At 41.4% G+C, this 72,089-nt stretch overlaps 3 protein-coding genes, 2 long non-coding RNA genes and 1 other non-coding gene across 7 annotated transcripts in view; 4 read left to right on the top strand and 2 right to left on the bottom strand.

Annotated features, from left to right (window-relative positions):
* The window catches only part of LOC145878516 (uncharacterized), a 567-nt gene extending 349 nt beyond the window's left edge, over positions 1 to 218 (bottom strand). The window contains exon 1 of the mRNA XM_082973795.1: positions 66 to 218. Coding sequence (XP_082829921.1) covers positions 66 to 218 — 153 coding nt within the window. The remainder of the gene's footprint in view (positions 1 to 65) is intronic.
* Positions 219 to 22,787: 22,569 nt separating this feature from the next.
* On the top strand, positions 22,788 to 25,442 carry slc25a4 (solute carrier family 25 member 4). The gene is made up of 4 exons (XM_014195544.3): positions 22,788 to 23,012; positions 23,816 to 24,302; positions 24,435 to 24,575; positions 24,819 to 25,442. The coding sequence occupies exons 1-4, from the start codon at positions 22,902 to 22,904 to the stop codon at positions 24,974 to 24,976; spliced, it is 897 nt and encodes a 298-aa protein (XP_014051019.1). The 5' UTR covers positions 22,788 to 22,901; the 3' UTR covers positions 24,977 to 25,442.
* Positions 25,443 to 26,323: 881 nt separating this feature from the next.
* Positions 26,324 to 50,754, bottom strand: cfap97 (cilia and flagella associated protein 97). Of its 2 annotated transcripts, XM_014195542.3 has the most exons (8): positions 50,515 to 50,754; positions 49,307 to 49,660; positions 48,222 to 48,403; positions 46,699 to 46,867; positions 45,579 to 45,948; positions 45,061 to 45,362; positions 29,124 to 29,292; positions 26,324 to 27,345 (listed from the first exon to the last, which is right to left on the bottom strand). In XM_014195542.3, exons 2-8 carry the CDS (start codon positions 49,625 to 49,627, stop codon positions 27,215 to 27,217), a joined length of 1,644 nt encoding a protein of 547 aa, XP_014051017.2. In that variant the 5' UTR covers positions 49,628 to 49,660; positions 50,515 to 50,754; the 3' UTR covers positions 26,324 to 27,214. The 2 variants fall into 2 exon arrangements, with proteins under 2 accessions (XP_014051017.2, XP_014051018.2); XM_014195543.3 differs by lacking the exon at positions 29,124 to 29,292.
* On the top strand, positions 42,532 to 42,623 carry trnar-ucu (transfer RNA arginine (anticodon UCU)). Its single transcript is given in 2 exon segments — positions 42,532 to 42,568; positions 42,588 to 42,623. It is a non-coding gene; the product is annotated as a tRNA-Arg (tRNA).
* A 9,316-nt stretch (positions 50,755 to 60,070) lies between the features above and the next one.
* On the top strand, positions 60,071 to 61,585 carry LOC106602784 (uncharacterized). The gene is made up of 3 exons (XR_001328293.3): positions 60,071 to 60,276; positions 61,196 to 61,303; positions 61,512 to 61,585. It is a non-coding gene; the product is annotated as an uncharacterized LOC106602784 (long non-coding RNA).
* A 1,529-nt stretch (positions 61,586 to 63,114) lies between these two features.
* On the top strand, positions 63,115 to 70,188 carry LOC106602727 (uncharacterized). Its single transcript, XR_001328284.3, has 5 exons — positions 63,115 to 63,418; positions 68,282 to 68,501; positions 68,722 to 68,934; positions 69,398 to 69,505; positions 69,612 to 70,188. It is a non-coding gene; the product is annotated as an uncharacterized LOC106602727 (long non-coding RNA).
* Positions 70,189 to 72,089: the final 1,901 nt, after the last annotated feature.

The following is a 72,089-nucleotide window of genomic DNA, read 5'->3' as shown; positions in this document are numbered from 1 at the left end:
TGACTAGAAGTGAAACAATATTGAATCTTCACTTGTCTCCAATCCCTAGCTGTCAACAGACTCACCTTGCAGGTCTGGTCTGGATCCAGTTGGTCAAACTGGGATTTCATTCTCTGGACGCCCTCCCTAAACTTGTCCTTCAGCCACTTCTCCATGGCGATGGATACCCCACGCTCCTCCTCCGACTTCGACAGGGCCCTGGGTCTGGCTGAAAGCATAAGGCCATGATGGGTAAAGGAAAAAGAGTGGTTTAGTATCAATGAGCAAACTGTAAAATGCCCCACTGGCACGCATCAATGATAATTTCAGCTACGGACACATAGCCCTCGAAATTTGAAGAATTTGCATGTACCTAAACTTAACTAATAAATAAATGTATTAATTTATTAATGAATAATTATTTAAGAAAATAAGGCTTGTTTGCATGTGGAAAACCTACAGATCGCACCTTTAATTTCAGGGGAAATTGCCCCTTATTTCCCAACTGTGGATTGCATATTAACCCAGTTATACCTTGGAGAGTAACAGCTTCAATATCATAGGGGTTATGGGTTACTCAGACCAGAAGAATATCCAACATCAAACATTTAAAATGATACATATTAATTTAGAGGACTTTGAATGGATTAAAGATGTAGAACTGTACAGTATTTTTACAAGGGTGAGGTGCCTTTGACTGGTATGATACTACAGTGCCCTCTATAGGTAACTCTTGGTCACAGCAATCACTAACTATTCTTGTCTCTGGATGTAATGTTTGATAATAGTATTGATAACATGGTCATTTAGCAGATGCTTCTATCCATGCAACATACGAAAGGGACACCTACATTAAGTGTGTTACACTACGGGATTCAAAGACACAACCCTGGTGTTGCAAGAGCCATGCTTCAACCCACTGAAACATTGACAGATGTTTGTACATGCAAAAGTTAACACTTACTTAAAAACGTAATACTTAAAATGATGCTCCAGAACTTTTGTATAATTTCAGACAACAGTTTTGAAAGTGGTGCTCACGAGCCAAAACGGGTTCCCGTTTTTTGTGTACTACGTCATCCAATTGTGTACAATATCATCCATTTCATCTGATAAGTTACGTCCTGCAAAAAAACATTTCTGTGTGTGTGTGCAATTCATATGATATGTTATGAATTCAATTAGTAAAATATGTTACGAATTTTGTGCTTAAGATCCCGGACTGCATCTTTAAGTATATGCAAAAATGTAATACTTGAGTCAAAACTTTTGTAAATACTGAAGTTTAAGTAACAACAAAGTAAGAGACATTACCAAATGTGGTGAACAGCATCACTTCTTTTGACTCATACTGTTTCTGATGGAATATGAAGATATGCAGAATGTCTTTACATTGTTCTTACCTTTGGTGTCTTCATCCTTGACAGAAGATGAAACTTGATGATCATTATTATCGTTGGTGTCTGAGGTCTTTCTCTGGCTCAGTCCAAGTTTCCTTAGCAAACCTCTCACTTTCACAGCTCCAAGTCCTTCGCTGTCAAATCTGTTCATCAACATATTTTTCTAAAACCATACAATGAGGTGTACCACTACAGTTTTCCTCATACATTGCACACAGACAGTACATGAATACATAAAGCAAATACTGAACATGCATACATGCATATGGTGTACATTGGAATTGAAGTCACTCAATATATGAAGTGGTTTGAATATATACAGTGGCAGTCAAAAGTTGGGACACACCTACTCATTCAAGGGTTTTTCTTTATTTTTACTATTTTCTATATTGTAGAATAATAGTGAATACATCAAAACTATGAAATAACACATTTAATCATGTAGTAACCACAAAATTGTTAAAAAATAAAAATATAGTTTTGATTTTAAATTCTTCAAAGTAGCCACCCTTTGCCTTGATGACAGCTTTGCACACTCTTGGCATTATCTAACTAGCTTCACCTGGAAAGCTTTTCCAACAGTCTTGAAGGAGTTCGCACATATTCTGAGCACTTGTTGGCTGCTTTTCCTTCACTCTGCGGTCCAACTCATCCCAAATCCTCTCAATTGGGTTGAGGTCGGGTGATTATGGAGGCCAGGTCATCTGATGCAGCACTCCATAAATCTCCTTCTTGGTCAAATAGCTCTTATACAGCCTGAAGGTGTGTTGGGTCATTGTCCTGTTGAAAAACAAATGATAGTCCCACTAAGTGCAAACCAGGTGGGATGGCGTATCGCTGCAGAATGCTGTGGTAGCCATGCTGGTTAAGTGTGCCTTGAATTCTAAATAAATCACAGACAGTGTCACCAGCAAAGCACCCCCCACCATCACACCTCCTCCTCCATGCTTCATGGTGGGAACCACACATGCGGCGATCATCAATTCACCTACTCTGCGTCTCACAAAGACACGGCGGTTGGAACCAAAAATCTCAAATTTGGACTCATCAGACCAGAGGACAGATTTACACCGGTCTAATGTCCATTGCTTGTGTTTCTTGGCCCAATCAAGTCTCTTCTTCTTATTGGTGTCCTTTAATAGTGGTTTCTTTGCAGCAATTCTACCATGAAGACCTAATTCACGCAGTCTCCTCTAAACAGTTGATGTTGAGGTGTCTGTTACTTGAACTCTATGAAGCATTTATTTGGGCTGCAATTTCTGAAGCTGGAAACTCTAATGAACTTATCCTCTGCAGCAGAGGTAACTCTAGGTCTTCCTTTCCTGTGACGGTCATCATGTGAGCCAGTTTCATCATAGCACTTTATGGTTTTTGCGACTGCACTTGAAGAAACGTTCAAAGTTCTTGAAATGTTCCGGATTGACAGACCTTCATGTCTTAAAGTAATGATGGACTTTTGTTTCTCTTTGCTTATTTGCGCTGTTCTTGCCATAATATGGACTTGGTCTTTTACCAAATCGGGCTATCTTCTGTATACCACCCCTACAGTACCTTGTCACAACACAACTGATTGACTCAAACGCATTAAGAAGGAAAGAAATTCCACAAATTAACTTTTAGCATGTGTCATGACGTTGGCCTCTTTGAGTACAGGGAGGACAGTTGACCCCCTCCCCCCTTGCACCATCCCCCAACCTACCTCCCCCCACCCAGGCCCTGTGTGAAAGGGTTGTAAAATTCCAGAGGAGAATCTTACAACCACATGGCCCAGTTGAGACACAGAGGGGTCCCATAGAGAGACACAGGAAATTCTTCCAACTCACAGAATTGGGGAACCGAATGACATTTGTGTTCTGGAGAAGGTATGGAAGATTGGTGAAGAATCCAGCTACGAACTGGTCCGCTTGGTACAATTTTGTGATACTCAGAAGAGACAATATAGCCATATTACCATAAAACGGTTTATATAATTGCCTCAGCCTTGAGACTTGCATCCACATGGTTGTATAGGATGTATTAATAAGGATAAAGCTATTTGTAATACATTGAGATGCTATGTACTGATGTTAATGTGATAGAATTATATTTCTGTACCAAGCTTAACTCAGTCATCGGCACGCCCCCAGGGACACAGACAGGACCAGGCGTCATGTAACATGTTCACTATAAAACTACCAACCCTGATCTACTTTCTTCAGACCCGGCCTCCACTCCATTGCGAGTTGGCCAATAGGTTTGACCATCCAAGTACTCTACTGAAAGTGAACTATACCACGTGGTTAACTTTTAGACTATTGATACCGACAGAATAAGAACAAGTCTTTGATATTAATTATTAGTCTGCAGCTAAGTAAATTATATCATTGAACGCGAAGACCAACAAAACATCCATTCTATGACGACATTAATGAATGTCGCTTTGAAAGATCCATTCTAACCGAGAGAGAGAGAGAGAGAGAGAGAGAGAGAGAACTCCAACCGAACGATGCTCCAACAAGGATCCCGACGACACACTGAGCGTAAATATATATTGATTGCAATTGTTCTCGAATGAGTGAGCGTTCATGTGCAAAGGATTAGCATATCAATTGTTAATATTAATGAACTCTGTAGGGTCTTCTCAGCTGCCCTTTATGACCCATTGTTCGACAAGACACCAGCCATGCCTGTTTAGACCACTAGGGCACATTACTCTACCAATTCTTTGTGATGATAATTACTGTTTGTATACTTTATGTGAATTACTTAGTTTAGTAAATAAATGATTTTAAGACAATTGATGTATGGATGATTTTAGTAAAGACTGGGTTTGTGCAGATACAACAATTTACGACGTTTGGAATGAGACTGGACGCGAGGTAAAATACACCATTTAAACCAGAAGATAATCGGCCTATACTATAATAGAATATAATATATAATGTTATAATATAGGAAAGTTATATTAGGAAAATTATAACTTTGTAATCTGAATATTTTCCTTGGTGCCCCGATCTCCTAGTTAATTACAATTAAACGATTAATCAGTTTAATCGCGTGATAATAATTACAGGGAGTTAATTGATAAACATGTCTTCAGTTTAATGGTACCCCAAAGACACGACACATGGCACACCTGTTAATTGAAATGCATTCCAGGTGACTACCTCATGAAGCTGGTTGAGAGAATGCCAGGAGTGTGCAAAGCTGTCATCAAGGCAAAGGGTGGCTACTTTGAAGAATCTCAAATATATATTCTACACTGTAGAGAAAGTACAAATAAAGAAAATCCCTGGAATAAGTAGGTATGACCAAACTTCTGACTGGTACTGTATATACAGTTAAAGTCTGAAGTTTACATACACTTAGGTTGGAGACATTAAACCTAATTTTTCAACCACTCCACAAACTATAGTTTTGGCAAGTCGGTTAGGACATCTACTTTGTGCATGACACAAGTAATTTTTCCAACAATTGTTTACAGACAGATTATTTCACTTATAATTCACTGTATCACAATTCCAGTGGGTCAGAAGTTTACATACACTAAGTAGACTGTGAATTTAAACAGCTTGGAAAATTCCAGAAAATGATGTCATGACTTTAGAAGCTTCTGATAGGCTAATTGACATAATTTGAGTCAATTGGAGGTGTACCTGTGGATTTATTTCAAGGCCTACCTTCAAACTCAGTGCCTCTTTGCTTGACATCATGGGAAAATCAAAAGAAATCACCCAAGACCTCAGAAGAAAAATTGTAGACCTCCACAAGTCTGGTTGATCCTTGGGAGCAATTTCCGAACGCCTGAAGGTACCACGTTCATCTGTACAAACAATAGTAGACGTGTTCTGTCTCCTAGAGATGAATGTACTTTGGTGCAAAAAGTGCAAATCAATCCCAGAACAACAGCAAAGGATCTTGTGAAGATGCTGGAGGAAACGTAGAAATGTCCTCTGGTCTGATGAAACAAGAATAGAACTGTTCGGCCATAATACCATCATTATGTTTGGAGGCTTGCAAGCCGAAGAACACCATCCCAACCGTGAAGCACGGGGGTGGCAACATCATGTTGTGGGGGTGCTTTGCTGCAGGAGGGACTGGTGCACTTCACAAAATAGATGGCATCATGAGGAAGTAAAATTATGTGGATATATTGAAGCAACATCTCAAGACATCAGTCAGGAAGTTAAAGCTTGGTCACAAATGGGTCTTCCAAATGGACAATGACCCCAAGTACACTTCCAAAGTTGTGGCAAAATGGCTTAAGGACAACAAAGTCAAGGCAATGGAGTGGCCATCACAAAGCCCTGATCTCAATCCCATAGAAGATGTGTGGGCAGAACTGGAAAAGCGTGTGCGAGCAAGGAAGCCTAAAAACCTAACTCAGTTACACCAGCTCTGTCAGGAGGAATGGGCCAAAATTCACCCAACTTATTGTGGGAAACATGTGGAAGGCTACCCAAAACGTTTGACCCAAGTTAAACAATTTAAAAGCAATGCTACCAAATTCTAAATCAGTGTATGTAAACTCCCGACTTCAACTGTATATATTTATTTTTTTACATTTTAAATAAATTGCTTCACCTTTTCAGCTTTTTTAGGGAAATTTGATTTGACTTGAATTTGATTTGACTCCAACTCCGATGTACATACTTAAATGTAGAAAATGCAGTATATAATGTTTAGCGTTTCAAAAATCATCATACTTTACTTATGTACCACATCGTATTATTCATAAATTACTTATACATATATAGAGACAGATTTTGAGGGGGAAAACACACTTCTTCCAAAGCTTCTCAAACTCCCGGTCCTCTAAGTTGAGGCCCAACTGTGCAAGACATCTCTTCAGCTCTGGAGCTACAATCAAACTGGTCCTCTGTAGGCCTAGCTCTGTGGGACGTGACTCTATGACCTCCAGGAACCTGTGGTGGGGAGAACCACATAATTTACATTTTAGTCAGCTGTAAGCAGATGCTCTTGTCTAGCTATCTTTGGTCTAGCATTCAGTTAAGGAAAGTGAAAACGTTTCTGTGACATTCAGATACATATACATACTGTATGTGTGTGTGTGTTCGGATTCATGATGACTATTTAGGCACCAAACATTGCAGATTCTTGGTTGCATTCATATTGCAGATATACAGTATGATCTCTATTAAAAAATACTGCTTCTTTGTTTTCCAAATGTCACTCCAATTAAGTAGTCATATCCAAATATTCAATCATTTTTAGACTTGCATAGACTTAATATGTGGTGACCAAAAAGTAGATTTTTGGGAAATTTGACACTAATACTTTGTAAATGTTAAGGACATAGATTGGGGGTAAGGCCCTGCAATAGACTAGTGTCCTGTCCAGGGGGTGTACTTGTACATCAAGCTGCCTCCCGCTACATAAACAGATAGTTTCCATTTCCAATGAGCCATTCTTGTCACGCCCTGACCTGAGAGAGACGTTTTTCTCTTTTTAGTTAGGTCAGGGTGTGATATGGGGTGGGCATTCTATGTATTTATATTTATATGTTTTGGCCAGGTATGGTTTCCAATTAGAGGCAGCTGTCTATCGTTGTCTCCGATTGGGAACCATATTTAGGCAGCCTTTTTCCACCTGTGTTTTGTGGGTAGTTGTTTTCTGTTTTGTATTTCGTTACCTGACGGAACTGTTTGGCTTTTCGTTTTGTTTCTTTGTTCTAGTGTTTCATTGTTTAATAAATATAATGAACACTTACCACGCTGCGCTTTGGTCCCCTCTCTACGACAGCCGTAACAGAACTACCCACCACCAAAGGACCAAGCAGCGTGGTCAGGAGGACTGGACCTGGGAGGAAATCCTGGATGGGGCAGTACCCTGGACAAGGCTGGGGAGTATCGCCGTCCGCAAGAGGAGATAGAGGCAGTGAAAGCGTAACAGCGATACTATGAGGAACAAGCAGCGCCCAAACATTTTTTTTGGGGGGGGGGGGGCACACAGGGAGATTGGCGAAATCAAGGTTGAGACCTGAGCCAAATCCCCGTGCTTACCGTGGGGAGCGAGTGACCAAGCAAGCACCGTGTTATGCGGGGATGACAGGACTTTTTTCTCGCTTTCCATAAGGCGTTCACCCGCAGCTACAGCCCGGTGCGCTCGGTGCAAGCTTTCCACAGTTGCCGTGCTAGAGTTGGCAGTCAGCCAGGAAGAAGTGTGCCGGCTCAGCGTTCCTGGTCTCTAGTGCGTCTCTTTGGCCCAGGTTATCCTGCGCCAGCTCTACGCACGGTACCCCCCGTTCACCAGCACAAACCAGTTCATCCTGTGCCAGCGCTCCGCCCTTGCTGGGCTAAAATAAACATCCAGCCAGGACCTGGGAGGAAGCTCCAGACCTCCAGTGCGCCTCCACGGCCCAGTATACCCTGTGCCTGCTCTGTGCACCCAGTCTCCTGTGCATCTCTCCAGTCCGTTGAGACCGGTTCCAGCTCCACGTAGGAAGCCTCCAGTGATGATCTATTGTCCGAAGCCTCCAGTGATAATCCATGGCACGAAGCCTCCAGTGATGATCCATGGCCCAGAGCCTTTAGGGATGATCCATGGCACGAAGCCTCCAGTGATAATCCATGGCCCGGAGCCTCCAGTGATAATCCATGGCACGAAGCCTCCAGTGATGATCCATGGCCCGGAGCCTGTAGGGATGATCCATGGCACAAAGCCTCCAGTGATAATCCATGGCCCGGAGCCTGTAGGGATAATCCATGGCAAGAAGCCTGTAGGGATGTTCCATGGCCCGGAGCCGGTAGAGATGATCCATGGCATGAAGCCTCCAGTGATAATCCATGGCCCGGAGCCTCCAGTGATGATCCATGGCACAAAGCCTCCAGCGATGATCCATGGCGCGGAACCTGTAGTGATGATCCATGGCACGGAGCCTGCAGCGACGGTCCCCAGTCTGGAACCTACAGCGACGCCCTCAAGTCCGGAGCCTTCAGCGACGCTCCCCAGTCCGGAGCCTTCAGCGACGCTCCCCAGTCTGGAGCCTCCAGCGACGCTCCCCAGTCCGGAGCCTCCAGCGACGCTCCCCAGTACGGAACCTCCTGAGACGGCCTGCAGCCCAGAGTCTTCAGCGGCGGTCTGCAGCCCAGAGTCTTCAGCGGCGGTCAGCAGTTCAGAGCCTCCGGCGATGATCCACGGTCTGGTTCCTCCGGCGACACAGAAGCGGGGGGATCAGCGGGCAGTGTGGGGGCTACGCCCCGAACCAAAGCCGCCGCCAAGTATAGATGCCCACCCGGACCCTCCCCTATAGGTTCAGGTTTGCGGCCAGAAGTCCGCACCTTTTTTGGGGGGGGGGGGGGGGGGGTAGGTACTGTCACGCCCTGACCTGAGAGAGACGTTTTTCTCTGTTTAGTTAGGTCAGGGTGTGATATGGGGTGGGCATTCTATGTATTTATATTTATATGTTTTGGCCAGGTATGGTTTCCAATCAGAGGCAGCTGTCTATGTTTGTCTCTGATTGGGAACCATACTTAGGTAGCCTTTTTCCCCCTATGTTTTGTGGGTAGTTGTTTTGTATTTCGTTACCTGACGGAACTGTTTGGCTTTTCGTTTTGTTTCTTTGTTCTAGTGTTTCATTGTTTAATAAATATAATGAACACTTACCACGCTGCGCTTTGGTCCCTTCTCTATGACAGCCGTAACAATTCTGTCTCGCACAAATGCCTAGGCTTGTGCAAGGCTAGTTACTTTTACTTACTTTATAAATGTAGCCTAGTGTCCACAGGGTGGTTGCTAGTGTGACTGACTAACAGACGTTTTCAAAAGATAACAATACTAGGACGCCTGCGGGTGAACGCCTTATGGAAAGCGAGAAAAAAAGTCCTGTCAATCAGACACATCAGTAAGGGGTAATGGGATTAAAGAGTTTGACTCTCCCTCCCTCTCTCTTTCTTTTCTCTCGCTCTCTCTCGTCCTTTCTGTGCTTCTCACTCCTCTCTCTTCCTGAGTTTTTCTTTCTCTCCCCCACCCTTTTCTCTTGCTCTCACCGTTTTATCTGTCCCTCTAACTCCTCTCTATTCCTGAGTTCCATTTCTCTACACCCTCTTATTTTCCCTCTCCTCCATTCAGTGGTGGAAACGTACTCAATTGTCATTCTTGAATATAAGTAAAGATACCTCAAGTAAAGATGACTCAAGTAAAAGTGTGTGAAAGTCACACAGTAAAATACTACTAGTCTACACGTATCGGGTTTTTAATGTACTTAAGTACAGTGGTGGAAAAGGTTCTCAATTGTCATACTTAAGTAAAAGTAAAAGGTGAAAGTAAATAAAATTCCTTTTATTAAGCAAACCAGACTACACATTTTTCTTGTTTTTTAAATGTAAGGACAGCCAGGGGCACACTCCAACACTCAGACATAATTTACAAGCACATTATTTCTGCTTAGTAAGTCTGCCAGATCAGAGTCAGTAGGGATGACAACGTGTTATATTGATAGGTTTTTAAATTGGACCATATTGCTGTCCTGCCTGAGCATTTGATATGTAACTGGTACTTTCGTGTGTCAGGGAAAATGTATGGGAGCAAAATTATATATGTTTTTTTCTAATTTGGAGTAAAAGTAAAAGTTGTCAAAAATATAAATAATAAAGTAGAGTACATATATTCCCAAAAATGACTTAAGTAGTACTTAGTTACTACTTAGTTACTTTACACGACTGCCTTGTTTTTCATGCTGTTCTTTTTTTGGTTACTACTTAGTTACTTTACACGACTGCCTCGTTTTTCATGCTGTTCTTTTTTTGGTCACTCTTTCTCTTGTATTCCCTCCCTTTCAATCCCCTCCTGCTCTCTTTCCCTCACTCTTTGCTCTTTCTCTCCCTCTCCCACCCACCCCCTGTCTCTCACTCCCCCTCTCCCCTTCTCTTTGCTCCAACTGACTGGGAGTCTCCAGGTCTTCCTAATTGGTCACGGGGATTTCTGAACTGGTGGCTCTCAGGCCTTCTCAGCCTCCACTGGAATGTGTGTGTGTGTGTGTGTGTGTGTGTGTGTGTGTGTGTGTGTGTGTGTGTGTGTGTGTGTGTGTGTGTGTGTGTGTGTGTGTGTGTGTGTGTGTGTGTGTGTGTGTGTGTGTGTGTGTGTGTGTGTGTGTGTGTGTGTGTGTGTGTGTGTGTGTGTGTTTGTCTGTCTGTCCACCACAGCCGGTTTGCCAGTTTGCCCTGACAGGGGAGACACACATACCTCCCCGGTCGAGAGCTGCTGATGACAAACTGTCTCTTGCGCATGCGCCCACACCCACCCACACACACTCACACATATACACACACACACCATTTGACACCCCGACAATGGCACCAAAGAGAAGAGGTAAATACTTAAATAATCTCCTTTCCCCTGAGTCCTGTGGTTTTGGGCTCTTCTGTCGATAGAAAGGGAGTATGAATGTGCCCAGTGTTTAAAGCATCCTACCAAGTTTGAACTGAGATTGCTCTAAAGCGGGAGAATTGCGTCAGCATTAACTTAAAACAGAAAGGGCCATTTTGGCTCTGCATTGTTTGAATCTAGCTATACAGGGGGTGAGTTTCCCGAAAGCTTTGTAGCTAACTCACCCTAAGCCTGCCTTTTGTCTAGAGTTATCTTTCCAGGGTTAGTCAATCCCCAGTCTTCTTCGACCCCGAGATTTCAGAACTCATGGTCTAGTAATGTAGTTTTTGGGGTTGTGGTACAGTATCTGTCACAACCAATATCACGATTTCACCATGTTGGAATTTAGACACTGCATTGCCAAGGCATGTCTAGGCAGGTGGGCGACAGTACTTCAGCTCTCAGGAAGGCAATAGAGATGCTAACTTAACCATCCGCTGTACCTGTCTGACACTTGCAGATCTCAGCCATAACACACTCACACTTTCCTTAAAGTCTGAAGTACAACCCCGGCACAATGATAGCATAACTTAAAATATATTTACTTATAAAACAAACCAAAAAATTGGGGGATAGATCGCCTTTAACATTTCATTAAGATTGTAGCTTCCATCAATGTAATTGTCTGCATAATTTCCAATCCCATATATATTTTTTGGTAAATATGTATGTATATATATATACATATTTACCAAAAAATATATATGGGGATTGGAAATATATATACTGCTCAAAAAAATAAAGGGAACACTTAAACAACACATCCTAGATCTGAATGAAAGAAATAATCGTATTAAATACTTTTTTCTTTACATAGTTGAATGTGCTGACAACAAATCACAAAAATAATCAATGGAAATCCAATTTATCAACCCATGGAGGTCTGGATTTGGAGTCACACTCAAAATTAAAGTGGAAAACCACACTACAGACTGATCCAACTTTGATGTAATGTCCTTAAAACAAGTCAAAATGAGGCTCAGTAGTGTGTGTGGCCTCCACGTGCCTGTATGACCTCCCTACAATGCCTGGGCATGCTCCTGATGAGGTGGCGGATGGTCTCCTGAGGGATCTCCTCCCAGACCTGGACTAAAGCATCCGCCAACTCCTGGACAGTCTGTGGTGCAACGTGGCGTTGGTGGATGGAGCGAGACATGATGTCCCAGATGTGCACAATTGGATTCAGGTCTGGGGAACGGGCGGGACAGTCCATAGCATCAATGCCTTCCTCTTGCAGGAACTGCTGATACACTCCAGCCACATGAGGTCTAGCATTGTCTTGCATTAGGAGGAACCCAGGGCCAACCGCACCAGCATATGGTCTCACAAGGGGTCTGAGGATCTCATCTCGGTACCTAATGGCAGTCAGGCTACCTCTGGCGAGCACATGGAGGGCTGTGCGGCCCCCCAAAGAAATTCCACCCCACACCATGACTGACCCACCGCCAAACCGGTCATGCTGGAGGATGTGGCAGGCAGCAGAACGTTCTCCATGGCGTCTCCAGACTCTGTCACGTCTGTCACGTGCTCAGTGTGAACCTCCTTCATCTGTGAAGACCACAGGGCGCCAGTGGTGAATTTGCCAATCTTGGTGTTCTCTGGAAAATGCCAAACGTCCTGCACGGTGTTGGGCTGTAAGCACAACCCCCACTTGTGGACGTCGGGCCCTCATACCACCCTCATGGAGTCTGTTTCTGACCGTTTGAGCAGACACATGCACATTTGTGGCCTGCTGGAGGTCATTTTGCAGGGCTCTGGCAGTGCTCCTCCTGCTCCTTCTTGCACAAAGGCGGAGGCAGCGGTCCTGCTGCTGGGTTGTTGCCCTCCTACGGCCTCCTCCACGTCTCCTGATGTACTGGCCTGTCTCCTGGTAGCGCCTCCATGCTCTGGACACTACGCTGAAAGACACACCAAACCTTCTGGCCACAGCTCACATTGATGTGCCATCCTGGATGAGCTGCACTACCTGAGCCACTTGTGTGGGTTGTAGACTCCGTCTCATGCTACCACTAGAGTGAAAGCACCGCCAGCATTCAAAAGTGACCAAAACATCAGCCAAGAAGCATAGGAACTGAGAAGTGGTCTGTGGTCCCCACCTGCAGAACCACTCCTTTATTGGGGGTGTCTTGCTAATTGCCAATAATTTCCACCTGTTGTCTATTCCATTTGCACAACAGCATGTGAAATGTATTGTCAATCAGTGTTGCTTCCTAAGTGGACAGTTTGATTTCACAGAAGTGTGATTGACTTGGAGTTACATTGTGTTGTTTAAGTGTTCCCTTTATTTTTTTGAGCAGGGTATATATATATATCAGTGCATTTGGAAAGTATTCAGAACCCTTGACTTTTTCCACATTTTGTTACATTACAACCTTATTCTAAAATTGATTAAATTGTTTTTTCCCCTCATCAATCTACACAGAATACCCCGTAATGACAAAGTAACAAGATTTTTTAAATGTTTGCAAATGTTAAAAAAAAATTTTTTACATAAGTATTCAGACTGTTTACTCAGTACTTTGTTGAAATATCTTTGGCAGCAATTACAGCCTCAAGTCTTTTTGGGTATAACGCTACAGGCTTGGCACACCTGTATTTGGGGAATTTCTCTCATTCTTCTCTGCAGATCATCTCAAGATCTGTCAGGTTGGATGGGGAGCGTCGCACCAGTTTGAGGTCCTGAGCGCTGTGAGCGCTGTGGAGCAGGATTCATCTTACCCTCAATCCTGACTAGGCTTCCCGTCCCTGCGCTGAAAAACAGCCCACAGCATGATGCTGCCACCACCATGCTTCACCGTAGAGATGGTATTGGCCAGGTGATGAGCGGTGCCTGTTTTCCTCTAGACGTAACGCTTGGCATTCAGGCCAAAGAGTTCAGTCTTGTTTTCATCAGACCAGAGAATCTTGTTTCTCATGGTCTGAGAGTCCTTTAGGTGCCTTCTGGCAAACTCCAAGCGGCCGTCATGTGCCTTTTACTGAGGAGTGGCTTCTGTCTGGCCACTATACCATAAAGGCCTGATTGGTGGAGTGATGCAGAGATGGTTGTCCTTCTGGAAGGTTGTCCCTCCTCCACAGAGGAAATCTGGAGCTCTGTCAGAGTGACCATCGGGTTCTTGGTCCCCTCCCTGACCACGACCCTTCTCCCCAATTGCTCAGTTCAGCCGGACGGCCAGCTCTAGGAAGTGTCTTGGTGGTTCCAAACTTCTTCCATTTAAGAATGATGGCGGCCACTGTGTTCTTGGGGACCTTCAATGCCGCAGACATTTTTTGGTACCTTTCCCCAGATCTGTGCCTCGACACAATCCTGTCTCGGAGCTCTACGGACAATTCCTTCGACCTCATGGCTTGGTTTCTGCTCTGACATGCCCTGTCAACTGTGGGACCTTATATAGACAGGTGTGTGCCTTTCCAAATCCATGTGGCTCAGTTGGTAGAGCATGGTGTTTGCAACGCCAGGGTTGTGGGTTCAATTCCCATGGGGGACCAGTACGGAGAAAAAATGTATGAAATGTATGCATACGATACTGTAAGTCGCTCTGGATAAGAGCGTCAGCTAAATGACTAAAATGTAAATGTAATGTCCAATCAATTGAATTTACCTCAGATGGACTCCAATCAAGTTGTGGAAACATCTCAAGGATGTTCAATGGAAACAGGATGCACCTGAGCTTAATTTTGAGTCTTGTGGCAAAGGGTCTGAATACTTATGTAAATAAGGTATTTACGTTTTTTTTATTTCTAAAAACCTGTTTTCGCTAAGTTATTATGGGGCATTGTGTTTAGATTGGTGAGGAAAAAAACTTAATTTCATACATTTTAGAATATAAAATGTAATTATACATTTTCCTTTATTATGTTCTCCTAACCCTCCATAATGGAGTAAACTAATGGACAACAACAGTTAGGCTTCTACTTCCATCTTTTACATACTATATACATTTTACCTTTCTATTCTCATAGCTTCTACAGATTGTAAATTAAAGATAAAATGTTTTGCTGAAAGTATTATTATATTGTTGATCGATTGACTATGACTTTTCAAATCCCCCAGCATTGCTATTTGCAGAGTTAGCGTCAGGTAAATGTTGCAATTCTTCAGCCATTCCTGAACCTGCAACCAAAAACAAGCTACACATGGGCAGTACCAAAACAAATATTCTAATGATTCTGTCTCTTCGCAGCAAAATCTTCAGAGCTGGGATGGTTGTATCCCCCATATATATAACATTATATTGGTTGCAAGATTTTTGGATAATCATTTAAATTGGAAAACTCAAAGTTTTGAATCCGGCATCGTTTCACAATACTTAGGGGATGGGTGTCCTCAATCCAGACTTACCTGTTCTGGGCCTGTCCCCGCAATAGGGATAGGGTCTGGGAGGCTGTGACTTTAGCTGGAGCAAGGGGAGGGGCTGTGCTGGGGTCCTGGGTGGGGTTAAACCAAGCGGCTGGTCCACCTGCTCCAGACTCTCTTATGGCCTCCCACAGCTCCTCAAAGCTAATGGCTGCCTTCTTCGACAAATGCAGTCTGGAAGATTCAAAAAGGTTATGTTTTACTGTATGGTTCAGTCCAGTGATGGAGTTAACTGCAGGGATGAATTGAGATTATTTTAGATTTGATCAAATTTAAGAATTATTCATGGTTTTCTATGAGGAGTTTTGAGTTTTTGAATTTAGTTGAAATTGAATTGACCCCAACCCAGGTTCACTGGTTTTGTTTTTAGATGACTCTATTACACATGGCAAGTTCATTGTAGGCTAATTCAGTGTTTCAGTGAATCAAACCAAACATCATCACACATGGTCAGATTTTAGAAAATGAGTGTGCTAGACAAAACAAATATATATATACAGTACCAGTCAAAAGTTTGGACACACCTACTCATTCAAGGTTATTTTTTAATATTTACTATTTTCTACATAGAATAATAGTAAAGACATTAAAACTATGAAATAACACATATTGAATAATGTAGTAACCAAAAAAAGTGTTAAACAAATCAAAATATATTTTATATTTGAGATTCTTCAAAGTAGCCACCCTTTGCCTTGATGACAGCATTGCACACTCTTGGCATTCTGTCAACCAGCTTCATGAGATATATTATGTCAAGAACAGTTCAAATAAGCAAAGAGAAACGACAGTCCATCATTACTTTGAGACATGAAGGTCAGTCAATCGGGAACATTTCAAGAACTTTGAAAGTTTCTTCAAGTGCAGTCGCAAAAACCATAAACCACAGGAAAGGAAGACCTAGTTCATTAGAGTTACCAGCTTCAGAAATTGCAGCCCAAATAAATGCAATTTAAAATAAATGCCCTATTTGGTAAAAGACCAAGTCCATATTATGGCAAGAACAGCTAATTGTATATATGTTTTGATTTGTTTAACACTTCTTTGGTTACTACATGTTTCCATATGTGTTATTTCATAGTTATGATGTCTTCACTATTATTCTACAATGTAGAAAATAGTAAAAATAAAGAAAAACACTTGAATGAGTAGGTGTGTCCAAACTTTTGACTGGAACTACCAGATAGGTACAGTGAAATGTGTCGTTTCAAACAGTCAGCCATCGTAGGAGTTTATTATTTCTTTCTGTAAGGGAGCAAATTAGAGTTAAGTGCCTTTCCCAAGGGCACATCGACAGATTTTCCATCGTGTCAGCTCAGGTATTCGAACCAGTCAACCTTTCGGTTACTGCCCCAACGCTCTACCTGCTAGGCTACCTGCCGCCCTATAGAGTTAAGACTTCTATTATGTTTTTTCTTTATACTGTCAACCTCGCTGACTCTTTTACCCAGCGCTTTGCAACAAATGCATTTGAATGCACTATACTATTAAAATGTGATATTTATTACGTTTGGTTGATGTACTAACCGGAGCAGCAACTGGCTGTACTGCTGCAGTGTGATGAATCTGCCCAGAAACTTGGTGAGGATCATCAGCAACACATCTCTGTGAGCATAGACAAAAGAGAGGGGAGGGATCAAGAAACCATATAGGATAAAGGACATCCTGTAGCTGTGTGTCTGTAGGTGTTAATGTATAGGGAGAAGATTTTGTGTAGGTAATATACTTTTTTAAAAGTGTAAGTGTGTGTGTGTGTGTGTGTGTGTGTGTGTGTGTGTGTGTGTGTGTGTGTGTGTGTGTGTGTGTGTGTGTGTGTGTGTGTGTGTACGCGTGCGTGCGTGCGTTAGTCAAAGCCTAACCTATTGGCCAGTGCTTTTCCCTCCGGATGGTTGTTCTTGAACATTCGTTGAAGGTTCAAGTGTCCTAATGACTGAGTGTTCTGCCTTAGCTCGTGCTCAAGCTGGAGGTAGAACATAAAGATATCAATGCAGTGACTATAGCTCCCTCGAGTCTATTCAGTGCATTCATTTGTTAATTCATTTGGTCAGTTGTTCATTCATTTGTTAGTTCATTCAATACACCAATCAACCATCAGAACATGAAACATTTCGTCAAAATTCATTTTCGACAGCTTTGACCATGTCAAAACAATAATGACTCAACATCTCACATCTAACAAAACAGAGGAAGCTAAGTGACGTCCACTAGGAACTATGCTGATGTCAAAGGCAGGCTAGCCCTTCCTGCTGGTAGGTTAGGACTGACGTTCATCGTCTCTATTATCAAGGGACTTCTTCTGATCTAAGGAAGAGCAAGGGAGGGGGTTTGGGTATTAAGATAACTGTTGTGGATCCCTTTTGACAGGCAGTATCCCCGACTGTCTGTGCATTTTTATGTTTGCCTTGGTGTGTGTGTCTCTATGTGTGCACACAGTAGGTCTACTCTGAACACTGCATTGTGCATGAGTGTACAGCATACTATGTATGACTGAACTGTATGTGTGTGTGTGCGCACTTGCATGCCTGCGTGGGCGCATTTGTTCTTTGGTTCCAGACAGGGCTAAACCTGGTCAGCTATGCCCGTCTGACATCTGCAGATCTCAGCCATAACACACTCACACTCAAAATGCTAATCTCTACCTCTCCCGCCTCTCCTCCCTGGGTATGCTGTGTTAACCATTCTTGACCAATGGGGATGAGGTTCTCTGGGTACCTATGGGTTTTCCCTCAGCATGGTCCAAGGACCCCACTGAACCCCCTTTCGTTACTCCGGACCCCAACTCCACATCATATCTGTGTCTGTTATTTAAACTAAGAACGAGACTGACTTTGATGTAGAAGGAGAGCAACACTGTCTGACTTCCTGCACAATCTTGCTGTTGTCGAGCTCATAGCTAAGAAGCTGTCTGTGGTCTTGGAATATATAATATGGATCAAATGGTCAGACTTAGACCTAAATCAAACATTCCATTGAGTGTTGAACAGGAATAAGCACCCTTGAAAAATGGAGAGTAGTTGAATAGGGGATGTCAGATGGAGTGAAATGTAGTGAAAAGAGGGAAAAAGAGACCAAAAGACTGATGAAAGGAGAGAGGCGGAAAGAGGGAGGGACAGTACCTGGTCCACTTGGATCCTGAGCTGGGCCTCGGGGCAGGAGGCTGCGGTAGTAGTTCTGGTAAGGATACTGGTTCTGCTGGTATTGGTTTGGCTGACGGTACTGGTTTGACTGGTGATGCTGGTTTTGCTGGCACTGGTTAGGCTGGTGACTCGGCTCCCCCTGCTCTCTGGTGCCACCCGCTGACCTATCCAAAGCACAACCACATTCACAGCATACTAGAATCATGACTGATAAGTGCAAACTCTGTGTAATTGCATTGCAGTTCACCAAACCTAATTTAAACACATTAATTGTAATTATTTCTGGGTATCGGCATTCTCCAGTTTAGTGCACACAGTCACAAAGTCATTGTGGATTGCATTTAGGCTAGTCGATCTGATGGGATAGGTGTAAAAAATCTACCATTTTGAAGTCAGTTCAGGAAGTAATTTGAATTTATGAATATATTCTACTATTCCTTTCAGTTTATTGAGAAGTTATTGAAAATAGTTGCCCTTTTTTCCTGTTATTGAATTGGAACTTTATCCCAACCCTGCAATCCAGCAGTTCATGGAATTTGTAATAACACTAGACATTGAGTTTTACATTACATTTACCATATTCGAAGAGACTAGACCTAGTAGTCTATCATATCTAGTGGTGTAAGAAGTACTTTAAGTAAAAATACTTTAAAGCACTACTTAAGTTGTTTTTTGGGGTATCTGTACTTTACTTTGCTATTTAGATTTTTGCCAACTTTTACTTTTACTTCACTACATTCCTAAAGAAAATGATGTACTTTTTACTCCATACATTTTCCCTGACACCCAAAAGTACTCGTTACATTTTGACAGGAAAATGGTCCCATTCCCAAACTTATCAAGAGAACGTCTCTGGTCATCCCTTCTGCCTCTGATCTGGCGGACTCACTAAACACAAATACTTTATTTGTAGATTATGTCTAAGTGTTGGGTGTGTCCCTGGCTATCAGTAAATATATAATTGTGCAATCTGGTTTGCTTAATATAAGGAATTTGAAATGGTTAATAATTTTACTTGTAATTTTTATGCTTAAGTACATTTCAGCAAATCCATTTACTTTTGATACTTAAGTATATTTAAAACCAAATACTTTTAGACTTTTACTCAAGTTGTATTTTACTGGGTGACTTTAACTTTTACTTTAGTTATTTTGTATTACGGTATCTTTACTTTTACTCAAGTATGAAAACTGAGTACTTTTTCCACCACTGATCATATTCACTTTTAAAAAAATAAATTCCTCCCAAGATAATCAACAATTACCAACTCCAATATCAGAAGCACCTGGCCGAACGTCGCACATTGTTTTGTAGAAGGGCGCCACCACATGGAGATTTGGATCAGAGAAGCTGGTCCAGTGCTGTTCACGGTACTGAAAGGAATTCGCGCACGTGTGTGTGTGTGTGTGTGTGTGTGTGTGTGTGTGTGTGTGGTGTGTGTGTGTGTGTGTGTGTGTGTGTGTGTGTGTGTGTGTGAGAAAGAGAGAGAGAGACTATTCAACTTTGTTGCGCAGTATTTCTCCATCCTATTATTCGTTTAGCTAGAGATCACATTGCAATAGGCTACTCACCAAAGATGGGCAGCCGTGGTTTAAACGGATCAAGGGCTACTGAGACTTCGACTCCTTCGGGGATTGGCTGCGAGGCCAGGCTGAAACGGCTCTGCTTCGGCGGAGCCTTGTCATAAGGATAATCTGTGGTCCTTCTTGTGTTTTGACCTCGGAAAACAAAGTCGAGGCCCCCATCCCGCAACAGCGGCGGTACAATTTCGTCACTCGCAGCGTAATCTCTGGAGTAGCCTCTGAGAGAGAGGGTTTCTGGGTCTCTGAGTCTTGATAACGGGTGCTGAATAGCTGGTAGTCGAAGAGAAGCAACCGAGGACAGTCTAGACATTGTATCTGTCATACTCCAGGATAAAAACGGTCGCAAATGTCACATGGTGATGATAGCATAAAATAGTCCTATTTAATTATATTCGTTGTTATTTCGTCAGCCTGCTTCATCGATAGCTTATGCTACTCTATTCAGAAGTTCTTTCACTGCGTACGATGGCAAGGTTAATTTTTTGTGCCTCGTCTCCAACTCGAGTTGGTTTTGCAGAATAGGCTATAGGTGCGCGGTTGCTACAGACAACAGAAAGCACTCCAGCCCTCTCCACCAAAGTGTATTTATTGCGGTGGTAAATGGTGGGGTGGAGTTGTCAACTCAAAGAACAATGGTGTTGTTCTTGGTTTTATGTGGTATTTTTATGTGTGCAACTTGACAAATTGATAGTCTCACAGCTGAAATACCCCACAGCGCAAAAACTGGTTGAATCAACGTTGTTTATAAGTAATTTCTACCAAAAAAATGCAATGTGATGAAGTTGAATCAACGTGGAAAACTGGTTGGATTTCCAAAAAGTCGTCAATGTAAGGGTATTTCTTTTTTTTACACATTTTCCGAACTGTGGGAAATGTAACCTACATGCAACCTTAATTATACTTGTTTTAAAGTAGGCCTATAGCATTCGCCCGATTTAAAGTTATTTGAGTGGGTTTCAATAGCCTATTATATTTATCCCTGCCTGTCAAAATGCAATGCACTGCTCGCAGTTGCTATGCAGCCTGCAAACAACTGCTAAAATCAGTGTGCAGCAAAACCAGGGAAATGTGAGAGCATTACTCGCATTACTCGTTGCATAACTGTAGTCATATAGTGATAATAAATCCCACCATTTGCGCAATTAGCCTATTGCAATGTGCGGGCACGTGCGCGTAGGATTTGGTCCCATTCCAACAGGGCACAAGTCAAGCTCCTATGCACGTCGAGGACGCATTTGTAGGCTAATTATCGGTATGACGCCCCCTGCGCGCACACATGACCTATTCGTGCAGGATCTCTTGATCTCCACGCTGCAGCCATAGGTCTCATTGAAAGGCTGACACGAGGAGCATGTATAGGCTATTAACGATGTGCCTGGAATTTGAAAAAAGTTGGGCTTCTATAACCACACACATAACCACACATACTCATTAGCTTATTAGTTATCAATGGGATCCGGCTGGCATTCACCTGCATTAGTATTTGTCACAGGTGAAAGGGCAAAGCAATGGTCTTGGTTCAGATATTTTATAATTAACCCGGTAATCAGGGTTGTAAGTATAGGAAAACCCTATAGTAAAATAGTAGGCTATATTCTTCCCACACAGTACAGACTATAGACAGCAAGTAGGCTATATATAGGTGTATACTATAGGTGTATACGTTAACATCTCTTTGATTCAAAACATTAGTATTTTAGGTACATTATTGACCCATTATTGTTGTGCAAACAGAATGATTGTGTTTTGCCATCCAGAAATACCAATAAAATAGAGTTTGATTGAATTCGACTGTTACTGTCTCAGCAACCAAGTGGAGAGTGAATGGTGTGGGCGCACGCGGGTCTTTGGCAGCAACTCCAGGTCCTTTTGTACATTTAATTACAGGGCTTATGTTTTGTTTTCATAGGTTACTATTGTGTTGGTTAAGTCACAAGCTACATAATGTTCTGCAAGAGACTATATTCGGCTGTATCCAAGCAACGATCAAACATGCTTTCCTGTGTGTGAGAAATGCAAGAATATGAGTCTGTTTTCAAAGCTGGAACAACAGGTTAGAAATGGTCAAAACGACGAACCTACTGTAACATGTTTTGCTGAAGGTTTTGGCCTAATGCATACAAAACGGAGGAATTATTTCGTTCCAGGGGTGAAAGCTTGTCCTAAATAGCCAACGTTGTTAGCAGGAACAGGCCTGAAGATATGAAAAATACAATTCCATTGACAATTAATGATAATTACAAAGAAGGCCATAATCAGCACATATAACCTACTTCTGCGCTGTAGGTCACATTGACATTCTGTTAAATGGAGACGCGCGCGCTTCCGGCTTTTCAAAACGCATCATAGGCTACAGGTCAGGCTATGAAGCAAATCCTCACCACATCATTAATAACATCACAATGTTAAAAAGTTGGCAAGCTAAGTTAAAGTCTTCAAAGTCGCATGCATACCAGCAACAATGTCACCCTCTCGCACTCGCTGTTAATGTGTGAATTTTGATGGCCTAATTGCCAGGCCTAACCTCTTAAATCACATTTATCAGAACAATAAGACCTATATTGAATTATGAAGATACATTAAAAAGCTAAGCTTAAAATTACATTTGAAAAACTTAGCCTACCCATGCGTTAATTGCACACTGTATCATGGTGCCCACCCTAATTTGCGATAAAACGTTGACCTAAAGAATAAATAGTACATAAATAATTATAAATAGCTGCGATGTTGTGATGTTATTAAATAGCAGAATAAGAAATATTATCTAACACCACTGTGTAATTGGAAAATGACTTGAATTTGCCCTTTAAAAGTCCCTAAGTGTTCTATTACACTTTATTTAATAGACATGGCTAAGATTCGAACCTTAACCTAGGATATTTATTTAGCCTCGCCAATCTATTCGACCGTCTGCATATCCATCACCCCCAAATTCTCGCGATATATAGCCCAGATATATTAGGCGGGATGGGGGCTCTTCGTCCACTTGGAGGGGCGTTGGGTTTCTTTGAGGGTATCTTGGTGAGGGCTGTCTGGAACATTTAGGGTCTGACCTCTACTCCACGAGGAGGAACTTGAAAACATGTCGGACGCGGTGGTTAGCTTCATTAAGGACTTTTTGGCTGGTGGCATTGCTGCTGCCATTTCCAAGACAGCTGTTGCTCCAATTGAGAGAGTAAAGTTGTTGCTCCAGGTAAGACTGAGTGAGAATAATTGTTTTCCAGTCTCTGTCATAAAGTTAATATATTATTGGTTATCCATTGAGTAAGATTGTAATACGATTAGATTAATTTGGCAAATGGTTTTCATGGAGAAAGACATGCGAAAAGCGCTTTGGAGACGTTTCTTACGCACATGACTTGTCGCTGTCCAAGGTGGTATTGAGCTTTCTAATTGGATTCGATAGGACTCAAGATTTGGCCTTTCGTTCAGAACAGAAACCGAATCATATGAATTTCAGGTCAGAAAAGAAAAATTACTATTTTGAATAACATAAAGTTAATTTATTTGATGCGTTCTTATATTTTAATGTTGATTTCAAGTACACGTAATGCTATGTTTCGATTAATAGGATGATAATTAATTAGGCCAAAATGTCGATAATCGTTTGGATATAAGAGCGGCGATATTTGGTTTAGGCCTAGGCTACAGCTAAATTTATCCAGACGCATGCAACCCAATACACACAGACTGTGCTCAAGTGACAAGCAATGGCCAGTATACAACAGCGTTGAGAATAGCTCATTATAATAGAAATTGCACACATGCATTCCTACAAACCCGTGATTATCATTGAATTAAAGTGAATTAGGAATTTGTCCCAACAACAAACTCAATATTGTTAGGCTCTTGCTATAAGATAAACTTCAGTTGCGTAATACAAAGTAGGCCTAAAGTACAATGATAAAATCCGATTGACATGCCTTCTTTTTTTTTTGCTTAGTGAATTGAGGCTAAATTGAAAAATTAATTGTCTTCTGTTGTTCTGCTCTCCAGGTCCAACATGCCAGCCAACAAATCACAAAGGAAATGCAGTACAAAGGGATCATGGACTGCGTCAGGAGGATTCCCAAAGAGCAAGGCTTTATCTCCTTCTGGAGAGGCAACCTGGCCAATGTGATTCGTTACTTCCCCACCCAAGCCCTCAACTTCGCTTTCAAGGACAAGTACAAGAAGATCTTCCTTGGAGGAGTGGACCAGAAGACGCAGTTCTGGCGTTGGTTCGCCGGTAACCTGGCATCCGGTGGTGCGGCCGGTGCCACTTCTCTTTGCTTCGTTTACCCACTTGACTTCGCCAGAACCAGGCTCGCGGCCGACATCGGAAAAAGCGGAGCTGAGAGAGAGTTCAGCGGTCTTGGCAGCTGTCTCAGCAAAATCTACAAAGCCGACGGTATCAAGGGCCTGTACCAGGGATTCAACGTGTCTGTCCAGGGCATCATCATCTACAGAGCTGCTTACTTTGGAGTCTATGATACAGCCAAGGGTGAGGAGCATGAGCTAAAGTCAAATCATAAATCTAAGTAGCTGTTTGCAATTGGGACGTTGTTTAAAGTATTGTATTTTACAAACGAATATGCACAGAATCCCAATTATGTTGCTCTACGTCATCGTCTAGGTATGCTGCCCGACCCCAAGAACACGCACATCTTCGTCAGCTGGATGATTGCGCAGAGCGTCACCGCAGCCGCCGGTATTATTTCATACCCCTTTGACACCGTCAGACGTCGTATGATGATGCAGTCAGGACGCAAATCAGGTGAGCTAGTTGTATGCCTACTCGTTGAATCATATCAATGAATGACCGTCATTGTAATTAAGAATATGTTCTTAACTGACTTGCCTAGTTAAAATAAAGGTACAAAAAAATTTTATAAACTGATCCATTGAAATATTCCTCTGCTTTAGTGCACGCGCACATTACGCATGGCAATTGTCATTGAGTTGCCTACAGTAGGCCTATATTTCACATTTTAATGATCAAATGTGTCGATTTCAATAGCGGACATCATGTACACTGGCACAATCGACTGCTGGAAGAAGATCGCCAAGAACGAGGGAGGCAAAGCCTTCTTCAAGGGGGCCTGGTCCAACGTGATCCGAGGCATGGGTGGCGCCTTCGTCTTGGTGCTCTACGACGAGATCAAGAAGTACACATAAACATTCACAACTCCATAGGAAACCCTTCACCACATGTCTTAATTGGATCATATAATGATAACAGCTTGGGTGAATTATCGGGGTAGATGTGTATTCTATTGAGCCAGCCCAGGAGTTGGTTGCTAGTTATCTTTCTCGCCAGTGTATTTGGTCATGTGAGTAACGCACCGACTCTGAAACCTGTATATATCTTAACCAAGATGTACAGAAAAACGCACATCCAGGCCTGCCAGTTGACTGTCAAACTGGTCCAGAAAAGGGATTTTTCCATTTAATTACATGCCTACTGCAAACAAAGATTCATCCACTCTCCTCAGTTCTTTCTTTCTCTCATTGTAAGCCAAATGAATGTACTCTTCACAGCAGCTGCTGTCTTCCAAGGGCCTTATGTTCATGTGTTGTGTCATATCTCATGTCCCACAATAAACATTATTTTAATAAGAATAAAGATGAAAATACCTACTAAGCCCTCTGCTTTGGTGCATTCCTTTGTCATTCATATTTCATATTTGTTTTATTGACATATTGTAATGTATACAATATATAACATAATATACAGTATACCATAACAATACATCAAAACATTTAGGCAAGGGATACTAGTTCCAGGCTCTGACTTGGTCTATTATAGGGTTAGAAATATCATCCATCCCATTTTCTTGGGCTGGCTATAGAGATCCTTTTATTGGGAGCCAGCCTAGATGGGAATCATATAGCTCAGTGTCTCATCAGCTGCCATGCTTCATAGTCTTTGTTGTTATGTACATAACAGATACAATACAAATGTAATATTACTCCCATTTTCTCAAACATCAGGTTTTACTAGGCTATACATACACATGACTATTAATGACATAAAAAAGACAAAAAAGGCCAACAAACTTGATGTTTGCAATACCACTATCAACATACAAATGTATTACTTTTCCTGTGCCAACCCTCATAAACTAATTTATTTGATTAAGCTTATACTACTAATTAACTACAACTACTGGTTAATATTTTCCTTGTTCTTTTCTCTGTTGACTTATAGTGCTGGGTCAGTCATCCCTGGCAGCTAACATATCACTCACTTGTTGGACTTCTGACAATGACACAGCCAATCACTGGCCTATTTCCCCTGCCGCTGTTGTAGCCATCGTGTGTGTGCGTGTGACATTATGTCATTGTGGGTGATAATTATTCATGTCCACAACATGCCAGATTTGCTGCCCGTTAAGTGTGTCTGCATTGGCAGTCTTTGTTCCCAAGTGGGTGGTATGCAGCTAACTGGCCTACAAAAGACAGCTGCCACAAGTGGAAAAGTCCTGTGGACATTGTTTGAGCTCATTTGACCACGGACAGACATGAGTGGTGAGCGCAACAAGCAGCTTTATTGGAAAACGTCAAGAAATTTGCACAGGATCACAATAAAAATATATATGTGACTCCCATAATATTCTAAAAAAGCTTTACTAGACCACAAAGATATATCTCTCTCATTATTCATCATAATGTAAGAACAATTACAGAAAAATTGCAGAAACGTTCCACTGGAAACATATTTCACAAGAGTGCAAATACAGCATGGAATACTTAGTGCTTACTCTATTCACTAAGCATATTGATAAGCACCACCTGCTAAGCTGACAAAGGAATGTTTTTTTTTTTTATACCTGAACCATATATCTAGGCTATAGCCAGGCTATATCTTCCATTACAACAGAAGCACAGTTCACAATACTTTATAGCAGCTAGCCTTGGTCCTGGGAAGCAATAGTGAAGCAGTTTTATGAGAATGGTTGTATAACGGCAACACAATATCATTCTTACATCATATAGGACTGGTTTTCCGGACCCAAATGAAGCCTACTACTCCTGGACTAAAAAGTATGCTCCAAGGAAAAAACTCAATTGAAAGTTATTTTAGGCTTAGTCTAAATCTGGGAAACAGCCAATCAGTGTCAGATCCCTTTATTTATTAGTATTGCGGGCTAAAACAGAGTCACTGGACAAGTGCATGATCAGAGCACAATGGAGATTTAGTTTGGACAAAGTGTGACCAATTTCTGGCTTCGCACATCTCTGACACAGATCCTTCATTGTGTGGGACAATCCTAACAACCTCAACTTAACCATCTGGGGGAAGAATGTCAAACTGACCTTGGATCAGTGTTTAGGGGCAACTATTGACTTATAGGTAAGAACTTGGAAGGGGTGGGGGAGTTGGGGAATGGTGCTCCTCCCTGAGCACAGCTCTCAGGACCAGGCTGCCCGGGACGCTGCCATACTGGCGTGCCTGGGTAGGGGTGTGGAGGTGGTAGCGATGGCAGATGATGCCCTGGCACTATGGTGGTTGTGGTTGGTACTGCCAGGCCTGGGGCTCTTTCCTGAAAAAAACAACAACAAGACAACAGGGGTCAATACTACTACTGATTACATACTATTACTTCTACATTAATTATATGCTAGTATTACTATACTACACATATGATGAAACAACAAGACAACATGCGTCAATAGTACTACTGATTTACATACTATTGCTACTACATAATTACATACTAGTATTACTATACTACACATATGATGTACTACCTTCTCCCAAATTTAACTCCCTCACTGTAAAAAGATATGGGCCATGTACATTCGATACAACAGTACATCACATTTGACGTTTGTGGGGTGGGAAAAAGGGAAACGAAAAAAAACAGCTGTGAGCATTTGTTATAATTTTGTGCATTTTAAACACAGATCACTCAAAAACTATATTTTAATATTTGTTCATAAAACATTGTGCATATCAGCAGCCACTTTCAGTACAGTACACAGTACGGCCACACAAAGGGGGTGCCACCGGGAAATTTGAGGCATTATCAAGTGCTTGTCAAATTCTGAATGAGAGAGAGACTGATGAAGTGTGTACAGCCTGCACAAAAAACTAAGCAGAGCTCATGCCTTTCATGCAACTTTTTTCAAATCATCATTAGAGTTGCATCATGTAGCCTTAGAAAGTATTAAAAATCAAAACATATAGCCCAACGCTTGTATCACATCTAAAGTTACATAAATAACTCTAAATTAAGCATATAGAAGTACCTGTTTCTTTGTTAACCGCTCACCACAGAACTGCCACATGTGCGCATTCACTCAAATCGTTTGGAGAAAATATCCTTTTTATTTATTAAATTGTATTCGTCATACTATAAAATAATTCCATGGAATTCTAAGCAAATCTTGTCTGCTAAATGAACTAGTGTAGCCCACAGCCATATGGCATAGCCAGATCAGTACCAAACATAATGACAACTCAGATCTATTCTGTTCTTCTGAAATAGACAACATTTTCTTCATATCATGTTTCTTTAGACCTGCCTAAAATAAATAATGGATTTATTGTGATGGTGTAGGCTATATTACATGGATTTATTAGATTTTATAAAATGTAGATGTTCAAAAGGTCTGCATCAGTGGCTTGTAGCCTTATGTGTGGAAGCCAGAAGATGCTACATGTGTTTATGTTAATTAATGGTAAATTACCGTGAGACTGGCAGTTATTTGCTTGACAATCACCGGCTGACAAAATTTTGTGACGCCACAGCCCTATGCGTGAGCAGTTACTAATTTAGCAAAATACAAGTAATCTGTGTGACACGTGTGTATACAGTAGGGAGTAATATGTATGTTTTGGTCTTCAACATATCACAACTTATTTCAGCATATTGATTATGAATTTGGACATTTAAAACCGGTGACACTCTACAGTATATAGTATATATAAAAAATACAGGAAGCAGCAACAGTATAATTTTCAATTTATGTTTAAGGAATATACATTTTAATATTATTTCTCAACATAATTCTAATTCATGTAAAAACTACTGAACGCTATGATTTATTTTTGAAATCATGAAAATTAGTTTGCCTGGCTACAGTTGAAGTGCTCAGTGCTTATGATCTCGAAAACATTACATGCAAAAAAAAAAAGGGATTATATTAACAGAGGACTAATGGAAAAAATACCAAAATATGCTTTGAGTAAAGTGATCCTTTAAAAGAACAAAAATAAACGATGCCAATTCAGTCTCTCTTATTAATGAATGACATAAATAACTATGGTCTTTGGGCTATTGAGAGCTATTGAGCATCAGTTCTTCAGAGAGGTGACCTGGTAATGTTCTGCTGGAGGACCGCTCCATCTTGGAGGGCGATCTGTCCATGGCAGAGAGCGAGGTGGCGATGCCCAGATATCCAGCCTGGCGCTGGTAGTCTGCCAGCTGCTCTGCCCTCTTCATGCCCCGGGTGGGCCTCACTGACTCTAGCCTCCGCAGGAAAGCCTGGTGAGAAATGGTGGTAACAATTTCCATGAAGGGTACCTGTATGTCTTCCTAAGACATTCATAACCTATACATATCACATTCATATGCAGTGCATACACCAACTGCAAGACATAACTACAATATTAACTTGCGGTCATGGTTATAAGGTAACGTATGCAACTACGAAATGCCTATTAACTGCTCTATGAATACAGTGAGGGTTATGAAGCCATTGTGCAGGTGCCCTTCAACATTTTCAAACACTGCCAGAGCATAAAACACTATTTTACATTTCTTTTCAAGTTTTGATCTGAAAATCATAATATAATTGTGTGTCTAGCAATGGATACCTTTAGGTACTGCAAAGAATTCAACACCATTGGTAACTATCTGGTACCGAATGCTATACAGTATAAGCTAATAGTGTTTCAAAAAGGTAAATAGTGTAATTGTGCACTAAAAATGACATACAGACCACTTTGTCTATTTTGATTATGCCAGCCCAGTGTCATTGATAGAGTAGGCAGCTGCAGGCAATGCTCCACACCCGTAATATCTTTAGCACATTTCAGTTAAACAAAATGGATCTGTCAACAGTGTCAAAGGGAACAGGCCTTACAAATCCACTGGACATGAGCCATTACCATTATAAGCTCAGCAAAAAAAGAAACGTCCTCTCACTGTCAACTGCGTTTATTTTCAGCAAACTAAACGTGTAAATATTTGTATGAACATAACAAGCTTCAACCGCTGAGATATAAACTAAACAAGTTCCACAGACATGTGACTAACAGAAATGGAATAAAGTATCCCTGAACAAAGGGGTGTCAAAATCAAAAGTAACAGTCAGTATCTGGTGTGGCCACCAGCTGCAATAGGTACTGCAGTGCATCTAATCCTCGTGGACTGCACCAGATTTGCCAGTTCTTGCTGTGAGATGTTACCCCACTCTTCCACCAAGGAACCAGCAAGTTCCTGGACATTTCTGGGGGGAATGGCCCTAGCCCTCACCCTCCGATCCAACAGGTCCCAGACGTGCTCAATGGGATTGAGATCCGGGCTCTTCGCTGGCCATGGCAGAACACTGTCTTGCAGGAAATCACGCACAGAACGAGCAGTATGGCTGGTAGCATTGTCATGCTGGAGGGTCATGTCAGGATGAGCCTGCAGGAAGGGTACCACATGAGGGAGGAGGATGTCTCCCCTGTAACGCACAGCGTTGAGATTGCCTGTAATGACAACAAGCTCAGTCCAATGATGCTGTGACACACCGCCCCAAACCATGACGGACCCTCCACCTCCAAATCGATCCAAATCCGTTGTTACACGTGGTCTGCCACTGCGAGGACGATCAGCTGTCCGTCCTGTCTCCCTGTAGCGCTGTCTTAGGCGTCTCACAGTACGGACATTGCAATTTATTGCCCTGGCCACACCTGCAGTCCTCATGCCTCCTTGCAGCATGCCTAAGGCACATTCACGAGGATGAGCAGGGACCCTGGTCATCTTTCTTTTCGTGTTTTTCAGAGTCAGTAGAAAGGCCTTTTTAGTGTCCTAAGTTTTCATAACTGTTACCTTACCATAACTGCCTACCATTTGTAAGCTGTTCGTGTCTTAACGACCTTTCCACAGGTGCATGTTCATAAATTGGCTGTAGAAATATAACCACTCTCAAATTCAAAGACAGAGTTATGGATGCAAGGACTGACCATCCATGATACAAAAATGATAGTTTTAAACATGTAAAAAAAAAAAGAAGCAAAACAGTGTTTGTTAACATTTACTTTGTTTACAAACACTGGAGTAAAACAAGCTTATATTTTGGGTTCGTTTATGATTTTTTTTGTACCCCTTTTTCTCCCCAATTGGTAGTTACAGTCTTGTCCCATCGCTGCAACTCCCGTACGGACTCGGGAGAGGCGAAGGTCGAGAGCTGTGCGTCCTCCGAAACACAACCCAGCCAAGCTGCTTCTTGACAACGCCCGCTTAACCCGGAAGCCAGCCGCACCAATGTGTCGGAGGAAACACCGTACACCTGGCGACCGTTTCAACGTGCATTGCACCCGGCCCGCCACAGGAGTTGCTAGTGCGCTATGGGACAAGAACATCCCTGCCGGCCAAACCCTCCCCTAACCCGGACGACGCTGGGCCAATTGCGTGCCGCCCCATGGGTCTCCAGGTCGCGGCCAGCTGTGATCGAGCCTGGACTTGAACCAATCTCTAGTGGCACAGCTAGCACTGCGATGCAGTGCCTTAGACCACTGCACCACTCGGGAGGCCCATATTTAGGGTTTGATGGGGTATGAAAGTTGAACTAAGCTCATGAGGGATTTATAAGTCATATTCTTCAAGAATCAATGGGTACATACAGTGCCTTCGGAAAGTATTCAGACCCCTTGACTTTTTCCACAATTTGTTACGTTACAGCCTTATTCTAAAATGTATTAAATTATTGTTTTCCTTCAATCTACACACAATACCCCACAATGAAAAGGTGAAAACAGGTTCAGATGTTCTTTTGCAAATGTATAAAAATAACTAAAAACAGAAATACCTTAAGTATTTAGACCCTTTGCTATGCGACTCGAAATTGAGCTCAGGTGCATCCTGTTTCCATTGATCATCATTGAGATGTTTCTACAACTTGGAATCCAACGGTGGTAAATTCAACTGATTAGACATTATTTGTAAAGGCACACATCTGTCTATATAAGGTCCCACAGTTGACAGTGCATGTCAGAGCAAAAACGGAATTGTCCATAGAGCTCCGAGACAGGATTCTGTGTATGCACAGATCTGGGGAAAGGTATCAAAAAATGTCTGCAGCATTGAAGGTCCCCAAGAACACAGTGGCCACCATCATTCTTAAATGGAAGAAGTTTGGAACGAGCAAGACACTTCCTAGAGCTCACTGCCCGGCCAAACTGAGCAATTGGGGGAGAAGGGCCGTGGTAAGTGAGGTGACCAAGAACCCGATGATCACTCTGACAGAGTTCCAGAGTTCCTCTATGCAGATGGGATAACCTTCCAGAAGGACAACCATCTCTGCATCACTCCACCAATCAAGCCTTTATGGTAGAGTGGCCAGACGGAAGCCACTTTCCAGTAAAAGGCACATGACAGCCCGCTTGGAGTTTTCCAAAAGGCACCTAAAGGACACTCCGACCATGAGAAACAAGATTCTTTGGTCTGAAAAAAACCAAGATTGAACTCTTTGGCCTGAATGCCAAGCATCACGTCTGGAAGAAACCTGGCACCAATCCTACGGTGAAGCATGGTGGTGGTTTTTCAGCGCCCGGGACTGTCAGGATCGAGGAAAAGATGAGAGGAGCAAAGTACAGAGAGATCCTTGATGAAAACGTGCTCCAGAGCACTCAGGACCTCAGACTGGGATGAAGGTTCACCTTCCAACAGGACAACGACCCTAAGCAAACAGCCAAGACAGCACAGGAGTGGCCTCGGGACAAGTCTCTGAAAGTCCTTGTTTGGCCCAGCCAGAGCCCGGACTTGAACCTGATCCAACATCTCTGGAGAGACCTGAAAATAGCTGTGCAGCGCCTCTCCCCATCCAACCTGTGTTTGAGAGGATCCTCTGAAACCTGAGTTTGAGAGGATCTGCAGAGAAACTCAGAAACTCCCCAAATACAGGTGTGATATTTCTTTCTTTCATTTTTATAAATTTGCAAAAATTTCTAAAAACCTGTATTTCCTTTGTCATTTTGGGGTATTATGTGTAGATTGATGAGGATTTTAAAAACATTTTAGAATAAGGCTGTAACGTAACAAAATGTGGAAATAGTCAAGGTGTCTGAATACTTTCCAAATGCACGGTAAGTCCAAAAATAGATATAGCAACTATTGATTGCCCCTTTAAAGGCAGACTCAGCGAAATTATGTTGCCACGAGCAGCACTGCAGATATTGAGATGAGCCAGGGCACCAAAACAGCGGTGAAGTTGACCCTCGCACTTCAACGCTCTAAGTTGTTGCGAAAATTGAACCACTATGCTGTTTACTTTCTGCATCTACGTCATATCGCTGACTCTACCTTTAACACATGATTGACAAAAGATGACGGTATCTGGACATATTTTGATTTGCGACAGCCACGAAGTATGTGTGCTGGTAGTTAGTTAAAAACACATGTACATTAACTGTGAACACCGTATGTCTACTGCACAGCTTTTGTATGTGACTGAGTGAGTGAGTGAGTGAGTGAGTGAGTAAGTACTATTCAACTTATGTTGCGCAGTAGTTCATTCAGAGATGGATTTGGTTAAATCCGGTCAATAAGATGAGCATGCAGATGAGGTTCTATGATGTCATAACCCCCCCCCCCAACCAACCCCCACACCCCTTTACCATTCCTTGTGACATTACACAAGAGAAACGCTTTGCTGACTTATGAGGCTTTGGGCCCCTCTCCCTAGTTTAACTGGTTGGTTGGCCCTTAGCCATGACCTTGCCCTTATTGGAAGTACATGGCACGAGTTCACATGAACTCTTCCTTAGACACAGTCCACACTAATTAAAACTACTTGACCCCTCTGATCATGTTCAAAGCTAAGTCTCTTGCAAATAGATTTTATTTCAATGAGAAACTGGATAAATAAAAGTGGAAATTAAACTAAAGTATTAGCCAAACACATTACCAAAACACAAAAGAAATTGTGTCATTGTGGCAAGATCATATGGCATTTTTATATACATTTCAACTATCTAATATGATTTCTTATACACTGTGAGTAGACAGTTCATGTAGAAACAGAAACATTTACAAGGCCATTACCACCAGAGACCTTAATGAAACTGGGAGAGGATTGTGAGCCCTGAAAAGCAGAGGTAAAAACGTGGGCCATTGAGAGTAAAAATAACCAGTGCTCAGCCAGTAGCTCAAAATGTCACATGCAGTCACGCTCCCACCAACAAGCCCTATGGAGAAGAAATCTCAGTAAGTGAGACCGTCAGGAAGAACTAGGAATGGAAATAGGGGAAAGGTTAAGAATGGTCCCCCATATTTCATAGGAGGCAGAACTGACCGGTACTATATATAAACCCCTTGCTAGAAAATATATATAAAATGTTTTGTGTAAACCAATACAATCTCTCAGACAGTGTGTATAACAATATCATAAAATATGCATTGAGCCAGGTAAGGACAAGGTATTCATATTTCTCTCAGGTCACACTTTGGATAGTCCCAAAGGATGATCTACAGATGGTCAAACTATCTGTTGATATGCAACTGCTTGCCTAAGTTAGGGTTAGAATAAGGGTTAGTTTAAGGTCAGAGTTAGGGCTATTGATAGTGGATTTTTAGTTGAAATGTTGTTGATGGTAATTGAACATCTACAAACCATCTACTTGGGATTCTACACATAAAGTGATACCTTCTCTCAAACTATATAGTGTACAATGAGTGAGAAGGACAGTCAACTACCCTGAACAACTCAAATGCTGGACAAATGGGCCATCTGTCAATGGAGAGACAGTGTGTGTGTGTGTGTGTGTGTGTGTGTGTGTGTGTGTGTGTGTGTGTGTGTGTGTGTGTGTGTGTGTGTGGAGAGGTGTATATACATCACACGGTATATTCAATTACCACACTAAGAATAGAGGGAGGGAGAGCAAGAGGGAGAGAAAACTCATCAAGAGGGGGAGGAGAGTAAGAGAGAGAGAGCAAGAAAGAGCGAAAGAGAACACTGCAAGACAGCTACAGTACTGTACAGCCTGTACCAGCCAGCACACTGACTGCTCATTGCACAATAACAGCGCGAGTTTTGGAGATAAAAGGGTGACTTCCTGACATATAGGATGACACACTTTATCTAATCACTGCAAACAATGAGCATTTTGGGATAAATTCTAGAATATCTTTTTACAAATTAATACATTTTTTAAAGCTGAAATGTCTTCAGTCATTAAGTATTCAGCCCCTTTGTTATGGCAAGCCTAAATAAGTTCAGGAGTCACATAATAAGTTGCATGGTCTCACTGTGTGTGCAATAATAGTGTTTGACGTGGTTTTTCATGACTACGTCATCTCTGTACCCCACACATGCAATTATCTGTAAAGTCCCTCAGTTGAGCAGTGATTAAAAAAAATACAAAAAAGGAGTCAACCACAAAGACCAGGGAGGTTTCCAATGCCTCGCAAAGAACGGCACCTATTGGTAGACGGGTAAAAATAAAAACAATTAAATATAACGTGGCAGGGCTTGCAAACTAGCAACACTGAAGCATGCATGAGAGCACCAGGTGTTCTGGACGATTGTATGATCATGCTCTCCGTAGCCGATGTGAGCAAGACCTTTAAACAGGTCAACATTCACAAGGCCGCGGGGCCAGACTGATTACCTGGACATGTACTCAGAGCATGCGTGGGCCAACTGGCAAGTGTCTTCACTGACATTTTCAACCTCTCCCTGACCAAGTCTGTAATCCCAACATGTTTCAAGCAGACCATCATAGTCCCTGTGCCCAAGAAAGCAAAGGTAACCTGCCTAAAATTACTCCTGCCCTGTAGCACTCACGTCAGTAGCCACGAAGTGCTTTAAAAGGCTGGTCATGGCTCACATCAACACCATCATTACGGAAACACTAGACCCACTCCAATTCGCATACCGCCCCAACAGATCCACAGATGACACAATTTCAATCGCACTCCACACTGCCCTTTCCCACATGGACAAAAGGAACACCTATGTGAGAATGCTGTTCATTGACTACAGCTCAGCGTTCAACATCACAGTGCCCACAAAGCTCATCGCTAAGCTAAGGACCCTGGGACTAAATCTCCCCTTTTATATTGTGGACTTAATTTTATCCATTTGAATGCATGGAGCCTTCTGCCGAAATTAGATGAACTAAAACTCCTTGCTTCTAACACACAGGCTGCAGTAGTCGCTGTGACTGAGACATGGCTCGATGGGTCAATTGAGGACGATGAGGTTGAGCTACAGGGTTATAGCATTCATAGAATTGACGGAAACTGAAACTGTGTTTTAAATGTCGTCCTATACTTGTTGGTGTGTGCTATCGGCCTCCTAAGCAGAATCATTTATATGAATTGCTGTGATCACAATGTATTTGCTGATAGAGAATGTATTCTGCTTGGTGATTTTAATACAAATGTGCAGTTATCACCCCAGAGAAATACACAAGTAAATGCCCTGTATAACTTTAATCAGTTATTTGGACTAAAACAACTGATTGTTGAGCCAACCCGGGTGTGTACTGACAGTAAGTCAACTTTGGATTTGATTATTGTATCAGATCAAGAGAACGTCTGTCATGTACTAAACTGTGATGATGTTGATCAAGCTTGGTATCTTTTTAAAGATCGGTTTCTGTCTGCACTAGACTCTCTGGCTCCGATGAAACAAATTCAAATCAAACAGTGGTCAGGGAAATGGATCACTTCCGAGATCTTAGACCTCATAAAGAAAAGGGATCGCTACTTGTCCAGATTCAGAAGGACAAATCTACAACAAGATTATGATGGTTATATTAACTGCAGAAACCAGGCAAGATACAAAATGGATAAGGCCAAATCCCAACATTATATAGACGCCGTTAATGACAACTTACATCAGCCTCGTAAACTGTGGAAAATGTTAAAGGACAATGGTTCAAAAACTCCCCATAAGGTAAAATCCTGTAGTATTGGCCTGGATATTGATGATGTTTTATGTCATGACCAGGCAAAGGTTGCAAATTATTTAAATTTTTTTTTTACCACTATAGCCTCATCTCTGGTTAAGAAGTTACCCACCTGCTCTGGACACTATGGCTAGTCTTTCATTAACAACTTTTACCACAGCAGAGGTATCACAAATTATTTGTTTGAGCTGTGCATGGTAACAGAGGACAAAGTTTCCAATCTACTATGCTTAATGAGCACAAACAACACAACTGGGCTGGATAACCTCCGTGCAAGATTCATAAAGGATAGTGCTTGTGTCACCGCTAAAATGATAATGCATTTTGTAAACCTTTCTATTAGTAGTGGTACATTTCCCAAGGATCTCAAAACAGCCCGGGTGGTTCCACGCCACAAGAAGAGCAGTAAAACAAATGTAATAACCTACAGGACTGTTTCAATCCTCAAAAGCTTATCCAAAGTTGTTGAGAGATAAGTTTATCAACTTGAGGGATACCTTCTTGAGCAGAAACTTCTTTATGAACTACAATCTGGTTTTAGGACAGCTCATTCCACTGATACTTATCCACCTTTTTGAGCACATTAAGCAGGAAAGTGAGAAGGGGAACTATACAGGTATGGTCATGTTAGACTTGCAGAAAGCTTTTGACACTGTGGACCATGATATTCTCCTGATGAAACTGAAATGCATGGGTCTAAATTATGTAGCAGTGAATTGGTTTAGGTCTTATCTGACCAACAGAACATAAGTATGTAATGTTGGTGATGTTCTGTCAGAGGCCAAAGAAATATCCTGTGGAGTACCGCAGGGATCAATTTTAGGGCCTCTCTTATTTTTTATATACGATAATGATATGCCAGATACAGTAACGTGCAAACTCTTGCTTTATGCTGATGATTCAGCCATACTGGTATCAGGGAAGGATACAGTTTACATTGAGGAGACCCTGAGTAAAGAATTGCATTTTGTTAGAGATTGGTGGTCTGACAACAAATTGTCACTACATTTGGGAAAAACTGAATCGATTTTGTTTGTAACAAAACGTAGATTGCTTAGGGCTGACAAGATAACGGTAAACTGTGCAGGCATGGAGATTGAATCTAAAACAAGTATCTTATCTTGGTGTGTCCCTAGATCAATCCTTTTCTAGAGACCTGATTGCTGCTAAAATCCTTTCTAAAATTGTGAACAAATTGAAATGTTTATATCGTAACACTAGATATTTTAACATTAAAGTTAAGAAACTGCTTGTCTCAACCTTGATTCAGTGTCATTTTGATTATGCCTGCTCTGCTTGGTATAGTGGGCTATCAAAAAGCTGAAAAAGAGAATGCAGGTCATGCAAAATAATGTTATTAGGTATATGCTGAATGTCCCTAGGACCCACATGGGGGTACAGGAATTTCTGGAGGTGGGCTTGTTGCCTTTTGAGTCCAGAGTAGACCAACTTAAACTTAATCATATGTTTGACATCTTATTAAATGTGCCCCAGGTTACATGAAAAACCACATTGATATGGTCTACTCTATAACCAACACAGTCACAATACCAGATCTAGTGTTATGTCTTGTAAAATCCCAAGAGTAAACAGTACTGCAAGGCATTTGTCTATGGAATAGCCTTCCCTTGGAGATCAAGCAATGAAATAGTAAAAATAGCTTTAAAAAGCAGGCAAAGGTTGTCATTTGGACATTGTCTAAGTAAGAAAGAAAACACTCCACTGCCCCTTGTGCCCCCTACTGCTGGTCAGGTGTATTTATTTGAAGGATCGGTATGATTTGCAATTAATAGATTGTTTTAATGTGAAATGAATATGGTTGATTTTCAAGGTTAGGGAGAAGTGCAGTGAATAGTGCCACTTTTCAGGATGTCAATATAAATTAATGTATTTATGGTTGTTTGTAATTTTGTCTTGCCTTTTAAATCATTATATACGTTATTGTTTTTACCATTGAGAACCACTTTGGAAACAAGCGTTTTAATTAATACTTTCAAGTAATATACTCTGGGTCCACATTGTCCATTTTGTTGTATATGCCTGTTACCAAAATAAATTAAATTCAATGTGACAAATACAATTTAATTTTGATTTGAATATACTTTTGAGCATGGTGAAGTTATTATTTACACTTTGGATGGTGTATCAACACACTCAGTCACTACAAAGATACAGGCATCCTTCCTAACTCTGTTGCCGAGAGGAAGGAAACCAGGCCAATGATGACTTTAAAACAGTTAGAGTTTAATGGCTGTGACAGGAGAAAACTGCGGATGGATCAACAACATTGTAGTTACTTCAAAAATACTAACCTAATTGACAGAGGGAAAAGAAAGAAGCCTGTACAGAATAAAAAATACCCCAAAACATGTTTGCAACAAGGCACTAAAGTAATACTGCAAAAAATGTGGCAAAATGATTTAACTTTTTGTCCTGAATACAAAGTGCTATGTTTGGGGCAAATCCAATACAACACATTACTGAGTACCACTCTCCATATTTTTAAGCATAGTGGTGGCTGCATCATGTTATGGGTATGCTTGTAATCCTTTAGGACTGGGGAGTTTTTCAGGATAAAAATAATCTACGGAATAGAGCGAAGCACAGGCAAAATCCTAAAGGAAAACCTGAATCAGTCTGCTTTCCTCCAGACACTGGGAGATTAATTCACCTTTCAGCAGGACAATAACCTAAAACAGAAGGCCAAATCCACACTGGAGTTGCTTACCAAGAAGTCAGTGTACAGTCAGGTCCATAAGTATTTGGACAGTGACACAACTTCCATAATGTTGGCTCTGTATGCCATCACAATGGATTTGAAAGGTAACAATCACAATGTGCTTTAAGTGTAGACTTTCATCTTTAATTTAAGGGTTTTGGATAAACCGTGTATAAATTACAACCATTTTTATACATAGCCCCCCAATTTTAGGGGCACAAAAGTAATTGGGAAAACTAACATAATCATAAATTAAATTGTGAGTTTTAATACTGCAAATCCTTTGCAGTCAATGACTCCCTGAAGTCTGGAACCCATAGACATCAACAGATGCTGGGTTTCTTCCCTGGTGATTGCTCTGCCAGGCCTTTACTTTAGCAGTTCCTGCTTGTTATTGCAGCGTTTTGCCTTAATTTTATAGATTTTTTTAAATAGATTTTTTATTACTTTTACCCCTTTTTCTCCCCAATTTCATGGTATCCAATTGGTAGTTACAGTCTTGTCCCATCGCTGTAACTCCCGTACGGACTGGGGAGAGGCGAAGGTCGAGAGCCGTGCGCCCTCCAAAACACAACCCAGCCAAGCCACACTTCTTGACACAATGCCCGTAAACCTGGCGACCGTGTCAGCGTGCATTGCGCCCAGCCCAATTGTGCGCCGCTCCATGGGTTTCCCGTCTACATGCCTACGCCATAACACTACCTCCACCTTACTTCACAGATGAGGTGGTATGCTTCGGATCATGAGCAGTTACTTCCCTTCTCCATACCTTTCTCTTCCCATCATTCTGGTACAAGTTGATCTTTGTCTCATCTGTCCATAAGATGTTGTTCCAGAACTGTACAGGCTTTTTTAGATGTTTTTTGGCAAACTCTAATCTGGTCTTGCTGTTTTTGAGGCTTACCAATGGTTTGCATCTTGTGGTAAACCATCTGTATTTACTCTGGTGAAGTCTTCTCTTGATTGTTGCCTTTGACACAGATACGCCTACCTCCTGAAGGGTGTTCTTGATCTGGCCAACTGTTGTGAAGGGTATTTTCTTCATCAGGGAAAGGTCTTCTGGGCTTCTTGGTGTTCCTGAGCTCACCAGTGCGTTCTTTCTTTTTAGGAATGTACCAAATAGTTGATTTGACACACCTAATGTTTTTGGTATCTCTCTGATGGGTTTGTTTAGATTTTTCAGCCTTATGATGGCTTGCTTCACTGGCAGTGGCATCTCTTTGGATCTTTTATTGAGGGTTAACAGCAACAGATTCCAAAGACAAATGCCACACTTAAAATCTCTAGAATTTTTATCTGCTAACTTGTAAATGAACTAATGAAAAAGATGAGCAGCCAATTGTCCAATTACTTTTGGTCCCTTAAAAAGGGACCACATATAAAAGTACTGTAATTCCTACAGCGTTCACCCGATTTGGATGTATATATCCTCAAATTAAAGCTGATAATCTGCATTTTCAGCTCATATTCAATATGCATTTTCAGCTCATATTCATTATTTAATTTCAACTCCAATGTGCTGTGGTAGACAGCTAAAATAATAATAACTTGGTCAATGTCCAAATATTTATGGACGTGACTATGTTTCTGAGTTGGGGAATTACATTTTTTACTTAAATCTGCTTGAAAATCTATGGCAAGACTTGAAAATGATCATTGCTAGACAACCAATGATCAACAACCAATTTGAGTTTAAAGAATTTTGAAAATAATAAATGGGCAAATATTGTACAATCCAGGTGTGCAAAGGTCTTAGATACTTACCCAGAAAGACTCACAGCGTTAATTGCTGCCAAAGGGGATACTAACATGTATTAACTCAGGGGTGTGAATACTTATGTAAATGAGATATTTCTGTATTTCATTTTCAATAAATTAGCAAAAAAATTTAAAACATGTTTTCACTTTTTCATTATAGGGTATTGTGTGTAGATGGGTGAGAAAAAAAAGCTATTTAATACATTTTGAATTCAAACTAACAACAAAATGTGGAATAAGTCAAAGGGTATTAATACTTTTTGGAGGCATTGTATCTAAATATGTAAATTAGTTTAACTATCCCTTTAAAAGTGGTGCTAGAGTCAAGAGAGACTATGCTGCTCCCAATACTTAAATCCCTCAATTACACCAAATCCATATGGGGGTGTTGAACAGTGCAATTGTAAAGATGCCCCTTTCTGCATCGACACATCACCCTATGTGAGGTTTACTAGATTGTACTTTCCATTAGTGACCAGTGACCACCTAAGCAATGATTATTTTAATGGAATGCCTTTTTTATGTCTCAGTGCATGATTGTGTTTAATATTTCCATACTTAAAATAAAGTTTGGAGAGCAGCAGATTAGGTGCTAAACCAGTTTAAGACAAGATCCAACCCAAAAATTCTATGACCGCTAGGAAGGAATAGGCGTGACTCCTATTTTAAGTCTCCTATTTTAAATATAGTAATCTGTGCCATAAAACCTTTAAATTAAACATTTACAGTGTTTAAAACAATTCTCATTGTATAAACTGCCTTAATTTTGCTGGACCCCAGGAAGAGTAGCTGCTGCAATGGCAGCAGTTAATGGGGATCTATAATAAATACTAATACAAATCTCTCTTAGTGCAGGGCTGTTGGAGTAGAGGTTGGGGTTGGCCTTGAACTCTATATAATGTCAATCTGTGCTGCCACCACTGTTGTGTCCACTGCCACCTGCTACCGTCTCTCTATGGCCGTACTGTGTCTGCTTTCACTGACAGGCCTGTGCTCTCAGACACACAGACAGCATACACAACCCTGGCAATTCTCCCTGAATAGGCTCTCCCTCTACACACACCCATGGACACACAATCATCACACACAGTTCAAAAGATTCAGTTTCACACACGTGCAACAGGTGGCTCCGTGGCGCAATGGATAGCGCATTGGACTTCTTGGCTTGTGAATGTGAGGTGATTCAAAGGTTGTGGGTTCGAGTCCCACCGGAGTCGCACTTAAAAAACAAAATTGATACAGGAAAATATGATAAAGGAAGACAAAATTATCTTAGTTACTCTTTTAGGACATTTTTGTTGTTAAAAGTAGTATAGCATTTCAAAAGAGACTTGAGTAAGGCAAAATTCTGTATGTATCTTGGGCTAAATACATATAATATTTCTCAACGATCTACTAAAACACGTATTTTTGTGAGCTAAATTTAACAGTGACTTTTTTCAACATTTTGTTACAGCCTTATTCTAAAATTGATAATAGTTTTCCCCCCCTCATCAATCTACACACAATACCACATAATGACCAGCAAAAACAGGTAAACCTTTTTTTTTGCAAATGTATTTAAAATAAAAAGTACTCAGACCCTTTACTCAGTACTTTGTTGAAGTACGTTTGGAATCTTTGCCTAGATCCTGACTAGTCTCCCAGTACGTGCCACTGAAAAACATCCCCACAGCATGATGCTGCCACCACCATGCTTCACCATAGGGATGGTGCCAGGTTTCCTCCAGATGTGACGCTTGGCATTCAGACCAAAGAGTTCCATCTTGGTTTCATCAGACCAGAGAATTTTGTTTCTGTAGGTGCCCTTTGGCAAACTCCAAGCGGGCTGTCGTGCCTTTTACTGAGGAGTGGCTTCCATCTGGCCACTTGATTGGTGGAGTGCTGCGGAGATGGTTGTCTTTCTGGAAGGTTCTCCCACCTCCACAGAGGAACTCTGGAGCGCTGTCAGAGTGACCATTGGGTTCTTAGTTACCTCCCTGACCAAGGCCCTTCTCCCCCGATTGCTCAGTATGGACAGGCAGTCAGTTCCAAACTTCCACACTTCTTGGGGACCTTAAATGCTGCAGCCATTTTTTTAGTACCCTTCCCTAGATCTGTGCCTTGATACAATTCTGTCTTGGAGCTCTACAGACAATTCCTTCGACCTCATGGCTTGGTCTTTGCTCTGACGTGAACTGTGGAACATTATATAGACAGGTGTGTGCCCTTCCAAATCATGTCCAATCAATTGAATTTACCTCAGGTGGACTCCAATCAAGTTGTCGAAACATCTCAAGGATGATAAATGGAAACAGGATGCACCTGAGCTCAATTTCGAGTCTCATAGCAAAGGGTCTGTATACTGTAAATAATGTATTTCTGTTTTTTTTGTAATACATTTGCAAACATTTCTGAAAACCTGTTTTCGCTTTGTCATTATGTGGGATTGTGTGTAGATTGATGAGGGAAAACAATTTAATCAATGTTAGAATAATGCTGTAACCAAATGTGGAAAAAGTGAAGGGGTCTGAATACTTTCCAAATGCACTGCATATTTCTCTCTTGCTTCTCCTTCAGTTTGGAAGAAATGTATTTGTTCAAAACTGTTCAACTATTGTCTTTCTCTGAGTCAACTACTCACCACATGTGATGCACTGCAGTGCTAGCTAGCTGTAGCTTATGCTTTTAGTACTAGATTAATTCTCTGATCCTTTGAATGGGTTGACAACATGTCAGCTGTTCTCCAGCTACATCATGTTGCTACCCTACAGAGTGCCGTTGAGGCTAATGTAGACCTTCTTTGCAAAATAGTATGTTTTAATCAATTATTTTGTGACGTGATTATATTTAGTATAGTTTAATCTAAAAAGGATAACTTTTTTAATGTTTTACCATTCATATTTTTATGAAATTCACTGAGGAGGATGGTCCTCCCCTTCATCCTCTGAGGAGCCTCCACTGGCTCACAAGTAGAGGATTATAGTTTTCGGACTAAAAGTGTGTGCACGCAGGCAGCAGTTTGTGTGAAAATGGAACCAAAATGTCCATTACATATGTTTTCTGGACAATTCACAGAAATAATGTCCTTTGGAGGATTGTTTGGGACTTTGGGTTTAGCCAGCAAGGCCTCATTTAAGGACGTAGAACTTTTAGTCTGTACATAACATGGAACAGTTCTGGACAGTAAAGAGTTACTTTTTCAAAATGCCTTTGCTGCAGCAACGTACAAGTTCATTTGCGCCAAGTTCATTTGCCCACTTTCTAATTTTCTCTACTGTTGTATATGTTTGATACTAATGTTATCAGATATTCAACCAAATCCTAACATTAGATAAAGGGAACCCGTGTAAACAAATAACAACAATTACATAACTATTTCATTTATTTCATAAACAAAGTTATGCAACACCCAATGCCCCTGTGTGAAAAAGTAATTTCCTCCATACACTCAAAAACTGGTTGTGCCACCTTGAGCTTAAAAAATATAGAAAAATCAGAAAGGGGGCAAATACTTTTTCACGGCAATGTACATCCAATTTAAAGCAAGTCTTGACTTATTTGAGCTTGAAATAAACAAAAATCCCAATAAACACAATGTAACTTTGAAACAATAAAGCCAAACACCAAATGACAAATGATAAGTTACACACACAAAAAGAGAAGAACACTCACCAGGTTCTCCTTCTCGATGCGCTGCTGCTCGCGCTGCCTGTTGAGGGCGCTGTGATAGAGGCGGACAGGGGGCGGACCCCCTCCTCCTCCGTTGGACCTCCTCCGGGAGCTACTGGTGGTGCTGGTGCCCCCTGTACTGCCCGGTCGCGAATGGGGCGAGGGGCGCGACAGCTGGCGCAGTAGCCTCTGGTTCTCCCGGTCAATCTGCCGCACCTCGTCGTTGCTAAAGGAGTAATTCTTCCTGTTCCTGCCTCCACTGGGGCAGTCGATGGCCAAGCCACTCCCCAGGCGACTGAGGAAGGCTTCAGAGAGAGAGGAGGGAGAGATGACAGAGGAGGAAGCAGCAGATAAACATTTTGTTAGTTAGCCGTCAGATTTGTTACAAATGGAGCATCTGCATGTCAATTAAAATATTTATAAAAACATATGTAAACTGCCACTTTCTCAGATAGATCCTGTCCTCCAGGACTGACCCCCCCGCCCGCACACACACCTCAGCCCGCTTCCCCCCACCTCACCTTCTTCTACATCCTCCTCCTCCTCCTGGGGTATGCTGCTGAGGTTACCAGTGGGAGCGCCCCCCTCTGTCCCTCTATGCTGCTGCTGCCTGACACCCACACCCCCAGGCCCCACACCCTCCTCCTCCACCACCACCACCCTCCCCACTCCGAGGTCCAGGGACTGGGCCGGGCTGACGTCGGGGGTGGACAGTGGGGTCACGTCAGTCACTGTGTCCTCCTCTTCTTCAAGGGTGGCGTTGGTGTGAGGCATCTCTCTGGGCGCTGCCGAGCCCAGCCTAGGGGGCCTCCATCTGGGGGAGGAGGGCATGGATGTCTGGTGGGTTGGGAGCCCGGGCTTGGGAGAGGGCTCTGGGCATCCGGTATGCACCTGAAGGAAGAATAAGATGCATTCAGGGAGTTGTTTTAAATGTTAAAACGAGATAAATTCTGGATTTTAAGAGTGTCTTAACTCCTGTTGAACAACTTACTGCGACCATAATAGTGCCTACATTTACATTTGAGTCATTTAGCAGATGCTGATGCCCTTTTCCAGACTGTTATGCAGATCGACATACAGTTAGCAGTGATTCTCAGTACTCCTGTGCCAGTTGTGTACTGCAGGTTTTTGTCCCAGCTTAGCGCCATCACACCTGATTCAACTAATCAACAGATTTTGAAAAAAAAAATAAGGCTCAGTGGCAAATGAATGTCCAACTAGTCAGTTACAACTGTGTGGAGTTTGTGACAGCAACTATGTGAGCTTATTATAGTATTATAGACACTATGTCCTGGGATTTCTATGATATTCTATATAGAAGACCCCCTTACCTTCCTCATCTTCATTAGTGCAAACCGTAGCGAAACATTTTGCTACAAAAAACGAGTGTTTCTTATTAGGTCCCTCCCCATTTCAGCCCGTTTGGTTCGTAGTGAATTCAACCCAGGTGTTCTACTGCTGAGCTGGGACAAATAGCTGGACCCTGTGCGAATACTCTTAAAATGCATCCTTCTTTCCTCCCTTCCTTGAAGTAACCATTGGGTATGTGTACAAAGCCGGGCATTACGGCAGCTCTCTCCAGGAGCAGGATTGAGAATGACTAGCCTAAGCCAGTTAGACAAGAACAAGTTGTAATCCTACCATGTCCACAGAGTGAGAGGGCTCGGAGGAGCAGCTCTCCCCACTGCTGTAGCTCTCATCCGTCTCCGACTCAGATGAAGTGGAAGACGGGGACAAGCTCCTGTGGCGGAGCTTCCTGACAGGCTTCTTGGGAATGCCGTGTTGTGTCCCATTAGGTCCGGGTATCAACCTTGGGTTAACAAAATATAAAGTCACGAAACAAAGGCTTACCCATCCAACTGAATGACATGGCACAGTCTAGATAAGAACACAACCTGGTAAACAGAGGATGCAAATGCTTTGCCTGCATATTGGAACACTATACTGTTGATTTGATGTCTGTAATGCACAGGTGTCAAAATCATTCCACGGATGGCAAGTGTCTGCAGGTTTTCACTTCTCCCTTGTACTTGATTGATCAATTAACCCTATCAGTCCTGAGGCCCCATCTAAAATTGTCTTTGCATTTATCCAACTTTCATATATCTGCATGTCCGGCCCCTATAATTAGCCTCACAATGAAGTGTTTTACCATTGTAGGACAACCAGGGCTACAAGTAGAACACAAAACAATTTGAAATAAAGAGTTGCATTCACAAGTTTTATTGACAAATGTCAAAAAAAATATATAATAAGTCTCAGAAGCAAATTAATATCCAACTAGTCAGTGACAACTGTGTGGAGTTTGTGACAGCAACTATGTGACCTTATTACAGTATTATAGACACTATGTCCTGGGATTTCCTATGATCTTCTATGTAGAAGAACCCCTTACCTAACAACTCATGTAACTTGTGAACATCATAAAGCAAAACATGTTACAAGTGCATGTTCGTGAGAGTCTCAGAGTAGATATCTTTTAATAGTTTGTAACTCAAACCATTAGGACTCTACAGACGTTTTTGTAAGACCCGGCCCGGGCTCCTTGAGGATCTACCCTTGTCTCACAAACACTGCTCTAGCTCAGCCCCCGTTAATCACAGACTAATGAGCAAGGCAGTTAACCCCCAACAACAACTGCTCCCCGGGCGCCAATGATGTGGATGTCAATTAAGGCAGCCACCCGCACCTCTCTGATTCAGTATTGGTATCTACGGATGCAGATGAAATAAACACATCCAATGGTCCAACTCAGAAGTCTTTAGCTCAAACAAAAATGTTTAAAATGGGTTATAAGTCCAAAATGCACCAGCATTACAGTGGGACTCATTGAATTAAGGTCACTGATTAGTTAGGAACTCCCCTCACCTGGTTGTTTAGGTCTTAATTGGACACAAATTGAAAGGAAATAACAAAATCTAGCAGACACTGCCCTCCACAAAATGAGTTTGACACTCCTGCATAATGTTACATGCTTTTTTGCTGCTATCTTGGCCAGGCCTCCTTTGGGAAAGACATTTATAATCTCAATAGTCACTTATAAATAATAAATACATAAAATAATAAATACACGAAGATAAGAAATTGTATGCCTGATTTAAATTTTGAGAAGGAAATATGGGATTCCTATGTAATCAGGAAAATAAATCATAAAATCTTTTAACCTTTGACCCAGTGGCCTCCCTGACTCTTCCTCGCTTTCATCTTGGCTCTGATGATAGCCATCTTCATCATCATCGGCGCCTTCTTCCTGCTCCTCTGCCGATGACGCCGTGCGGATATCGCTGGAGCTCTTGGAGTGGATGCTAGATACCTCCTCTGCACCGCTGCCGTTCTTCACCTCCGACTAGACAGGTAAGTGAACATAGTTTACAACTACTACAAATATTACAACAGACCATGGTTAGACATATTTGTTTTACTCAGCTCCCTGGTCATGGAACAGTTCTCAAGCTTTTGATGGACATGTTATTGAAATGATTATCACTAAGAACATGAATGATGAGGATTGCATTTGATTTGACTACTGTTTGTTTTAAATCTGTACTGTATTGTATAAAAACAATTGGAATTCTAATGGACATTTTTAGGATTAAATCATATCTTTATTTCAAATAATTATGCTTCCTTGACATTGATTTTGATTAGGCCTCAATTCCAATGTACCCCAAGCCTGGGCAGTTGTATTGAGTGGCATAATGCCACCTTGTGGCGTAAAGTAGAATGATGAAGCCACAGGCTTTTTCATTTTTTATTTAACCTTTATTTAACTAGGCAAATCAGTTAAGAACAAATTCTTATTTACAATACGGCCTATCTCGGCCAAACCCTAACCGGATGACGCTGGGCCAATTGTGGGCAGCCCTATGGGACTCCCAATCACGGCTGGTTGTGATACAGCCTGGAATCGAACCAGGGTCTGTAGTGACACCTCTAGCACTGAGATGCAGTGCCTTAGACCGCTGCGCCCCTCGGGAGCCCCGCAACTTGCCTAGTACAAGTTAATACGCCTGCATGCTGTTATGCCTGCATGTGCACTGTAAATCGATTACAGATAGGGTGCATTCTGAATTTATAATAAAGCCTTGTTGCCCTTTCCTTGTGACTTTACCTTGACCTGGGTAAAGGGGTCAGGAAATGTCACAAGGGAAAGGGTAAAAGATGACAGTGGTTATTTTCATCAGACTATCCTTGTTCATGCCTTTCTTACAGAACATTCACCAAATAGCCTCACTATTAGCATGCCTACCTCTGATTTATTGGACGATATGCTAGAAGACCTGCTCCTCCTGTCTTCGGCCTCAAAGCCATGACCCTTCTCCTCTGTCCTCGGTTGAAATATTACTCCTGCAGGACTAGGGTCCCTAGTACCACCACCGGACCTCTCTGTACCACTACGCCGCTCTGTCTGTGGAGACTCTGGCTGGATGTCTGGCTTCTTTCTAGCCTCAGAGCTTATTTCACGCTTTCTTTCACTCTTCCCTTGCTCTTTGCTGATGCTGTCACAATCAGCGTCGCTGTCGAAAAACGAGTGATCCACCTCACCCTCCAGTTCTTTGGGGCTGTACATAACAGTTGTCTCCTTCAGCACTCTGGTTGAGAACTGGAGAGAGATAAGGGGACACATTTTTGTTATATTCCATACGCTCAGCTGGTTAATACTTCATTTAAATTCGAAACGGTAGCCTGTAGGTGACCCTCCAATCATCAATGATTGACATATTTAATCAAACCAGCATTAGCAATGTTTAGGCTATATACATTGTATTTGTTGACAAACTGCTTAGTACACACAATCTAGCTACCTACATAATGTCAGCTACAGTAGCTAGCTAACTGAGGGAAGTCTAAAAAGCACATTTAGCTATTTTATTTGACCACAGGACAATGAGTCTAGCACTAAATTGCAGGTTTTATTGATCAACGTAAAACATCCACATTTCTAATGGAAGAGCTAGCTAACTCTAGTAAAACAGTTAATAGGTGTACGTTAACGTTAGCAAGGTGTGGAAGTTCCTTGATATCACTAACGTTAGCTAGTTCGTGTTAAGCTAGCTAGTAGTTAACGTTACCTAGCTAGTAGAAAGACTGACACTTTTACAGTCAGTACCCAAAGTAACGTTACCCAAGGCATTCTGCTTGGGCATTCTGCATTCAGTAATTTATTTGACTACAGGACACTGCATATAACGCTTCAGTGTAGCCTTGATTGATGGGAAAGCTAGTAACGTTAGCTAGCTCAAGTAAAACATCCACATCTCAAATGGAAGTTAGCTAGCTAACATACAGACAAACAGTTAACTTTACTGTAACGTTATCAAGACAGTATCCTACAAAAGACCGAATCAAGTCAGCTGATCCTATCAAGAAAGCTCTGCTAACGTCAGCCACCTAACCTAGCTAGCTAACATTAGCTAGCTACACTAAAGCACACTAGCTATGTTTTTTTTACCTTACCTGGCATGCACGCTAAATGTATGACTCAAGACAAATCAGTTGGTTAATTAGCTAGCTTTGTTTTTTAGTCTATGCCGTTTTAACCAAGCAGTCTCCGTGTAACGTTACTTTAAATGGCATATTGAAAGTAGTTTGCTAACGTTACATGAAACGAAGATAGACTAAATATGTGTGGGTTGAATAGCTACTGTAACTAAGCAACGTCTTCTTCTTTTTAGTGTGGCTTTCCGGAAGACTAGACGCTGTTGGCAGGGTTGCCAGGTTATCTTACATTTCTAGCTCAATGACCCCCAAAAGCTGCCCACAAGGCCTGAAAACTATCCCAATTGTTTTTTGCGCAGCAAGAGAGTACTTGACACATTAAACCTAATAAACCGTTTTTCCATAAATTAATCGAGCAAATTAAGAAGGAATATCTTCTAAGTAAATTGTAATTACGTTATGATCGGGTTTCCATCCAAATAATAAGTATTGCGAGTTAGCTAAAGTAATAAAGTAATTTGAATATGTTGCAAGAGAAAAGATAATTCAGTCCAGATCATTTTCTATCAATGGATGTCGATCTAACTGTCTACTTTTGGCATAAAATTGACAGGAGAGTTAGAGTGATGAAAGTTAGACAGAGGATATCGAAATCTCTACCCAAGAAACACTTGGAAGAACTTTAAAAAACGAATGTTATGCAATTTTTCTGGCAATTGTGCCTTAAGTGCCAGATGTTAAGACTACAACCCGTTATAAATGGCCTATTTGCTAGATTGGCTTGTCATTTCTATAGGCATAGGCTACTGACTCAAATCTTGGTTTATGATTGCAATTCAACTTTGCCATTGGTTTGCTTAGCTAAGTGCAGGTAGCCTATAGCCCCTGATAGGCCTACATCTAATTTCAGATAGCCTACAGTAGCCTACGCAAGATGTAGGCAAGATGTAAACGGAACGATTTAGCAATTTGCTTAGTTGAAATTGACATTCTAATTTATTCAACATGAATAGCGAGTGGCGATTTAGAAGTAAAAATTGCTTGTATTGTCCAATAGCCTGCTGGAATAGGCTTCTGGGGATGAGGTCTTAATTTAAATCACTAAACAAATATAAACAATATGGATATGAACTGAATATGCTTGACAACATCAGCCAGTGTTTTATCTGTAGCCTAATCTGACTGACTGTTACTGTCAATCTAATGCATTCTAACAACAGCTGACAATTGCGATAGAGCTGTGACCAATGCTCCCTACAATTTTGGGGGGCACTGAGCAAATTTTAGGTCTTGTGAGCAGAAACTTGAACATTGTGAGAATTTACAGTGAACACTGAGGCTGTACCCTTACAGTTTTAGACAGTAGCCAATAGGCTATTGTGGCTATCTGAGCATAATGTAGGCCTACCAACAAAACCAATGGAGCAAATCCCATAACATTTTCACATGAAAATAGCTTTTGATTTCTATGATATAGCCTACAGTAGCCTATATGTAGTGTTCAGCGCAGGCCTACATTGCATGAGACTTTTAAAAACGTTTTTACATTATGAAGGGCTTGATATTAATACTTTTTTATTTGGTCTGTAACATGATATGCCAAATAGGTGACTGTAAATTGCATTGTATTGTGTTGTATGATGCAAGAAACCACTTTACAATATAAAATAAATTATTATTACCATACAGAGAATTAGGCAATGTAAATTGTTGTAATATTTGTTCTGTCTTTGGAGGATTAAACAGAAATCCTCCATCCGCTTGTTTTAAAAATAGCTATATTTTGGAGATCATTTCATTTTCAAATACTGAAAGTGAGAGGTTGTAATCTGAATAAAGGGGAAAAGGCCCTTCTTGAACACGGGGTGACATTCTTACTAATCTGCTAGAGAAACAGTTTGGATTTGAGTATAGATTTTGTATGATGTAAGCCTTTAGTGAGAGGTCTAATGCTTTAATATTCAATCATTTCTGCCCTCCGAATTCATATTCATTAGATAAATAGGCCTGTTTAATTTTGTCTGGCTTGCCATTCCAAGGCCCTGAAAAGCATCCAATTATCTCTGGTCCCGTGCCACCGCTGGGTTGCGGATGCAAAAGGTTCAGGAGGCCCTTAGCGCTTCATATCTGGTTTAAAGACTACTGCCATTCTGTTGGAATACCTTTTATAGATAACTTTGACACCTTCTGGAAACAGAAGATGCTCTACAGGCATGACGAAGTCCATCCAAATCATCTTGGCTCCTGGACTCTTTCCACACATTTCAAGGCTACATTGAGACAATGACTTATCAATGAACCAAGCCCTGCTCAGATAATCCCTACTATTGTGTCACTGAGTTGTCATAGTGCTGCAGAAAATGCACATAGTCCCAGGAGCATTGGAAGTCATAATGTAAGTAACTTAATTTATGTCCCTATAAGTCCCTTGAATGCCTCTATTGATCCTATAGCAATTGCATGCAGTAAGCATGTGTCTATGAAGCAGAGTTATACTGTTAGCACTGAGGTGGTGTGCCCTAGTAGGAAGTTGGCTGTGTGCAGCTCACCCTCCACTATCAGCTCAAACATAAATATCACTGTCATGTCCCCTCTCTCCACTGGGATTATCTGCCTCAAACCCTATTACAAGGGCTGAGTCACTGGCTTACTGGTGCTCTTCCATGCCACCCCTAGAAGGGGTGCGTCACTGACATGATCTTCCTGTCCTGGTTGGCGCCCCCCCTTGAGTTGTGCCGTGGCGGAGATCTTCATGCGCTATACTCGGCCTTGTCTCTGGATGGTAAATTGGTGGTTGGAGATATCCCTCTAGTGGTGTGGGGGCTGTGCTTTGGCAAAGTGGGTGGGGTTATATCCTGCCTGTTTGGCCCTGTCCGGGGATATCGTCGGACGGGGCCACAGTGTCTCCCGACCCCTCCTGTCTCAGCCTCCAGTATTTATGCTGCAGTAGTTTATGTCGGGGGGCTAGGGTCAGTCTGTTCTATCTGGAGTATTTCCCCTGTCTTATCCGGTGTCCTGCGTGAATTTAAGTATGCTCTCTTTAATTCTCTCGGAGGACCATGCCTCAGGACTACCTGGCCTGATGACTCCTTGCGGTCCCCAGTCCAATGTTTGATCAACACTGACAAGTACAAAACTGCTTTGTCAAAGTTAGAATTTCTTAATTCAAGCATCTTATCCTTTATCTTTTCACATATTAAGAACAGATAATGACCAAATGGAATTCACTGTTTTATTGTCAATCTTACACACAGCACAGCAATCATGTAGACAAAATACAGTACAGAACAAAGACAGTACACTTTTCATATATGGGGAACACACTGAGTCATTTGAACTGTTGTACCATTCTATTACAGTGGGGGGGAAAGTATTTGATCCCCTGCTCACTTTGTACGTTTGCCCAAGAAAGGATCAGTCTATAATTTTAATGGTAGGTTTATTTGAACAGTGAGAGACAGAATAACAACAAAAATATTCAGAAAAACGCATGTGAAAAATGTTATAAATTGATTTGCATTTTAATGAGGGAAATAAGTATTTGATCCCCTCTCAATCAGAAAGATTTCTGGCTCCCAGGTGTCTTTTTATATAGGTAACGAACTGAGATTAGGAGCACACTCTTAAAGGGAGTGCTCCTAACCGCAGCTTGTTACCTGTAAAAAAGACACCTGTCCACAGAAGCAATCAATCAATCAGATTCCAAACTCTCCACCATTGCCAAGACCAAAGAGCTCTCCAAGGATGTCAGGGAGAAGATTGTAGACCTACACAAGGCTGGAATGGGCTACAAGACCATCGCCAAGCAGCTTGGTGAGAAGGTGACAACATTTTGTGCGATTATTCGCAAATGGAGGAAACACAAAGAATTGTAAATATCCCTCGGCCTGGGGCCCCATGCAAGATCTCACCTCATGGAGTTGCAATGATCATGAGAACGGTGAGGAATCAGCCCAGAACTACACAGGAGGATCTTGTCAATGATCTCAAGGCAGCTGGGACCATAGTCACCAAGAAAACAATTGGTAACACACTACGCCGTGAAGGACCGAAATCCTGCAGCGCCCGCAAGGTCCCCCTGCTCAAGAATACATATACATGCCCGTCTGAAGTTTGCCAATGAGCATCTGAATGATTCAGAGGACAACTGGTGAAAGTGTTGTGGTCAGATGAGACCAAAATGGAGCACTTTGACATCAACTCAACTGGCCGTGTTTGGAGGAGGAGGAATTCTGCCTATGACCCCAAGAACACCATCTCCACCGTCAAACATGGAGGTGGAAACATTATGCTTTGGTGGTGTTTTCTGCTAAGGGGACAGGACAACTTCACCGCATCAAAGGGACGATGGACGGGGCCATGTACCGTCAAATCTTGGGTGAGAACCTCCTTCCCTCAGCCAGGGCATTGAAAATGGGTCGTGGATGGGTATTCCAGCATGACAATGACCCAAAACACACAGCCAAGGCAACAAAGGAGTGGCTCAAGAAGAAGCACATTAAGGTCCTGGAGTGGCCTAGCCAGTCTCCGGACCTTAATCCCATAGACAATCTGTGGCGGGAGCTGAAGGTTCGAGTTGCCAAACGTCAGCCTCGAAACCTTAATGACTTGGAGAAGATCTGCAAAGAGGAGTGGGACAAAATCCCTCCTGAGATGTGTGCATACCTGGTGGCCAACTGCAAGAAACGTCTGACCTCTGATTGCCAAAAAGGGTTTTGCCACCAAGTACTAAGTCATATTTTGCAGAGGGGGTCAAATACTTATTTCCCTCATTAAAATGCAAATCATTTTATAACATTTTTGACATGTGTTTTTCTGGATATTTTTGTTGTTATTCTGTCTCTCACTGTTCAAATAAACCTACTATTAAAATTATAGACTGATCATTTCTTTGTCAGTGGGCAAACGTACAAAATCAGCAGGGGATCAAATACTTTTTTCCCCCCACTGTACATCCCCAAGATGGCATTTGACTTGTACATAAGTTTGGCTCTTGTTAATTGTGTAATGAGAGGTAAAATCAACCAGCTTTTCAGCATCCACTAACTCAGTGGCCTGTGCAAGGTGTGGGACATAAACTTGATAAGCCATGACGTTTCTATCAAAGCGTATCGTTTGAAATGGTTGATATTCCAAACAATAAAGCCTAGAATCAACAAGAAATATGTTTTTGACCAGTCCAAATTCTGGCATATTACCATCAGTACTTTGGCAAAGATCATGGACTTCTGAGTTATGTATTTATTAGAATTTATTACAAGCCATTTGACTGATACATGGTTTACTTCATTGAAACCTAGGAAGTCCCTCAATTTTCCACGTAAATATTGTAGATCTTTAACCTCTGATACAGGTCCCATCTCCCCTTCATTTGAAATTAATTGGGTGCATTGAACTGTCAACATTTTGGCAGCTTTCATATATTTGGTTCTGATTGATCAAAAACTTGCAATTTTAAAAAAATTGAGCTTGGAAGCCCATTGTTTCTTTAAACAATGTTTAGACTCAAACCACATACACCTATGTGTGACACCTATGTGACACAGTCACAATGGAAAGAACAGGTGCAAATACCATCTGTACAATCTCTATTAGCTCAATTATCAGTTGTATATATGCATTGACTTCCAAACTCTCCAAAACAAATGGCAATATCCTTAGCGGGACAAGCATTTGCCCAGATGAGTTTTAGTTTACCATCGCTTGACGTTAATGTACTAACAGAAATTGGGGATGGCCGATCTTTAACATCTAGAGGGGAATAAGGGAAACCAAGAATAGCAGAATTCACGGAGTCCAGATCAATCTGTCCTGACACGACAAGATGATTCAAAACACATTTCATTTCCAATGGGGCTATGCCCACCAGAATTACATGCATAATGTCTTGCGGAGTTTGTTGTATAATATCAAAGGCTGGGAATTCAACTAACTTGCTCCTTCTATTGATCTCATATGTTGTTCTCAGGCTGTTGCAAAGCAAGTCCGTCTGTGCCTTTTCTATTTCATCACACTGTCTGACATGCTTCTCCAATGTCCTTTTTAGTATATGCATCCTCATTGAAGTGTGACTGCATGTCCTCAAAATAACAGTGTCTGCACTTACTGTAGGCAAAGCCCACACCCTCTTTGAACCCTGCTAGTTCATGTTGTGCCAGGATGTTGTGGTGGCTAATTTCCACATTACCAAATGAGGAGTTACAAACACACCAGTCCGAGTTAAACTACATCTTTAATACTTAATTAAGATACTTTTGCAAAAGTTCTTGACCCCACTAATGCATTCTCTCGAATGAACCAGGAAGGTGATTACAGAATTGCTACAGGGATCTTTTATAGCAATGATACCCCCTTCAACGTACATTGACAAACCACAGATACTTAGTAACAGTTCAAAGGTTAAGTTTTGTATGACAGATATCAATAAAACACATCAGACAGTAACTGCTATGTCAACAGGATTAATTGTATAGCCCAGTATCTGTTCCCCTTAGAACTGTCCCTCCCTAGTACGGTATTGAACAAAAACACCATTTCATCCAATGGCATATCAATTGTCAACTCCAGATACTCCCATCTCAAGCAAACCCCCTCTTGACCCCACTCCTGGACAGGCTCACTGGAGGGAGTGAGCCTCTAGGCCATATATTATCACAGGATAAGTGTGAGATCTAAGAGAGGACATACAAGGGTCCATTTACTGCCATAATCCTCCCCACAATAAAGAAAAGGAGGGTGTGACTTGCTCACAGACATTGTGGAGACAAGTCATTGGTTCCCCAGTAATCACGCCATCCCTTCACATGGTTTAAGCATAGGTAAAGAGACATTCACATACGAAGAAAATATTTCATTCTGTCCTCCTCTCTTGCTGATATTCTGCAGAGCAACAGAGACAAGTAAAAGACAAGTCTGACCTCTTCCCCTCTCTGGGCCCCAAGTGTCTGAGCCCCAGCTAAGGGAAATGTGTAACTGAAACATTCCAGAGTCAAAGGACACTTTCTAATGACAAGTATCTCACATAAGCATATTATACTAATAAAACATCTTAATTATCTATGTTACCCAACTAATTCTGATTCGTCCACGACAATGTCTCCACAGAGAGAGACCATGGCACAACATATCGTTCTCTCCGTTAATAGTTAGCATTTTAACCCCACTGTACAATGCATCCATGTCTTCCTTGATTCTATTCAATATTATATCTACACCAGATTGAAGGAGGTCTGCTGATCTAGCCATGGCAAGTAAGCCTGATAGCAGCCAGTTTAGACCTGCATTTATATTTCCTAGAGTGTAGTACACCATTAACTTGTTTTTGATGCAAAGGATCCTAGTGGATTACAAAATTCTATTTCATCTGCGTACAGAACCATCTGCAATGGCTTTGGTTTCTCTGAAAATAAGGGACGTGATTTTAAAAGAGCACCATCAACAATGTCATGAAAAAATCTTTCCCTGCACATCTGGGGTCCCTTTTCAACCATAGACAAAATCCTTGTGTGATAAGAACTGTTCTAGACTTTTGACTAATGGTACATAATTTAAAAAAAAATATCTTTGAAAATGTCTTTTGATCCTCCACATTTCATCCTGCATATGGTTCGAGCAATTGGAACTTCCTCTGCGTCCAAACAGCTAAACTGCTTCTTAATAACACCGTCCTGTCTAAATGTTGTTGAAACGCCAGCAAAAGGGTCAATGAAATTGTCAAATATATGAATGCTTCTTTAGCACTGCCTCCATCTGCTTCCTGAGGTTGTCCAATAGTGATGATTGATACTGCTGTACCCCAGCAAAAATGTCATTCACACCTTTCTGAAAATGAGAGCGAAAGAGAGGTGGGGAAGTCAATCATGGAGGTTGGAACACACCATCATGTATACCTATGATATTCAGATTTGCTTATGACATTCATTAACATAAGGGATCAACAATAGTAAGGTGGACAACCCAGCACTGAGAATGAACTCAACCATCACTGAACCACTACAAAATGCTCTGCATAATGTAACAAACTAAATGCTGTGCTCTGTTCAGAAAAAGCATCTTACCTGTGAGAGAAAATGCTTGGCTCTGGCATTTATCACAAAAGCATCGGCATGTGTTGTCAGAGCCTAAAAATAAAAATTGACATTGAATGTAGTATCCTGACATGTGCAGGCTGGACATTACTAGTTCATGACAAGTATAATGTTTGTGACAGGAGAAGTGGTTGAGAAGACTGACTATGAATGCTATTAGTAAATCTAAGTACTTAAAAATATATATGGTCAATTTCAGTAGATTGCTACCAACCGAGTAACTTACTAGTTGCACTGTGACAGCTCCATGTTGGTCAATGCCCCCTTTACACCTTATCTGAGTCAGATGTATGGAGTTGCTTATCAGTGATGCTGGAGTTCGCTAGAAGCTGATCGGGTAGAATATTGTCCTGTGTACCACATCAAAGAAACAGATTATTATTTGAAATTGTATCTAGTTTCACCAATAGAGCTATTTAAGTGTTTTGTTCCTATTTATCATTGATTATTTTCACATGAACCCAGCTTTAGCCATAAGAGTCATTATAGCTAAAGTTATCGAATAGCCTATGGACAGTATGACTTTGGTCCGTGTATCGTCCGTTCTTTAAATAATTTTTTTAAATCCAGAGAACCCCCCCAAAAAAGAATGCTAACTAGCTACTTATTTGTTCCGGTGGTACTTGGCTTTCCTCCGATGGCTGTTCATCTGGTCGGGTGCAATCAAGTAGGTGTTGAAGGTGGTTTCTCTTTACATGATGATAGAAGGAATTGTACACTCTATATTCCTCAGTGCATCCGTCAATACCACAGAGCAACCAGAAATCAGGGCTGCGACTGTGCAATCTATTGATATGGCTCAATAACAGTTTCAATGAAAAAGTTATAAAAACGCTGCAGATAACGCACCGCCAAAGCATCTTGAACGTTACTAAAAGCAAACGCAAGTAAAACATTCCCACTGCTTTCGATGAAAAGGGTGGAAAAAACTGAGAATTATGTTCACAAGTATTTATAATACCACCAGTAACTTGATTGGAGTAGAGTACAACAGCACTGGGACTTTTAACTATACATGTATCACTCCGCTTTACAGGTGTTCTATGTACCATTAATTACGTTAACGATCGTAATCTATCTTAAATTGTAACAAACTTCGCACCGCAAAGATAAACATATTTCCACAAATAACATTTGAGTTAAATTATGAATGGTCGTCAGGAGAGGACGGTAACGTGTAGACCTACACAAAGTAGCAATAGCAATCTAGTGTGTAGGAAAATGTATATGTGGTGCTTGGCAACAGTCCAATACCAGATCAGTTGGGGAACTGTGTCCCAGTCCAGTTGTGGAACTATGTGTGTTGGAGGAGCCAAATCAATTATTAAATGAATAAACAAATCATAATCTGTTGTCGCTTATTACTGTTAAGTAATAAATTGCGCTTGTATAAATGTTGTATTAAAGCAATACCACACTCGAGGTCTTGCTGTTATACTGAATATTATTATCTGCGGCCTCGTACATACGACCGAATCACAGCCGTGCTGATATTCAGCACTCCCTCTCGTGTGATATTGCTTAACGGACGTAAGTTCATCACATTATCTAGCTACATAAGGGAGGCAGGCCTATATAACTAAAAAGTCAAAAACGGTCCAAATCTTTGAGTCATCTAACAACACCATGAATGAAGATGGAATGGATGACAGATATCCAGGCATGGATCATATAGCAATCGCAGTATTAAAAGGTAATGTTCAGTTGTTTATACCGTCTACCTTTCTCCTTAGTAAGCTAACATTAGCTAACGTTCATTTGAATTGGAAAGTTGGCCAACAAAGTTAGCATGCTGGTTTTAACTAGGTAACGTTGACTGTTAGCAGTTGATAACTGCACGAACGTTGTAATAACTTGAACTTTGGTTAGATTGAGAGTGCTTTTTTTGCCAGAAATAGTGTTAATGAGGTGTAAATGTGCCCTAATGACCGACACCTTCGATTATTTAGCTTCGCAGTCTTTGGCGCCCCTTCTATTGACAATAGAAAATAAATAGAAAGGGCGCCAAAGACGGCGAAGCTAAATTCTCGATGGTGTCTGTCATTGTCTACAATCTTAGCTAGGCAAGCAAAGATGAACTACCTAAGGTTTTCAATATGGGAGACAATTTAGCGTTAACGTTAGTTTCTTTCGCTTGCCCTATCTTTTGGTTTAAAGTAATTGAAGTCAATGTTAATGATATACTGGTAGTGTAATTTTGTTAGCTAACATTTACTAACGTTAGCTTGGTAAATCATTCCTGCATTAACTGGAAAGGGAAGACAGTATGCTAATGTCTCATAACCTATATCAACCTGACACTTTGCGTCTATAAACTATGATTTAGTTGCTAATTACGTAACTATTTACCATGTGGTTGTCTTGTTTTGTACGCTTTGTACAAATAATAAAACGCAGAACTACAGGATGTTTCTTAACATAACATAACTCTTTATTAACTAGCTACAACTGCATGTTCGCCTATCTCCAACCACGATCAACTGGCCATGACCTAACCGTCTGGGTGGTCTTAACCAATCACCGCTCAGTAGGATACGGCGGTAAAATGCATCCAATTATAATTCGGTATGTATTCACATATGAATATTACAGTGGTTAAATGTGTTTTTCAGCTGGTAAAATAAGCAGACATGCTGCAGGATTTACGTGATCTCTTTCTCGGGCCAGAGCACTTCTTCAGAAGGAGAACCATTTGGAGATTTACTCATGGTGAAAATGAGGTAATGTTAGATTTTGACATTTGGGAGACATTTAATCTAACCATGCAGACAGTGTTTCCTGTTATCAAAGTAGCATTTTCTGCCCATCATTACAGTACATGTATCTAAAGATGTAGTTGTTTTGGTGTTTGTTGTTAGGGTGTTGTCACAGTGTGGTGTTCTTTTTTTTATTTATAATTACCATTGATTAAATGTATGTCTTGTACAGGGTCAAGAATCAGACATGTGTAGACCAGGCACCTCCTCTGGGACCTGTGATTTCAGCCTCCCCCCCCCCCCCCCCCCTCCACTCTTCACCCTCCTGTCCCCTCCATCCCCCCCACCCCTCTCCAAACCCAAGAGACCAACATGGTGCCACCAGAACCGTACAGCTTGTCAGCCCACAGTATGTCTTATACACAGAGTTGGAGCAATCAAGAAGCACCTTTTTTGAAAAACAGCGTGCTGGACAAGGAGACAATATCCTTTCCAAAGACCTTCGCTGTCGATTTAACCTGTTAGGGCTAGGGGGCAGTATTGACACGGCTGGATAAAAAACGTACCCGATTTAATCTGGTTACCACTCCTACCCAGTAACTAGAATATGCATATACTTATTACATATGGATAGAAAACACCCTAAAGTTTCTAAAACTGTTTGAATGGTGTCTGTGAGTATAACAGAACTCAAATGGCAGGTCAAAACCTGAGAGATTCCTTTACAGGAAGTGGCCTGTCTGACCATTTCTGGAACTTCTTTGCCATCTCTATCTTTTACTAAGGATCTCTGCTCTAACGTGACACTTCCTACGTCGTCCATAGGCGCTCAGAGCCCGGTGAAAACCTGAATGTCGTCATCCCAGCCCCAGGCTGAAACACATTATCGCCTTTCTCAAGTGGCCGATCAAGGGACTCTGGGCTTAGGCGCGTGACCTGACCGCCCCCGTCTTTGTGATTTTTTTCCTCTGTTTGCCGAAAAGGAGATTCCCGGTCGGAATATTATCGCTTTTCTACGAGAAAAATGTCGTAAAAATTGATTTTAAACAGCGGTTGACATGCTTCGAAGTACGGTAATGGAATATTTAGAATTTTTTTGTCACGAATTGCGCCATGCGCACGACCCTTCTTTACCATTTCGGATAGTGTCTGGAACGCACGAACAAAACGCCGCTATTCGGATATAACGATGGATTATTTTGGACCAAACCAACATTTGTTATTGAAGTAGCAGTCCTGGGAGTGCATTCTGACGAAGACAACAAAAGGTAATCAAACTTTTATAATAGTAAATATGATTATGGTGAGTGCTAAACTTGCCGGGTGTCTAAATAGCTAGCCCGTGATGCCTGGGCTATGTACTTAGAATATTGCAAAATGTGCTTTCACCAAAAAGCTATTTTAAAATCGGACATATCGAGTGCATAGAGGAGGTCTGTATCTATAATTCTTAAAATAATTGTTATGCTTTTTGTGAACGTTTATCGTGAGTAATTTAGTAAAATGTTAGCGAATTCCCCGGAAGTTTGCTATATGCTATACATTATATGCTAGCTTGAAAAATGCTAGTTCTGAACGTCACATGCTAATGTAAAAAGCTGGTTTTTGATATAAATATGAACTTGATTGAACAAAACATGCATGTATTGTATAACATAATGTCCTAGGGTTGTCATCTGATGAAGATCATCAAAGGTTAGTGTTGCATTTAGCTGTCTTCTGGGTTTTTGTGACATTATATGCTAGCTTGAAAAATGGGTGTCTGATTATTTCTGGCTTGGTACTCTGCTGACATAATCTAATGTTTTGCTTTCGTTGTAAAGCCTTTTTGAAATCTGACAGTGTGGTTAGATTAACGAGAGTCTTGTCTTTAAATAGCTGTAAAATAGTCATATGTTTGAGAAATTGAAGTAATAGGATTTTTAAGGTTTTGAAAATCGCGCCACAGGCTTCAAGTGGCTGTTACGTAGGTGGGACGAATTCATCCCGCCTAGCCCATAGAGGTTAATCAGGAATACAGTAAAAAGCATGATTTCCATTAAGAGAGCAGCAGGGGATGACTTCCAGTATCCATGTAGCCGTGAACTCACTGTAATGGCGAAGCTGCTGGACAGATCTACAACCAGTGGAGCTGAGTGGGTAAGTCACTACTCAGGTATTCAACACGTTTCCAAACGCAGCACTGTTGGAACTGTTAAGTTCATGTTTTAAGTATCCCTATATTTCCGTTATTACGGGGCTATCACTCAGTCAAGAGTGCGGCTGCGCAGGAAGTTAGTTTGTGGATGGACCTAGCCGTGAGTGTAATGGCTACCTTGTAGTGTGTTCATACAGTATAGTAAACTTTGTTAAACTGGAACCTTGTCGTTGTGTCATTTCGAGTTAACATTGGTAGCAGAGGATGGCTAATAACTACAATGTGCCACCTCGCTTCGACGAGAAGAGGTCGTACGAAAGTTGGAAAAATGAACTTGGAATCTGGACACGGGTTACTAATCTGGACGCGAAAAAGCAAGCACTTGCGGTGGTATTATCGCTCGAGGGAAGAGCGAGAGATACAGCACTGGAAATATCCGTTGAGGATTTGAACAATGATGATGGTATGGGAACTTTGATCAGAGCACTGGATTCTGTATTTCTTAAAGAAGAGAAAGACGCTGCCTATGAGGCATATTCAAACTTTGACAGTGTTTCGAGAGATATTTCGGTTGCAATGACGGACTACATCATTGATTTCGAACAAAGGTACAATAGGATGCGCAAGTACGACATGGTTCTCCCGGATGCAGTGTTAGCTTTCAAGTTGCTAGATACTGCCTGTCTAGATGGTAGGGAGAAACAGTTGGCTTTGACTGCTTGTACTGTACTGACTTTTGCATCAATGAAGTCGGCACTAAAAATAATTTTTGGTGAAAAGACGTCTGTCGCGCCGTTAACAGATGGAATGCAAGCGAGTGACGGAGCATATTACACTGAGCAGCAGAGAAAAGGCGCCAAAAAGTCACGTTCTCAAGACAACCTGAAGAGGGCACCATTTCCCGGAACAAATCCACTGGACAAATATGAAAGGAGATCAAAATGTGCTGTTTGTCAAAGCACTTACCATTGGGTTAAAGACTGTCCTCATAAAAATGAACAAGTTAAACTTACAGAGGAAAATGTAAACACAGATATAGAGCAGTGTAACATTACACTGTTTTCAAATGAATCTGCTTCTGATACTGAGATTTGTATAGTTGAATCCTTAGGATCTGCTGTGATTGATACTGCATGTACACGGACAGTGTGTGGTGCAAAATGGCTTGATAGCTATGTTAGTGAACTAAATATGAAAGAAGTACAAAATATGATTGACATACCAAGCAACAGAGCTTTCAAATTTGGAGATGGGAGAATTGTCCATTCTACCAAGAGAGTTAAGATACCAGCAAAAATTGGTCAGACTAAGTGTCACATTGAAACAGAGGTGGTCCCTACAGATATCCCCTTACTATTAAGCAAAGCTTCCCTCAAGAAGGCAGGGGCTGTACTAGACATAAAAAATGACAAGGCAGTGATGTTTAAACAACCAGTGACTCTTGAACTTACTACCTCAGGCCACTATTGTGTAAACATTTTAGACAAAGACATCACACAGAGTCCATGCAAAAATGAGATTCGGACGGACATGGAGATTCTGACAGTCACAGATAACATGAACACAAAAGAAAAACACAAAGTATTGTTAAAGCTTCACAAACAGTTTGGACATGCTACAGTTGACAGACTTCAGAAGTTACTCAGCAGTTCAGGGAATAATGATGATGAGAGTATTTCCATTCTACAGCAGATAGTTAACAATTGTGAGACATGTCAAAAATATGTAGATCTACATGAGTTAGCACCAAGTGTGTGGTACCTTCACATAATCGACCACTTCACACGCTTCAGCGCTGGAAGCATTGTGAATACAAAGAAACCCAGTGACATCGTCAGGCACTTCATGCATTCCTGGGTAAGTGTGCATGGCCCTCCCCAGAAATTGTACAGTGACAATGGAGGAGAATTCAATAATAATGAAATAAGAGAAATGGCAGAGAAATTCAACATGGAAGTAAAGACAACTGCTGCATACAGTCCATGGAGCAATGGACTTCTGGAGAGACATAATCAAACACTCACAGAGATCATGCTGAAAGTGAAGCAAGACAATGGATGTGACTGGAACACAGCCCTAGATTGGGCTTTGATGGCAAAAAACTCAATGCACAATGTTCATGGTTACAGCCCATACCAACTAGTGTTCGGGCAGAACCCTAATCTTCCCTCTGTACTGGTTGACAAGCCACCAGCACTAGAAGGGGCCAGTGTGAGGTGCATGGGTGGGACAGCACCTGTCAGCACTACATGCAGCGAGAAAAGCGTTCACTGAGTGCTCAGAAAGAATTTGCAGGGCTCTGCGTAAACAGCTACGACCCACCGATGAGAAGTACGAAACTGGAGACAAAGTGTACTACAAACAAGTTGACTGTCAAGAGTGGAAGGGACCGGGTGTAGTCATTGGCCAAGATGGTGTGGTGATATTTGTGAGGCACGGAGGCATCATTGTCAGGGCGCATCACTCAAGATTGCGGAAAGTAAATGATCAACAAGATAGAGGGGCTGTTGCTGAGAATCATCCTAATGAAAAGGAGACAGTAACAGACACAAACCTACCAGATGTCATATCCAATGATATGGACACTGAAACTGACACAGGAAATGGAGCAGAGACCTTCAAACATGCCACAGATAATACTGTTGAGCGTTCAAATGAGGAAAACATTCAACAACAGCCACATGTGTTAAGACAACATGGATGTTCCAATCTGAAAACTGGACGAACTGTTAAATACATGGACAGAGAAAGTTGTATTCCACATACAGCAACCATCATTGGACGAGCAGGAAAAGCCAAAGGAAAACACCAGAACTGGTACAACTTGCAGTACTCTGAACCAGTTACACTTTCTGGTACAACAGGGTCAGCTGACCTGTCACTTGTAGATAATCTCAGAATTGAACCAATGGAAAATCGAGAAAAACAGAATGACATTCAAAATGATGATGTACTTGAAACAAAGGACGTGTCATTTGACTCAGCTAAGCTAGATGAGCTCAGTAATTGGAGGAAAAATTGAGTGTTTGAGGAAGTTACAGACATTGGCCAAAAATGTGTCTCAACAAGGTGGGTGTGTACCCTTAAAGAGTCCTTAACTGGAATAGTGCCTAAAGCACGTCTAGTGGCTAGAGGTTTTGAGGAGCTGGCTGCTAAACAACTCCCAAAAGACTCACCGACATGCGCCTTAGAGTCACTCAGATTGCTGATGTCCGTGATCTGCCAGAAAAAATGGAAACTTAATTCCATAGACATCAAATCTGTCAAGGGACATTCACATCCGACCTCCGCCTGAAGCTAAATGCGAAGGAACACTGTGGAAACTAAAGAAGTGTGTGTATGGACTGGCAGATGCATCACTCTACTGGTACAACAAAGTCAAGGCAACAATGCTGAATACAGGTGGAAAACTGTCACAAGTGGATCCTGCAGTCTTCTATTGGCTTGATCAAGACTGCAGTGTGACTGGAGTACTTGCCTGTCATGTTGATGACTTCATCTGGGGTGGCTCACAGACCTTTGCTACAACTGTGATTCCACACCTCAAATCTGTTTTCCAGGTCGGCCGTGAGGAGCATGATAATTTTTGTTATGTTGGCATAGAGTTTATTACAGTTGATGGGACAATACTGATGCAACAGGAGAGCTATATCAAGAATCTTCAACCCATTCACATGGATTCTTCAAGAGCCGTACAAAGGAATTCCCCTCTATGTGGAATTGAAGCTGATCAATTGAGGTCAAAGATAGGACAAATTTTATGGGTTGCTAGACAGAGTAGACCTGATGTAATGTTTGATGGTTGCAACTTGGCATCTAACACAAAACACGCCACTGTACAAACCATTCATGAGGCAAACAAAGTTGTTCGTAAACTGAAATCACAACAAGTGACTAAAGTTTCAGCATGTTGGAAAAGATGACTCTTTGAAACTAGTTGTCTTCAGTGATGCTTCGCTAGGGAACCTTACAGATGGAGGCACACAAGGTGGACATCTAATCGTGTTAATGGGTGAAGGAGGAAGATTCTCACCTATCTGTTGGCAGTCAAAAAGGATCAGAAGGGTTGTCCGAAGCACACTTGCTGGAGAAACACTTGCTCTTGCGGATGGAATTGACAATGCGATCTTTCTTGCAGCTCTGTTCTCAGAGCTTACCACTGGTGAGACAAAACGGCACATTCTACCTGTAGTTTGTGTCACTGACAACTACTCATTAGTTGATGCTTTAAAGTCAACCAAGTCTGTCACAGAGAAAAGACTTCGTCTTGAGATTAGCAGCATCAAGGAACTTATTCAAGCACAGAGAATCCAGCGGATTCTGTGGTCGACCACAAAGGAACAGCTTGCTGACTGTCTGACTAAAAAGGGAGCATCCGGTCTTGTGCTCCTACAGGCTCTCAGTAATGGAAAGTGGCAGCTTGAGTAATACAAATAAAAACTGTCACACAACCCATTTGTAATGGGGAACTTAAATAATACTTGGACATTTAATTATGTTGTTGATGTTTAATTTGCCTTTAAAGAAAAGGGGGAGATTTTTAAGTTCATGTTTTAAGTATCCCTATATTTCTGTTATTACGGGGCTATCACTCAGTCAAGAGTGCGGCTGCGCAGGAAGTTAGTTCGTGGATGGTCCTAGCCGTGAGTGTAATGGCTACCTTGTAGTGTGTTCATACAGTATAGTAAACTTTGTTAAACTGGAACCTTGTCGTTGTGTCATTTCGAGTTAACAGGAACCTGGCAGCCAAAGTGCAAACATCTGACACTCAAAATAGGGATGTGCTTCATCCAGATCAATCAGGGCAACATGTGGATTCGATTTTGTTTAATGTGATTTATAACACAAACAATTTGTTTGTTAAGGAATCTGTGAAGAAGCAGCTTTTGAAAAGGATTCAGAATGTGACAACCCCCAAAAAGAAGCAGGGAGCGACCCCTTCAAGAAAGAGGCCACGAAGCCTTAGATTTCAGAGCAGCCAGGAGATGTCCACTGATGAGACTGATGAATCCACCTCCTCAACCCTGATCTTGTGGAGATCCCCACAATCTAGATGCAGCACCCCAGAGGTTGAACAGTTGGGTGGTAAGTACACAAATTGAAATAGTGGATAGTGTTTCTGTATAAATGCAACTTCTACTACTCTAAATGAGGGACTAGAAACAAAGTGACTGTTTAGTCTTCAGTGTTTTCTGTGGAATGATAGGTTTTTATGGGGGGTAGTACCAGCGGAATTACTGGTCTTAATTTCAGTCTACATTTTTAAATGTTAATTGGTTGGGTTTGTTATGTTTTCTGGCATCAGAAACTACTGAGAGCCTACAGAACCAGGCGAGACATTATAAAACTACAGGAGATGTACAAAACCAAGGCCAGACCCAACCAGAAGGATGTTTCTCAGCTCCTGGACCTTGAATTCCAAGCAAGACGGGCCTTCATCGACTCTGATGCTACTAAGGAGCAGGACAGGCCTATCAAGATACTTCAAGCGTATCCCTGCTTCAGAGAACTGGATCATGTAAGCAAATGTATTAATTTTAAGTAGGCCTATGCTTCTTTAGCCTGGTTAACACCAGACCGAATCTCAAATAAGATATGGTGTGGGAACTGAGCAACGTGAGAAGCCATAGCAGGGACGGGGGTAAACTACTTCGTGCAAATGTAAAACAGTGAGCTCGCTAGAATTCGGTCTGGTAGTAACCAGGCTAATGCTTCCTATGCCTTCAGCTAGATAGATAGACAGACAGTCTTAGTCTCAGGTTATGGATGAACTCCGGCGGATCCTCGATCGAGGATACCTGAACTGAACTTTTACAACAAGGCACAGTTTTATGGAGTGTTCAAAAAGGTCATGAAGCCACCGCTGCTGGACAAAGGTAATTACTGGCTCTGTTGACAATGGAGAATTCCATGAACAGATTAATTTTTGTTTAAATAACTGGCTGCAGTAAATCAAATGAAACTATTTTTGTTTTTAACAGTGAAGCACTCAATCGCCATGATGAAGGCTTTACCAGATATGTTCCCACCACCTGTGGCTACACCAAAGAAGTTAGGACATGCAAATGAGGCTATGCTTCACATCCTTGGTAAGAAATGTGTGCATGTATTAGAATTTTCATTACTTAACCATAACATACAAAGAGTGTGAATTGTCTTTGTGGTCATTTGTTTTTCTCTTTGTGTTTGTGTCAGTCTGCAGAAGACCCCAACACCTTTCTTCAGGTGAGACCACTCTTCAGCCCTGTCATGATTGTCTGTGAAACCAACTGCGTACTGGAACCATGCCTGTGGTGACCATGCCTGTGGTGACCTTCACAAAAGAGGACATCTGTGCCAGCGTGACGAATCTCATGGCGTGTTATTACGCCTTTCACCTCACATATCCCAAGTGCATTGCGACACTCTTCTCTGTGCTGCAGACAGAAGTCCTCTCGGACGCCATCCATGACCGGGACATGACTTCTTCATATAAAAAGGCTATGGCCGAGTGGAAAAGGTTCATTACTGACTAGGGTTGCACAATACAATTTTTTTATTTCTAGTCCCAATAACAGAACTGTGTGTATTGGCCCATCCGAGAACCGATTTGATAGCCTTTAATAGATAGGCAGGGCGTTTGTTGCTTATTATAATGAGGTTTGTTATCTTCCCATTGGTCTTACATTTTCACCTTGACCACCAATGGCCTTTGTTGTTGTTTTTGCATCCTTTGTTCTGCCCATATCAGCCTCTGGATATACTGAGTCCTCAATAAAGAAGTGAAAAGAAATTAGATTCTTTCTTTAATAACCTCTTGACGGTCGCCTAGGATAGGGGGCGCTACAACGATTTTTGAAAAAAATACGTGCCCATTTTAAACGGCCTCCTACTCAAACTCAGAAGCTAGGATATACATATAATTAATAGATGTGGATAGAAAACACCCTAAAGTTTCTAAAACTGTTTGAATGGTGTCTGTGAGTATAACAGAACTCATATGGCAGTCAAAACCCCGAGACAGTTTCTAACAGGATGTGGAAATTGATTTGCGGACTCAACTTCAGCACTTTGCCTATAAATCACACCGTGAGCTATGGTTCATTGAGCACTTCCTATGGCTTCCACTAGATGTCCCCAGTCTTTACAAAGAGGTTTGAGTCTTCTACTGTGAAAACTGACTGAAAGAGAGGCTGTTGATCTTGGTCACATGGGGAGGGCCATCACCATTATGATGCGGGCGCCCCTGGCTACCCTCTCCTTTCGAAATGTTTTGAAAGACAATGCAACCGTCCCCATGGAATATTATTGAAGCTCTGGTTGAAAAAGGCCCTAAAGATTTATGTTATACAACGTTTGACATGTTTGAACGAACTTAAATATATTTTTTTTGTACATTCGTGACGACAAGTCCTACTCAGCACGGTACATTTTCAATAGCCTTCGGAGCGCGCTAACAATTGGGACATAAATGATTAACTTTTTCGAACAAAACGACATTTGTTATGGACCTGGGATTCCTGGAAGTGCTTTCTGATAAAGATAATCAAAGGTAAGGTTTTATTTACAATAGTATTTTTGATGGTTGATCATTCCAAGATGGCTCCAACATGTATAGCCTAGCCTATTTTGCTGGGTATACCACATCGTTTATTGCAAAGTGTGATTTCCCAGTAAAGTTATTTTTAAATCTGGCAAAGCAGTGGCATTCAAGACATGTTAATCTATAAGTCTTTGAATGACAATATTACATTTTAACAATGTTTTCGAATAGTAATTTTGTAAATTGTAGCGCTGATTTATCGGAAGCATTTGAGGGAAAAGATTTTCTGAATGTCACGCGCCGATGTAAAATGCTGTTTTTATATATAAATATGAACTTTATCAAACAAAAAATGCATGTATTGTGTAACATGATGTCCTAAGATTGTCATCTGCTGAAGATTGTCAAAGGTTAGTGCTGCATTTAGCTGTGTTTTGGGTATTTGTGATGCATGCTAGTTGCTTTGAAAATGGCTGTGTGATTATTTCTGTCTGGGTTCTCTCCTAACATAATCTAATGTTTTGCTTTTGCTGTAAAGCCTTTTTGAAATCGGACAACTCGGTTCGATTCAGGAGAGGTGTATCTATAAAACGGTGAAAATAGTCATATGTTTGAGAAATTGAAGTTATAGCATTTATGAGGTTTTGCATTTCGCGCGACGCGATTCCACTGGGTGTTGACTAGGGTGGAACGCAAGCGTCCCACTGGCCCAGACAGGTTAAGCACAATATGCTATTTTTCTGTAAATTCCTGGGCATATTGCCTTCTATCAAGACGATTGCAATAGCATTGGATTATAAATTTAAGCACATTTTCCTACATATTGAGAAAATTATTCTTAAATCTTTTCTTTGTATCCAGACAAATGTACTTGTTTTTAGTGTAGCTGTACTGGTTTTAAGATATATTTACTAAACATATAGCCTTATTTCAAGATGATGGCACTAGCATTTGCTACATTTAAGCACATTTTCCTACATATTGAGAAAATTATTCTTAAATCTTTTCTTTGTATCCAGATAAATTACTTGTTTTTAGTCTGAACGCACTAGGTTTAAGATATCTGTGCATTCTTTGAGACTAGATATTTTTACTTGTTTAAAAACATTTGGCAAGTAAAGTTTTCCTGTTCTGTTGGCAGATAATTTTGC

This window comes from Salmo salar, chromosome 04 (assembly GCF_965601325.2).
Source record: "Salmo salar chromosome 04, fSalSal1, whole genome shotgun sequence".
In the NCBI taxonomy this organism is placed as follows: Eukaryota; Metazoa; Chordata; class Actinopteri; order Salmoniformes; family Salmonidae; genus Salmo; species Salmo salar.
This window is presented reverse-complemented; position numbering and strand designations above follow the sequence as displayed.

Excerpts from the sequence above, each read along its gene's own strand:
- cfap97 (XM_014195542.3), bottom strand. The coding sequence starts at position 49,627 with ATGTACAGCCCCAAAGAACTGGAGGGTGAGGTGGATCACTCGTTTTTC. Across the intron at positions 48,404-49,306 it reads TATCGTCCAATAAATCAGAG|TCGGAGGTGAAGAACGGCAG; the intron begins GTAGGCATGCTA and ends TTACCTGTCTAG. Across the intron at positions 45,949-46,698 it reads CCTCTCACTCTGTGGACATG|GTGCATACCGGATGCCCAGA; the intron begins GTAGGATTACAA and ends TTCTTCCTTCAG.
- slc25a4 (XM_014195544.3), top strand. The coding sequence starts at position 22,902 with ATGTCGGACGCGGTGGTTAGCTTCATTAAGGACTTTTTGGCTGGTGGC. Across the intron at positions 24,303-24,434 it reads AGTCTATGATACAGCCAAGG|GTATGCTGCCCGACCCCAAG; the intron begins GTGAGGAGCATG and ends GTCATCGTCTAG. Across the intron at positions 24,576-24,818 it reads GCAGTCAGGACGCAAATCAG|CGGACATCATGTACACTGGC; the intron begins GTGAGCTAGTTG and ends CGATTTCAATAG.